This window comes from Ostrinia nubilalis, assembly GCF_963855985.1.
Source record: "Ostrinia nubilalis chromosome W unlocalized genomic scaffold, ilOstNubi1.1 SUPER_W_unloc_8, whole genome shotgun sequence".
Taxonomy (NCBI): Eukaryota; Metazoa; Arthropoda; class Insecta; order Lepidoptera; family Crambidae; genus Ostrinia; species Ostrinia nubilalis.
In genome coordinates, this window is record NW_026973575.1 from 34,561 (window position 1) to 106,649 (window position 72,089).

At 37.1% G+C, this 72,089-nt stretch overlaps 1 protein-coding gene and 1 long non-coding RNA gene across 2 annotated transcripts; both read left to right on the plus strand.

Annotated features, from left to right (window-relative positions):
* The first annotated feature begins 17,742 nt into the window (after positions 1 to 17,742).
* Positions 17,743 to 19,493, plus strand: LOC135087429 (uncharacterized). Its single transcript, XM_063982188.1, has 3 exons — positions 17,743 to 17,896; positions 17,975 to 19,301; positions 19,386 to 19,493. Exons 1-2 carry the CDS (start codon positions 17,743 to 17,745, stop codon positions 19,129 to 19,131), a joined length of 1,311 nt encoding a protein of 436 aa, XP_063838258.1. The 3' UTR covers positions 19,132 to 19,301; positions 19,386 to 19,493.
* A 31,511-nt stretch (positions 19,494 to 51,004) lies between these two features.
* On the plus strand, positions 51,005 to 52,108 carry LOC135087428 (uncharacterized). The gene is made up of 3 exons (XR_010260813.1): positions 51,005 to 51,449; positions 51,556 to 51,785; positions 51,968 to 52,108. It is a non-coding gene; the product is annotated as an uncharacterized LOC135087428 (long non-coding RNA).
* Positions 52,109 to 72,089: the final 19,981 nt, after the last annotated feature.

A 72,089-nucleotide genomic window follows, 5' to 3' on the forward strand; every position in this document is an offset into this window, starting at 1 on the left:
TGTTAGGTAAATGGGTATATGAGCCGACACTAGCCCATGTTAACATGGTCATATAAATGGTATGGTGAAGTCAGAAATTTGATATCATCTTTTTTTTTTTTAATTTTCATACAAAATAAATTTTGTAAAATCCGATTTGTATGAAAATTCAAATAATTAAAATGAAGATATCAATTTTCTGACTTCACCATACCATTTATATGACCATGTTAACATGGGCTAGTGTCGGCTCATATACCCATTTACCTAACACCCTGTATATTTTTTATATTCGAAATCTATGTATAACACCAAATTATAACCTTTTGTTTTTGTTCAGGCGTCATACAAAAACTAATACAAAATGCCTATTTATCACCAAAATTGGTAAATGTATGTACCTAAATAGCTGCTATGGAATGTATCTAGGTGACCTGGAGTGGAGATACAGCCGGATTATACAGGGTGGAAACGAGAAGTTACAAAATCCAAAAATTCAATGTTACCAACTACTATAATCTGTAACCTATTATTGGTACTATTTGAAAGAGCTCGTGAAGCACGTTCAGAATCAGTAACTAGTTTTTCGATATCTTGTATAGTTTAGAAATAATCGAGTGAGATCACTTACTTATCGTTCCATATGTATAACCACCCTGTATAATCTGGCTGTATCTCCAGGTCACCTAGATACATTCCATAGCAGCTGTAATAGACATTTAGGTACATACATTTACCAATTTTGGTGATAAATAGGCATTTTGTATTAGTTTTTGTATAATGCCTGAACAAAAACAAAGGGTAATATTTTGGTGTTATACATAGATTTCGAATATAAAAAATATATAATTTAACTAATTAAGACATGACAAAAAAAAACTGAGGTATGTCTCGTTTCTGTCGGGTCTGGGTTTTTTTTTGTATAAAATTCATAAAATTAAAATTCATAAAATTCATTTATTTTTGCAAATAGGCTTTAAAAAAGCGCTTTTACACGTCCCAATATTAACCCTACCACTGCTTCGGGACAATAAATGGGCCAGTGCTGAGAAGAAGCAGCGCAAGAAACTCAGTCACTATTGTCAGCCTTCTTTTCAAGGTTTTACAGTCTTTAAAGTATACAAATTATAGTCATAAGTATTGATGCGAGCTAGGTAGTTAAACATTCCAAACATTTTTATCCTTTATACAGGGTGGAAACGATAAGTGATCTCATTCGATTATTTCTAAACTATACAAGATATTGAAAAACTGGTTACTGATCCTGAAAGTGCTTCACGAGCTCTTTCAAACGGTACCAATAATAGGTTACAGAATAAACGGGAACTATCAGAAAATTCAATGTTTCCAGCTTCCATACTAAATGTATGCCAACCACAAAATATTAGAAGTGTAATTTTTTTTGTTAAATAATAAACTTAAAAAGTCGGTTAAATAAACTCGTAACTTGCATCTTATTTAAAATTATTTGTGGAAAACATAAGTTTTAGGCTTTACTTGCTATCATATTATCAAGAGATGAGTGCCATGACTGTGATAGTACTAAATGTATGGAATATGGAAACATTGAATTTTTGGATAGATCCAATTTATTCTGTACACTGTTAGGATCAGAAACTAGTTTTGCGATATCTTGTGTAGTTTTTAATATTATGTAACTTTACCAAAGGTATGGAAGCTAGAAACATTGAATTTTCGGATAGTTCCCATTTATTCTGTAACCTATTATTGGTACTGTTTGAAAGAGCTCGTCAAGCACTTTCAGGATCAGTAACCAGTTTTTCGATATCTCGTATAGTTTAGAAATAATCGAGTGAGATCACTTATCGTTTCCACCCTGTATAATCATCAACTTTATAGTAGCCCTTTTTCATTAAGGTGCTTTTGATATGTGCTTTAAATTTATGAATGGGCAATTCTACAACAGTTTGTGGTAATTTATTGAAAAGTTTAATACATTTCCCCATAAATGAATTACCAATCTTGTGCAGTCTGAAATTTGGAACGGCAAGTTTATTTTTGTTTCTTGTATTGAACTTGTGTAAATCACTCTTTCTAGTAAATTGCTCTACATTTTTGCGAACATATAAAAGGTTTTCATAAATGAACTGTGAAGCTACTGTCAGTATATTAATCTCCTTAAAGAATTCTCTCAAGGAAAATCGGGGTCCAAGGTTATAAATGGCCCGCACTGCTCTCTTCTGCAGAACAAACACAGTTTCAATGTCCGCAGCTGAGCCCCACAGCAATATGCCGTATGACATTATACTATGAAAATAGCTAAAATAAACTCCGTACCGCGCGGGAATAACTTGATATGTCATTTTTGCGTACTTTTCAGGGGAGCGATTTTAAAGTTTAGAGTTCTCTGGTAAATCGGAATTAATGATAATTGATATTTTTATGATTGAAATAAGCTAATTTGATGCGTATCTTTCGATTGGCGTAAGAATTTGATTAAGTTATCTTCTTAATCTATTAAAAAAAAGACTTGTCAAGTTGTGTACCGACGACTTGTCAAGTTATTCACCAAAGAAAAACAAACATTTAAGGTGTAAAAATTGGATTTAAGTTAATTATTTTGAATGAAGTTTAAGTAAAAAAACAAAACATAAAAATAGAACATAATTATTTTTATCACTTTTGCAATGAAATAGTAACAAATTTATTAGAAAAATCAAATATAATCGCAGATTATGATTGCTTTTGATGAGATAATTGTACGTTTACTTAAAATTAAAAAAAAGACAAATAAAAGAACAAAAGCCATGCTTCATAACAAGCACAATTAATTTTAATTATTTTAGGCTTACCATTAAGCTTAAAATAATTAAAATTAACTGGATATATTTTTGCGTAAGGTCGACACGCCTTTTCGCGTCCACCGTCCAGTTCACTTCCAAATGATGGATCACTCTAGAACGTAAGCTATTGCTATGATTCCCTGAATGTATGACAGGTAAACCCACATTAAAAAAATCTTATAGCATGCTACCGTTTTTGCCAAAAATAAATCCCACGTGAGCAGGTGCGCGTTTCAAGGTAAGTTTTTAATATATTTAGGACTAGTTTGGGATTTACCGCAGTCTCTAAGCCTTAACCATGAACCATACAATACGGATAATGATATCGGTGATTGTACTTTATTAAATGACACTTAAAATAAGGTGGATGCGAATTTACTACAGTAAAATTTCCATTTTGCGTCAGAAGTGATCGCGGTCTGGTCTAATTGGGTCTAAGATATTAAAATATACAAAACAATGCATGTTGTATATTATTTAAAACGTTATTTACATGACTTATCGAACACAAAGATTTTTTTCAGTACTTAGGCCTTTTCCTGGACGCTAATACACGCTCCAAATGTAGCTTACCCTTTGTGATAGCCAATTTGCGTCCACATTATCACGACAATTTTTTAAATACAGTCGTTGTAAATAATATTAAAAAGCAAACTGTGCCTAGAGAGGAGACCATATTGCGAATTGAGCCATACTATTGAAATTTAAAAAAATGAAATAAACTAAAATATAAATGTATGTTTATAATTATTAAGTGTGATACCTAAATATTTTGAATACCAATTAGTAAGATTTTATCTATATTTTTTTATTTCCATGCTGTTATTAATTATTAGTGATTTTGAATGCATTTTTTCTATATTATATTAATATTATAAATATATTAAAACTTCTAATGGTTTAGAGCAAGTTTAATACTATACTTATAAAGACTAAAGGGAGCATAATGACAACAATTTTTCGTTCAAAATGATTACGAAAAATTTTATATTATTTTTATTCCTCAAATCTACCAACTCACTAAATGGACGAGATCTGGCGTATCGACCCTTCTTACCTCATCATTATTCCTAATTAATGTCATTGACGTCAATAGACAATAAAATATATCCGGAACTTAAAGTTGACCTAAAAGTTTATTATTAGATTTTTTACTTATATTCGGTTGTCAAACGAAATCTTAGTCTATTATGAAAAAACATTAGTAGATAGTACCTACCTATTGACTAAACTTATCCTTCTACTTTCAACTTGCTATTTAAACGTTAATTTAGTTTTAAACTATTGAAAATAGTAATAAAAGTAATAATTAACGCTTAAATATATTAAAAATATTTTTTCAGGGGTTGCTAAGTAAAAAATATTTAAAGACACTCGAAATCCTGACAATGTTATATTTTAAAAACTGCTAATGACACATATAAAAATATGATTATACGAATGTAATAGCTGGATAACTCCAAATATCCAAACTCTTGACAGTGTGCATAACTAGACAACTGCACATATCATGGATATGTTTAGTACTCACAGGGGATCATAACTTGATAACTGTTTTTGTCAAATTAAAAACGAAAATCCATAAATGTATAAGTCGAGATATTAACAAATACATGTTCTGACATACATTGATAAATCGAAATATAAATGTTTGTACGAATAATATTAATTGGATATATCGTTATGTCAAATATTTATTGCCTAAATTAGAGATATTTACTTATGAACAAGAGCTGTATTTCAAGTATTTTTGGGTATTTCAAGTTGAGTTTTTTATACCAGAAGGATATAAGGTAGAGGAAACATTTAAGCTAATAAAAAAAAAAAGTGCAGGTCGAGATGTCAAGTTATTCCCGCGCGGTACGGAACTAGCCTTGCCGTTTCAATGTCAGTTAATTGCCTTATCTTTCTCACTGCAAAAGCAGCTGAACTGAGCCTTGCTGACAAGGTTTCAATATGAGGACCCCACTGAAGTTTAGAGTCTAAAGTGATTCCCAAGAATGTTGTGGAACTTATGCTATTTAATGGTTCATTCTTCACCATCAATTGTGTGGGAACCTGCCTCACATTAGGTAAGGTAAATTTAATGCACTTAGTTTTGTTTGCATTTAACAATATGTTGTTAACAGTAAACCAATGCAAAACCTGTGAGAGTGTGTCATTTATATCATCAAGGTTTACTTTACCTCTATCAACTTTGAAAATGAGAGATGTGTCATCAGCAAATAACACAATATCACATAGATCTTTCACAAAGTAGGGAAGGTCATTAATATAAATAAGAAATAGCAAAGGTCCCAATATCGATCCCTGCGGCACACCCATGGTAAGAGGTGCTCCAGAAGACTCAGTTCCATTAATACAAACTTTTTGCTTTCTGCCTGTGAGATACGAGTTCAACAGATCAAGTGCCTCATCCGAAACACCATAATGTCGCAATTTTTTTAGTAAGGTTTGGTGGTCTACACAATCAAACGCTTTTGAAAGGTCACAAAAAATACCAACAGCGTCTTTTTTACTCTCCCAAGCATCAAAGACGTGTTTCAGTAGTGCTACTCCAGCGTCAGTAGTACTTCTACCTTTGGTAAAACCAAATTGTTTATTGTGAAGTAATTTGTTGAAAATAAAATGAGAAAGAAGTTGATGAAATATAATTTTCTCAAAAATTTTGCTAAGTACTGGTAAAATAGAAATCGGCCGAAAATTAGAGGGGTCACATTTATCACCAGCCTTAAACAATGGGATTATTTTACTTAATTTCATTAAACTAGGAAAGCAACCTTGATCAATGCATGTGTTAAAAATGAATGCAAGGTGAGGAGCTATGGTGTCAATAATTGTCCCAATTATACTGACAGAGATTCCCCAAAGGTCCTCGGTTTTTTTCATATTCAATTCTCTGAAGGTTTTAATTAGATACTGTATTACAATCTATATGCCTGAACTGGAGTAGAGACTGGCACTCGGTGACATTAGATTTTAAGAGAGACTCTGCAAGAATTGGCGATGAATTCAATGCTTTAGTTGTTTCGGACGCAATGTTTGAGAAGAATGTCTCAAATGTGGTTGCAACATCTGTATCTGAATTTATAACTTCATTCCCGACTTTCAGTGAGAAGGTGTTATCCTTCGATTTATTTTTACATGTTTGTTTATTTATTATGTTCCACGTAGCCTTAGCTTTATTATTAGAATTTAAAATCATGTCTCGAAGATGATTCGATTTAGCAGCCACACAAACCTTTTTAAATATTTTCGAGTAATTTTTAACGTATTCTATAACATTCGGATCTTGCGTATCAGCTTTAAGTCTATATAATTCATACATTTTATTTCTACTCTTGTGAATGCCGGTTGTAGCCCAGTCGTCAAATTTACATTTTATCGAATTTATTCGGATCTTTTTCTGTGGGAATGTGGTTTTGAACTCATCACTCACTACACTGAATAGATCCTCATACATTCGATCAACATTGTTGTCATTTATTATAAGTTTATCAATACTATCACAAATGTTTTTCTTGAATTTGTCAATTCGATTAGTTGTTATTGGCCTACAAACAACATCCACTGTACTAGGGACATGATGGTGTTCAAATGTGGCCAATTGTCCACTATGATCTGAACTAAGGCAATTAATTATTGATTTACTTTGAATATTACAGTTACAAAAAATATTATCTAAGCAAGTAGCTGATGTTGGAGTGATTCTAGTAGGCTCATTGAAGAGGTTTAATAAGTTAAAAGATTTAAACAGGTTTAAGAATCTTATTTTATGTTGAGTATTATCTAATAAATCTATATTAAAATCTCCACATACAACCACTTTCTTATTTGATTTAAATACCTTTTTTAAGACTTCCTCCATAGTGGATTCGAATAATTGGTAATTTGCAGATGGGGGCTTGTACACACTTATAATTATATACTGCTCTAGCTCTGCACACGCAAGCTCAATAGTTCGTTCGACTGAGAGTGAAACAATATCTTTCCTTTCTTTGCATTTAAATTGGTTATTTAATAGTATGAGTGACCCCCCTCTAATAGCCGACTCCCTGGTGAACGAACTACAAACTTTATAATTACCTATATAAAACATTAATTCATATTTTTTAAGCCAATGTTCTGTTATGCATAATACGTGAACATTGTACTTGTTGGTTGTATGGGGTAGGAGGTACATTGTATGGGGCGTGACCGTTCTTCTTTCAAGCGTCTAACTTAAGCGGTTTAGATTTTTCATACAAAAGGATTTTCCCGCTAATTCCCGTTTCCGTGGGAATTCCTAAGTATACTATAACCTGCCCAGGAGTATGAAGAATAATTGTACCAAATTTCGTTAAAATCCGTCGAGAAGTTTTTGTTTCTATAAGGAACATACAGACAGACAAAAATTTTACTGATTGCATTTTTGGCATCAGTATCGATCACTAATCACCCCCTGATAGTTATTTTGTAAATATATTTCATGTACAGTACAGAATTGAACTCTCTACAGATTTATTATAAGTATAGATTATATATTTGCTTAGTTCTAAAGGTTGCACTGCACACTCAATGCACACATACCTACAACAGATTATAAATACGTGTACGCAAAAATCTTAGTATAATTACCTTTGGCACTGGAGCCAGAACAGGGTTTGATCCAATCAGTCTCACATTCTGTTTCTGTGAAAAATGGTTGACTGTTTTGTTGGAAAGCAATATCTTCATCTTCTAGAAAAAAGGAAATGGTCAAAATAAGACGCGTGCACACATACACACACACACACACACACACACACACACATAGGGACATTATCACTAGACCTTGTACAGCGCACACTTTACAACACAGGTATATTTTAAGGAAACCTTTATTGATCGTAAATGTGAAACGCTAAATAGACAACTATCGTATAAACACTTACCCATTGTAATATGTTTTCAGCAAATTGGTAAAATTAAATCTTTATTTTTGTAGCACAAACGCCGGCGCCCGGCAGTAGTCAACATCAAATGCACCGCGAATCGAAAACTAAGCGAGCGGGTAAAGAGGCCGCCTACTATTTTCATCTCTTTTTCGCGTTAATGTTTGATTGCATATAACAAATAATTCAAAACAAAAAACTTTATTATGTTCATATTCGAAGGAGCCAATTTTATAAAAAATCAATCATTATAAATTAAAGCAAAGGAACCGTACAGATTTTTTATTTCAAACGTTGGCTCACAGATTTTGTCTCACTCTGTTACTTGTTCGTAACATTTAAAACCGAAATACATATCGGTTTAATTTGGTATACAGTTTTAATCGGTAACCGTTTTATTTCGGTTTTGGGACCGAAATATACGGGTAACCTATTCAATAATAATTTTGATTTATGTAACACGTAAAGTATCAATAGGTAAACCGTTTTAAAGAGTTATCAAATACTTACACCATTTAAACTGTTATTAGTAAATTAACCTATTGAAAGTGTTAACAGTATTAACACGTAACCGCATCAAAAGGTTTCCAAATAAATCTGTAACCGTTTATACCGGTTATCCTTATAAATGGGTTTTCCGTTTGTTAGTAAATTAAGGTAAGTGCCCCCTACTTCGGTATATTAAGGCTCTTACGACTTTAACATTTTATTTAAAAATAACCAAGCATAATATCAGTATGAAACCTTTTGTATGCTAAACTTTGGTCTTTTGACAGTAAGTTAATACATAATTTATAGTTATATAGTTTGAACTTTTTTTATATTAATTGTTCTGCGTACCTCTTGTTTGGATCCTGTTTCGTGACAAAATTTTGCTCTGTTTCTAAGTTCGTGAACTCATGTCCCCTATTTCGGGATAAGGTTTTATGCATACAGTTAGGATATTTTAATAATGATTAAGGGTTTAATAAATTTAAAAACGATAATAAAAATTTAGAATAAAATAATTATGTGAAATTGACGATATTACTTACCTGAAATATTCATAAGAAATAATGTGAGTCTAGTATAATATTTTGATTTGTTAATTCTAACAATATGTGAAAATATTTATATAACCATTAGAAATGTAGGGGGGGGGGACTAACCCCCCCCCCCCCTCGTACCCATAAAATTTTGATTTGTTATTTCTAGCGATATGTGAAAATATTTATATTAACCATTAGAAATGTGGGGGGGGACTTACCCCCACCCCCTTCGTACCCATAAAATTTTGATTTGTAAACCCCCCCCCCACAGCTGTTTCAAGTGAGGGTAGCCCCCCCCCCTGAAAATAACCCCAGATACGCCAATGACTCATAATAAAAAGTAAGTAATTAATTAATTTCTTAGGTAGGTAAGTATTAAAAACTAAAAAATATGTCGATTTCTTTGATGGTGTGTGTCATAAAAGTACCTAACACCATACATTTATATATCACGAACTTGGAAAAAAGTAACAATAATACGGTTCCTTGTTTCGTGATACTGATTATTCCAAATTCCCCAAGTAAAATTCATGGATTATTGTCAAAATGTGTCAATTAACTATTATCTATCCCATATACAATACAAATAAATAAAGATAAATAAAAAAAATCGAAATAAAACCAAAATTATGCTGGTACTACTTATGCTAATTTATCTTAAAATTGGTCATATATGTGAACTTCAAACTCGTCTCATATAAATTCTAGTGAACGAAACATATACCGAATTTAGGTCATGAGAAACTTAAATAAATGTATTATTTGTTTCATAACTTACATTTAAATTATTATAAATAATTATTTAAAAACCAAGCATCAAAATGTTATCCATAATATCCTTGAATCGGTAGTGTCACGAAATAGGGGACACCCGAAAAATAATATGTACGCTATTTCGTGAGTCAATTAATCGCAATTTTAAAGGAATTCTACGTTTTCATATAACTTTTTTCTAAGCCAAATCAATTGTCAAGGAACACATGAAACCACTATTACAATTTTTATTTAAATGGACGTTCCTTCGCCTTTTTATAAGCTTAAGAAGTTGGAGCGCTAACCTTACGGTGAGAGCAACCTTTGCAAGCCGCATGGCTGTTTTTGGCTCTCTGAGAGTTTGAAGCTTCGTATTGCTCTAATTTTTGGCGCCACAATGTTGGTACTTGGTTTTTTAGATAGCTTAAATAATAGAGTTTTTGTAGTAATGAAGAATTTTTATAAATAATATTCCATTTGCTTATTATTTGAGCTAGAAAAAAAACTTACGAACTTACGTACTATCACGAACTAGTAGCCGTTTACCTTAACCTATTGAAAGTGTTAACAGTATTAACACGTAACCGCATCAAAAGGTTTCCAAATGAATCTGTAACCGTTTATACCGGTTATCCTTATAAATGGGTTTTCCGTTCACTGGTTATAAGTGTCCAAACTAACACTCGCTAAACCTCGCACAGGGCGCCGCCCCTCTCGCGGATACGAAAGCTAGTTAACGGGACGCGAACCGGGCGCGTCGCTATTCCTCTCGTTGTAATAGATTAGTATATTGTGATATAACTTGTAAAGTACTTGTAAACTTGCTCATTATTAAACGATAGTAATTTAGAGTCAGTGAAGTTAGAATAAGGAACTATTGTGGAACTAGAAATACAAAGTGTCATTGTGTTGTTGATTGTGCGTTTCCTTGGTCAATATCCCTGTAGGCATCCTGGATAGGTACACATCCCTCATCGCAGAAGGCGAACTGGGACTTAGTACTAAACAGCGGGGTGTCAGACTGAGCTAGCTAAGACGCCCCGTTGCAATCTTAATAATTAAAAATCTTTGACTATAAGGCCTCAGCCTCGAACTTAGCGGGCAGCGGGGCGGCGGCGGCGGCGGCGCGGGAGCGGGGCGGGCAACGCACACCCGTTCTCGAAACCAGCGGGCAGCTCGCGCGGCGCTTTAGCGGCGAAGTGTTGTGTTCGGGGTTGTGTTGTCGAGATATTTGTTTTTTCGCGAACGAAATGTCTGAACAACGGCGACAATTTTATTTCGATTCAAATTTATTCCTTACGCTCGATTTATTGTGGGCAAAAGAAGGAGTGCGCTGCCCGCTCGTTGCCCGCTCCCTCGCCGCTGCCCGCTCGTTGCCCGCTCCGGCGCCGCTGCCGCGCCGCTGTGTTCGAGAACCGGTCTATTTGATTTTACGCATAAGATCCTGCCGCTCCCGCACCGCCGCCGCTCCCGCGCCGCTGCCCGCTAAGTTCGAGGCTGAGGCCTAAAGGGTGTGTTAAAGTGTCAGGGACGGGGCGCGTTAGTGAAACAAGCTGGCGTTAAATATTAACGCCAATCAACAAAAACAAGGTTAATTAACTTCTTCCATCCTTTAATTTTAGCAAAATTACAAAAAATAACACAATTTTTAATTAAATCTATTCAAAATAAGCAAATTACGAAACCACTGATTTTGGCTTTAATAAATCACCTACACGGAATAAGGCCTATATGATTCAAATGCCTCTAGACCTTAAAATTGAGGGTGTATTAAACAAAATGCGGTCTTATAACATTTAACACGTCGATTTGTTTTCGTTATCAAAATTTTACATACCAAGTAAACAGAAATATACTGTATATCTCTAGATAAACTTAAATTCCACTTATTAAGAATTATACATAAATTATAGATAAAATTAAATATTCATAGTAACAAAGTAATGATTCCATACATATTGGTGCCGCCATAATATAATCTTTTCTATTTTTAAACTTTCGCGCCTAATCTAAGGTTTTTTGTTTTAATCACATGAATATCGGTGTTTCGCCAGCAAAACACTAAAATCCTTCCTCCTTCCGCATTTCTTATCTTCCCTCTCCCTTGCACGCATACAAGGTGCCCTTGAGCGAGCGAGAAGAAAGCATCGAAAGCGAGTGCAACATTTTGCGCCCACTACGTGGACTGGAAGATTTTTTTTGGCTCGCAATGTGACGTTGGAAGGAGCTCCCGCGCCGCGTTCAGTCCCACAGCTCTGGACTGAATTTATTTATCGTTTTATATTGTGTTAATCGCATTTTGGAGATCTCCCGCGAGTGTATTTCGTGGACCACATATGGTGCAGTACATTGGGTGTGTGAAATACCTCCTAACTCGATCATCATCATCGAAGAAGACGTCCACGTAGACGATACCACCTGGATGCCAGCGCCCGGAAAACCCAGCTCATCATACCAAGGATCTTGCCTACAAATATCTCTCGTGAGTCTTTACCTTTCACATTTCCATCCTTCCCATGTGTTTTGCTGGCCCACGTTCACTTTTATTTCTCACTAGCTGACCCGGCGAACTTCGTACCGCCTTAGCGTAGAGATTTTCTTTATATTTTTTTCCGTAAAAACCTTGTACAGAGTATTAGAAAACTACAAAAAAAAAAAATCAGCCAAATCGGTCAAGCCGTTTTCATGTTATGTCGTGACAACGGAAAACGGGTTTCATTTTTATACAGTGTGTCCGGGCATGTAGTGATCAAACTTTAAGGGCGTAATCTATGGACAATTTTATCGATGAAAATACTTCACTTTTGGGGCCTGACCCATTTCTCGAAAAATTACATCGATTTAAGTTTTTAATTTTTAGTTTACACCTCTTTTTTAAAAAAACAAGTGAAAGCGTGGGTAGCTTAACATTAATAGACAAATATTTTATATCATGCGATAGCCAATAAAATTATCTATTAGTAGAAGAAGAAAACAGACACAAGTTTCATACATTTTATGGGAGTAAGAATGGATTTAATTAGAAAAATACATTACTTTTTTCACTTCTTTTTCAGTTATTTTCCAACACAAGAAAAACCAGGTCGTTAAGGTATGTTTTATTTGCATTGTATTATTAGTATTTGAGCTATTCTACAAAACGAATGTAAATTTATTAATCTACGTCTATTAGTTTCGACGTAATTGTTGAACAAAGATACCCCTTCCCAGCGGTTTCCATAGTAATCGGAATAGGTTGTGTGATTCTTTCAGGCAGTACATTTTCGCATGTCGCGTGCGCTATGGAAACCGCTGGGAAGGGGTATCTTTGTTCAATAATTACGTCGAAACTAATAGACGTAGACTAATAAATTTACATTCGTTTTGTAGAATAGCTCAAATACTAATAATACAATGCAAATAAAACATACCTTAACGACCTGGTTTTTCTTGTGTTGGAAAATAACTGAAAAAGAAGTGAAAAAAGTAATGTATTTTTCTAATTAAATCCATTCTTACTCCCATAAAATGTATGAAACTTGTGTCTGTTTTCTTCTTCTACTAATAGATAATTTTATTGGCTATCGCATGATATAAAATATTTGTCTATTAATGTTAAGCTACCCACGCTTTCACTTGTTTTTTTAAAAAAGAGGTGTAAACTAAAAATTAAAAACTTAAATCGATGTAATTTTTCGAGAAATGGGTCAGGCCCCAAAAGTGAAGTATTTTCATCGATAAAATTGTCCATAGATTACGCCCTTAAAGTTTGATCACTACATACCCGGACACACTGTATATTTCTCATTATTTTATGGAGATCAATTGTCATTCAAAGCAAACCGCAGTACAAACCGCAAAACCAACACCTACAGTCCACTCCAGGAGTTTCGACTCCTAACCGCGGTGTGAAGGGAATAATTTACTTTCATACTAACGGTGGCTCCATATTGTTTTTGGCCACACCATATTTATGTTCCTTCGTGCTCGGATTTTGCTTTATCCGCAAAAATCATCTCAAACGTATTATATTTTATTGTTCTCGCGTAACATTTCCGCATTTTCTAACATTCTACGCATTATTTTAACAATATTTTGCCTGGATGACACCATATTTCTTTATTATAAATATTTTTCGCTCATAAATAAATATTTCGTTTAATACATATTTCAATCGCTCTTCAATCGTACTCCATCCCGCATTATTTCATTATTTACCGCGTTATGAACAGTCACTGCGTACTGTCATAATTAATTCTACGCTCATTTTGCCAAACTCAACGCTCGCTTGGTCTCTAAGTACCTACCTCCGCGCCCAGCTGCACGCTGCAGTTTCGTGGCTCATTCCGCTCCTCATTTACTTTAAACGCGTCCTTATATACATTTATTTAAAATGCCAAAGGCTAAAGACGATGCCTCAGTCAGTGAGACTGCCAGAGATTCTCTAGCTATGGACGTTCAATTGGCATTATCATGTCGCAATAGAATATTTGCGCGCATTCAGCGCACTTTCGACCTTATTTCAAAGGTCAACTCCGGCGCTGAGCCACAGGAAAGTTTTATGTCCGCATGCGTCAACATAGATGCAATTCGCAACGAGTTCAGTGCTGCACTAGACCGTTATAATTCTCTTCTTCTTAAACAAAACGCTAACGCCGTTATCGACGAACAGTCATGGACTAATTTCGAGGATATGTATTGCCGCATTAAATATGTTTATTCTATTTTTTCTAAGTCCTCAATCGAGCCTGCTTTGACTGGCAGTGACATTAAAAAACAACAAGTGCGTCTGCCGCCCTTAGAAATCATGTCTTTTGATGGCGACATTCGTAACTGGCCATTGTTCTACGTTAACTTTAAAACTACAATCCACGAAAATAGATCTTTGACAAACGCCGAAAAATTATATTATCTACTGGGCAAACTGTCAGACAAAGCTCAAACCGCATTTTCGGGTATTAATCCAGATGGAAATAATTATAATCTCATTCTTGAGTCGCTCGTTAATAAATACGAAGACAAGCGTTTATTGGCTTCTACATATTTAAATCAGATGTTTAACCACAAATCATTTAGTTCCGCATCTATCGATAATTTTGAATTATTTACTGATAATTTTGTTTCCGCCGCAAATGCCTTAAAAAATCTTAAAATCGATAATCTCACTGATTTCATTCTGTTTCACATTGCTATACAGAAAATAGATTCGGAAACCGCCAGATTATTCGAAATGAGTTCAAAAGACGAAATTCCTAATTTTAATAGTTTAGTCAAGTTCATCAAGGAGCAGTCGCGCGTTTTACAAAATACTAATAACTTAAATAATTCAACGACACGTATTAATACGTCACAACAATCACAAAAAAGGCAATTTAACTTAAATAAATCTAATAAATGTCCGCAACCCCAATCATACGCTGTTATAAACCCGCAAAGTGTTTATGTGACAATTTCTTTCATGAACATTTGTATAAATGTCCCGCATTTTCTAATATGTCACCGACCGCTCGGTTTAATTACATTAAACAAATAAACGGTTGTATTAATTGTTTGAGTAACAAACATAGAGTTATTAACCCAGGAGTGGAACTGACAGGCAATCCCCTCTAGCAATGTGAGTAGACCAGTGGTTCACTCAGTTTATAAAAACTAGTTGCAGCGCCACCAATGACATATTCCAAATGTCACTATTGATGAGTAACGTGCTGAGACAAAAATGGTGAATTGCAGTGTATTTTATTGTAAAAAGAGATCTAAAACTTCAAATCTTGAAAAGGACAATATTACCTTCCATCAGTAAATATTATTTTATTTATTTTACATTAATTAATACACTAAATTTGCAAAAAACTAAATTTCAAGAAGTGTTGCCACTGGAAAGCACAAATTCCTAATTTTGTAATATTTTTAAGAATAGTGTACTTACGAATATAATCGAAATTTTATGTTAAAAATTTGATACTGCCTACCTATTGGCAGGAAGTAAGTATTTGGAAAAGAAAGCTTTTTTTTATTTGGTCAATATACTAATTAATTAATGTAAATAAATCCTATGTCCAAACGTTTGTATTAATACAATAAAATAATGTTCGTCGAATCTGCCTATTTCATTATTACATAGTACGGTCAGTGTTTGGTAACCCAAAAGTGTACATTTTTATTTCAATACGCTGGCCACCCAGCAGAAATTTTAGTGTGGTACAGCACAATATGATATATCGATATCGACATCGACTTGGTGATTGTATTGTTAGAAAAATGTAAGAGTCGCACTTCTCCTGTAAATAATTTTACGTATAAACCGAACAAAAGAAAATTGAAACAGAGTTCCATACCATCTTTTAAAGTTGAATTTCGACGTTGAGCTACCCTTCTCAACGTCGAAATTCAATATTGAATATTGAAAGAGAATTAATACTCCAAATACCACCTGTCATCCTGTTCATCCTCTAAGGTCCGGTTTACACTAAGGCAGAGCGGAGCAGAAAAGTTTTTGAATAACCAATCAGATTCCCTTATTTGCTCATCGCCACTCCGCTCCCATGAAGCTAAAGATAAAAATGGAGGCCAGACTTGGAACAAAAACTTGAGTCAAATACCTACTTATCTCTATCTCGCTCTCTGTGGGCCGACCTCTCTTTTTAGTGTGGACTGTAGTATTGCTATCTCCTGATTTAAATCTCCTAGTAAATTCTTCGAAATAGCTAATTCACAAACCAAATTAGAAGTTAAACATATAAATAATTAAATATTTCTTTTTGATATCCCATAACTCTAGGGTATTAATACGACCACATAATAGGATCGAATGGCATATTTAATATTTTTCAATTCATTATTTCTTTTTCATTTTTCATGCAAATTCATTCGCCAAAAATACGACTATTATGTAAAACACCGTTACATTTCTTTTAAATTATGAATAATACAAACGAAGAATAAACCTCACGACATGTTGACTTAAAAATCGTCTTTATCTCCTACAAAATAAAAGCGCATGTTGCATTGGAACGGTTACACTTACTGTACTGTGGTCTGTACTAGTGTAATTATTTAAACGTCGCAATTATAAAAACCAGTCATAGCGGTGACAGTTTAAGAACTAAAAATGATGAGATCTTCGAAAATATGCATTTTGGGACACATGATTCTTGGACATTATAAATTATTTTTATGTACAGAATAAACCCTTAAAGTAATGGGATATCAAAAGGTTACACGCTGTATAAATATTAGGTACCTATTTCATGGGTAGTAGGGTAATGGTGGTAGGGTTAATACCATGAAGCTAAAGATAAAAATGGAGGGCAGAGTTGGAACAAAAACTTGAGTCAAATACCTACTTATATCTATCTCGCTCTCTGCGGCCCTACCTCTCTTTTTAGTGTGAACTGTAGTATTGCTATCTTCTGATTTAAATCTCCTTGTAAATTCTTCGAAATAGCCAATTCACTAACCAAATCAGAAGTTAAACAAATAAATAATTAATATTTGAAACTAAGATTTCCTAGTTAAATAAAAAATCACAAAATTGTCGGCCATTTAGGCTTAATGTGTTGGCGAATCAGGGAATTACAATCCCAATTCCTGGGTAATCGGTACCATGTGGCAACATCGGCCCAATCCGGCCCATCATGGCGGTTGTTTACTATTTTGTTTATTAAGCAGTTAATTTCGTTTGAGATTGTTTACAGGAAATAATCATTGTTTTATCACAAGAATTGGTGCAAAATTTTGTAGTGCGTGGTTGCGGTAGTACGTGGTGTCCTGGAAGTGACATAAGATTCCACGCGTAAGTGTTTATTTCGTGATTTCCGACATTGGATCATTGTAAACATTTTTTACAGTAATTTCTTCCTAAAACGTTTTACCAGTAATTACACTTATCATTTTTAATGATACTTATGTCAAGAAATAGCGCGAAGGGCGAGCGAAAGGGTGTGTTACTTATATGCGTTTAACGCTGTAACGCTGCCAATTCGCTCATTGCACGGTCTGTCCCGGCCGCTTGCTTTGGTGTTGGCCTTGAGGGAGAGCGCTGGTTGTGTAGATCCTCAAGGCAAGCCTGACTGTTATCCTTCTCGTGGTTGCCGCCTGTTTTTGGTCTGGTTCCTTATGAAACAGACGTAACGGAAATGGTCAGACGCATCCCATGCTCCTTAACACCCTTTTCCTACCCCAATCCTGCTTTGCTTTTGCATTTCCTTCCTCTCCTAGGGATACCACAAACCTTGAGGTCCTTAGCCTCCTCAAAAAGTGTGGTCATGGCTACCTTGGGAAAGTACCATGGACGATTTCCCCCTAATTCAAGGTGTGATGCGAACCGTGCCGATGAACGCGTGGCTGAGAGGGAGCTCAATCTTGAACGGTGCCTGCCCGAGACCAGAGCGATTCGGTGCAGTATTCAGCTCTTCCCTGGGCATGCGGGGCTCTGCCGAGGGTGACCGATTACTTCCCTAGCTACTCGTGGGAACTTTTATGAATACTTTTATAAAAACACCCAAAACTCCTCCCTTAGGGGAACAATTGGACAGGCCTGACGGAGAGCCTTCATTGACCTCCAAATCGCCTTGCTCCAAAATTTCGGAGAGTCTCTCGGCTATGTCTGTGGGGGGCACTAGTTCTGAACCACAAACAGGGTCGACAAAGACCCCGAAGGACACAAAGCGTGCCAGGCTTTGTGGTGCGGCCAGGAAGAGGTTCCGGAGGCTGATTGCAGCGGAACTTGGTGCTGAACAAGCCCTTGCTCTCTGCAGGAAGCCCTGGGATCAAATTCCGGTCGACAATCCTCCTCCCGATCCAAAGGCGAAAAAACGCCTACGTTCGGAGGAAGAATCCCCGCGGGAACAGCCGAAGAAAACCTCTAGGCTGGACGTCACGGCAACCCCCCTCCCTAAGGTACAATACAGCGTTGTAGCTGGCGCCGTGCGAGTGGGTGTCCGAAATTCGGCCCCCATGAGCGAGGACCAGATGCGACTGCTGCATGACGCCCTTCTCGAGTCCATCGCCAAGATGGCCGGGAAGAAGGGAGTCCCGCGACCAAGATTTGCTGGTTTCTCCTACAAGACGGGGTGGGTCCTGGTTAACTGTGAGAACCAGGAAAGCCATGACTGGCTTGTAGGAGAGATCAGGCAAATCAAACCGTGGCCTGAGGCGGAACTCTCGACCATACCCGAGAGCGAACTGCCTAGGCCACAGGTGGGGACCACTTTCATACCCATCAGCGAGGCGGCAACGGTCGAAAAGGCTTTGCCGCTGCTGGAGGCGCAGAATGATGGTCTCAACCCGGGGCTATGGCGAGTTCTCCATAAGCGGGCCGAGGCGGGAGGGACTGTGGTGACCTTCTCGTTGGACGATCCGTCGGCGGAGACTCTCCGTGCAAATAACGGCAGAGCTGGCCTTGGCTTTAAATATGTAATATTTAATGTCAGGGGGGGCTCTGCCGCGGAACAGCCCAACGTGGAAACACCTAGGCCGTCGACTTCTGCTGGAGTGCAAGAGGCAACGAGGAGCCCTGCGGGGACCTCGCGCCAAAGGCCTCCGCTGAGGTCGACCAAAGGCCGGGGTGGAGCCACGAGGGGCGGCACAAGTCGTAGGGGGGTAAGAGGAGGCGGAGGGAATAGAGGACGTCCACGTCCCCTACCCAAGAAGCCTCACACACCCGCCCTACGCTAAGCCAATGGCTCCCTACAACAGCAGAGCGAGGATCTTGCAGGGTAACCTCCATCATGCAGCAGCTGCGACTGCGGTGGTGGAGTGTTGCTTTGCCAAACAGAACATAGACCTCGCTCTGATCCAAGAACCTTGGATATCCAACGGCAACATCCAGGGGCTAGGGGCCGCCGGTAAGATTCTCTTCAATAATGGTGGCTATAGACCCAGGGCGTGCATCGTTCATAACAAAAATATTGACCTTTTACCTGTTCCAGAGCTTTGCAATGACGACCTGGTCGCAGGATACATCAATCTCCAAGGGTGGAGTGGGGCTAGAGTAATCGTCTGCTCAGCCTACCTCCCCGGTGATAAGCCCAATCCCACAGAAGACCTGGTGAACGCTGTGGCCTACGCACAAAGACACAACGCCGACCTGCTTGTGGGATGCGATGCCAATGCCCACCACACCTCGTGGGGGAGCACCGACATCAACAAAAGAGGTGAGTTACTTTATGACTTCCTTCTATCTAACAATCTGCATACACTCAACCTAGGATGCACACCGACCTTTGTAACGTGTAACAGACAAGAAGTTCTTGACATAACTTTCGCAACGAATGCCTTAGCCAGGCACGTCATCGACTGGCAGGTAAGTAATGAAAACTCTATGTCAGATCACCGACACATTCGATTTAACCTGGAAGCATCGCTGCCAAGGCGAATCGAAACCTACAGGGATCCAAGGGCTACTGACTGGGACCATTTCAGGGACCAGTTAAAAACCAACCTTGATGTGATCCCAAAAATCATCAGAACTGTGGAGTGCTTGGAATTAGCAGTGGAGGTAGTCACAGTAGGAATAACCAAAGCCTACGAGGACAGCTGCCCTGTGAAAACCAAAGCATCCACAAGTAAAGTCTCATGGTGGAACTCTAAGCTGCAAAAGCTACGAGAAGAAACCAGGAGACTCTTTAATAGAGCTAAAAAATCCCATGAATGGGACACATATAAGAAAGCTCTAACCAAATATAACACTGAGATCAGGAAAGCAAAGAGAGCATCGTGGAGGAAACTGTGCGAGGATGTCGAAAGTCTTCCTCGAGCAGCAAGACTCCAAAAAATGATCTCCAAAACTCCTGTTAGGCAGATTGGGCTTCTGAAAAGACCCGATGGAACTTTCACTTCATGTGAAAACGACACATTGGAGCTGCTGGCAGCAACCCACTTCCCTGGATCGGTGGGCAGCAATTGCTCGGCGACTACACATAGCAACCTTCGCAGGCCGAAGAATGACGACTGGCGGAGGGCTGCTATAATCATAAGACCCAACCAGGTAAAATGGGCCATCAGCTCCTTTAAACCATATAAAGCGTGTGGCGAGGACAACATATTCCCTGCTCAACTGAAGGAGGGGATGGAAATCCTCACTCCACATCTGGTCAAAATCTTCAGAGCCAGCTTGGCCTGGGGACATATACCGGAACGATGGACCACAGTAAAAGTCATATTCATTCCAAAGGCTGGCAGAAAGGACTACGCCTTGCCAAAGTCCTTTAGGCCAATAAGCCTCTCATCCTTCCTTATGAAGGTTATGGAAAAGGTAATTGACATCTATATTAGGGACGTAGCACTAAAAACGAAACCTATTCACCACACACAGCATGCCTACCGCAGAGGTAAATCTACGGAAACAGCCCTGATCAGCCTGATTGACAGGGTCGAAAAGGCACTGGAAGACAAGGAAATCGCGCTTTGCGCATTTCTAGACATAGAGGGAGCTTTTGACAACACTCCTACTACACTGCTGGTCGAAGGTCTGGTTGCAAAAAGCCTTGACCTGACGACCACGAGATGGGTGGAGTCGATGCTCTCCAACAGGAGAGCTAAGGTATCTCTGCTTCAAACCACTATGGAAGTTACAACCACCAGAGGATGCCCGCAAGGGGGCGTGCTTTCGCCCCTTCTCTGGACTCTGGCGGTTGATACACTACTGTATAAAATGGCCGACCTCAACATTGACACTCAAGGGTACGCTGACGACCTTGTTGTCATAGTAAGGGGCTTCTGCCAAAGTACAATATCTTCCATAATGCAAAGAGCGCTAAACACCATAGGTGGGTGGTGCAAAAGAAACAGTTTATCAGTTAACGCTGATAAAACTGTCATTATTCCATTTACCAGGCGTAGACAGTTGAACAAACTAGTCAAACCCTCTCTAAATGGAAAAGAGATCGAGTTTTCCACGGAAGTCAAATATCTGGGCGTCACTGTCGACCAGAAACTTACATGGAATACTCACCTTAATAACATCATACAAAAGGCAAAAATTGCCTTAGGCTCCTGTAGCCGCATGATGGGCAACAATTGGGGCTTGAATCCCCGATCTGTCTTATGGCTGTATACCACTATCGTGAGGCCGACTATATCGTACGCCTCTGTAGTGTGGTATCACAAAACCAGCCAAAAGACAGTAACAGATAAACTAGGTAGTCTGCAAAGGCTTGCCTGTCTCATGGCAACTGGGGCAATGTCAACCGCACCTGGGGCGGCCCTGAACGCACTACTGTGCCTAACGCCCCTAAGTATGCACATTGCTAAGGAGGCGGAGGCAAGTGCCTACAGGATAGACGCTCAGGGGGGCTTCCATTGCATATCCCAGAGAATGAGAACATTACTGGAGGCTATAAAGAGCACACCTACTCTTTGCATGACTTCTGACATCATGGTTCCAAGTTGTAGCTTCCAAAAGAACTACAAAGTGGAAATACCACACAGGGAGGACTGGCTGAACAAGCAAGTCACCTGTGAGAAGGGCAGCCTTATATGGTTTACTGATGGGTCAAAAATGGGCCCTAAAGTAGGCTTTGGCGTGTATGGAGAGCAGCCGAAGCTTAGGCTATCTCAAAGCCTGGGCAAATTTGCCTCTATCTTTCAGGCAGAAGTCTACGCCATTATTGAATGTGCGGAAGCTAACCTGCGAAAAAATTATGCCAACCACATAATTTACATTAACTCAGACAGTCAGGCCGCGCTGCTGGCCTTAAACTCCAACTTAATCACCTCAAAGTTGGTAGAAAACTGCATGAGTCGACTAAATACTCTAGGAGAACGGAACAGAGTAACGCTGAGATGGGTTCCAGGTCATGCGGGAATCGAGGGCAATGAAAATGCCGACGAACTAGCCAGAGCGGTAGCGGAGGGAACACAATATGGTCCAGAACCCTTTTGTGGTGTTCCCAAAAGTCTCGCTCGAATGACCCTGGAGAACATCTATTTTAAACAAATCCTTTATGGCATGGTCAGACACGCCAGGATTAACTCATTCCAAAGCTCTCATAAAAGCCTATGATCGAAAAAGCTCTAAGCAGATCATAGGACTGAGTAGGACCAAAATGCGCATCTTAGTTCGAGCCCTCACTGGACACTGCAGCTTAAACAAGCACTTGTCCACTATGGGACTGTCCGAAACAAGAACGTGCAGGATGTGCCAAGAGGCAGATGAAACGCCACTACACATTCTCACGGACTGCGGACCTCTGATGCGCAAGCGGAGCTTACGCCTGGGCAAACACATCCTAAGCCCACAAGATGTAAAACATATCGCCCCCCAAAAGATACTGCACTTCCTAATGGATGCAGGACTCGGAGGCGAACTGTAAGGAAAACAGCGGCGATCACAATAGATCGATAACGGTCGCAGTGATACTAGGACTTTATTGAACTAGAATAGCCGCTCAACACAAATAAAAAAAAATACAACAGGATACTGCAAAATTCCCACGTGAACGGGAGTTAACGGGAAAAAACATTTTTGTGAAAAAATGTAAACCCCGTAAGATAGATGAAGGGGGTAAAACGGGATTCACGCGTACGAAGTCGCGGGCGGCCGCTAGTAAAATATTAAAATATTATTTTTGCTTACATGACATGAAATATTTTTTTAATAATTATAAATTTACTACCTACCCTTTTTCACATGAACGCGTAGAGATATTAAAGTGGAAATTCATATCAAACACTTCTTAAATCTAATTGCCTCTAAACTGTGAAAAATTCTAAATCAACGCAAAAATTCAAAACGCTGAGGTAGGTCTACCTAGTACCTAGGTACCTGTGGTGTACTACTACACAAATAAAGTGTGTGCGCTATGGCAACACTGACTAGTACGGCGCGGTGGGGGGTCAGTCGTAGTCGGGCCGCCACACGGGACGGACGTCAGTGCTTGCACTAGCTTACACAGTGAACATAATTATATCAGTGTTTTATTTAAGATACCACAATGGCGACGAGGATAAAAGTGAGTAATTAATAATTTTAATGATTATAATCATTAATTGGGTATATATACCCAATAAATTAAATAAAATAAAAGGGAGGTAGCTACAATCATTACACTTACAGAATGTACATTCACAGTCTATTTGCCGATTATTATTTATCAAAATCATTATTATTATCAACGTCAAGTCAATTAATATTTAATTTTACAAACAATACCAAACCTCCAACCCATAGTAATATTGATTTTGATTATGTTGCGCGTACGCATGAGTCACAGGCGTTATGTTGATTAACAAACTCGTTACTTACCAAAAGTCACTTGTTATTATTAAGTAATTAGTCTTGTTAAAACTAAATCATCGAAGATCGTTTGAGCCAAACTGACGCAGACAGAATATGTCTGCCTGCCAGTTGAAGGGTACCTATTTAAACTGTAATTTGCAATGCCACTGAGACTCGTTTTGATCATTATTCCTTATCGAACTAAATAATTTATATTATCACAATGATCATATTCCTGAACGAATTAAATTGTTTTACTACAATGAAATATACGTAATACTAGTAGGTTACCTCCTGTTTACATCAATGCTACCTGTAGTGTTTGTATCTACGTACTAGATAGTCAAGTTTGTGCGGCGAGCAGACTTTATAAAAAAACTACAACTTTAACTTTCAATGATTTTAATGAAATTATAAAGTACAGAAATTACAACTAAATGTTCAGCGATTGAACGGTACTAGCCTAAGGTGCTTCGAAGTGGGAAGCCTAAAATCTAATGTATGAATACCATCATCACGGGCTCCTTATATAGGGCTGATTATCGGTCCGGTGGCGTGAGGCGTCTACCGGGAACTGCAGGATGTTGATTTCAATTATCCCGACTCAGCATCAGTAGTTTAGATTGTTATTGTAATATAATATGCTTAATATGCTTATTTCGTTATCTTAATGCTTATTTAGGTACTTGGATAATGCGTGATGGCATGTTGGAGGACATAACTCCTCCCTTCTTAAGTTCGAAATCATCCGATTGCTTAATTGGAATCGGAGGGTTTCGATTACATAAATTTGGGTACATTTTCTTTATCTTATAAAATATAACTATACTTATAACTAACACAATTATAACATATAAAATTACCGTGCCAACACTAACACTTTTTATGTTTATCACTACATCACTTAACACTTGTTTTTCGGGAGATTTCAGCGCGTACGCCAAAAGCTGCAAGTTGTCCAAGTTGATGTCGTCGAGGTTTACAGGTTTTACTTCATCTGCGTTAACAGGGCCTTGTGCTACTTCAGGTAAGTTTATCTTTGCTGTTTTATGGTATTTGAAGCCTCTCGCTCCAGAGTGGCGTCGTCTGAGAGTTACCTTTTGTATTTGGAGATCGCATACTCCGTCCATTCCAACCAGGTAAGTGCCAGGAAGTTGTTTTCTCGTGATTTCCCCCTTGCAGGTTTCCTTCAGGGTTACCGGATTTCTGGAATACACAATCCACCAGTTTTCATAAAAAGATCTGATGTACAAGTTATTGATTTCCACGGCTATTGGTTTACACATGGAAGTGTTAGTTTCAGATTTAATTAAGCTTGAAGTGCATAAGTCCTGTTCTTGTGTAGTAGTATCCACGTTTCTGCATAGATGAAGGTTTTCATCGATCTCCTGGCATGGTGAGGGGAGCGACCAAGTTTTCGCCTCTTGTACCAGGATAAAAGGGAATTTAGGTGCAAGGATGGTGGTGATATTATTTTTATTAAGGATGGGTAAAGGAATTACTCTATAGTAATTATATATGTAGGGTGTAACCAAGGGAATGCTCATAATAAACGTTATCTGTCTTTCTTTAAAATATGCTTTTAACTCTATGGTTTGTTCAATTTTAATTAAATTCGCTAATTTTGCTGGGAATACTAACTTATTAGTTATTTAAATCTGTTTTAATACATTTAACAATTCCTTATTATCGATTATTGATTGATGTAACACCTTAAGTCTACTAAAAGCTATAGCGGTTTCAATATCGTCCAAATGTGTAAAGATCGTTTGAAAGTTATGAATAAATAAATGAAATACTTGAATGATCTTGTTTTCTAATTTTTCTAAGTTACTTTGATTTATCTGTTTTTTAATTATTAATAGCTCTTTATTGATTTGGGCGAAATTGTGTCGAGTAGCATTGGTATTATTGGCTATAATACCCGCCATTTCGGATAAGATCGTTACTTTATTTGCAATAGCGTCTTGATTCGTTTTTAATTCTTTAATCATGGTATCGTATCTCTCAGCGTCATCGTTATCGAGATTACCTGTGATAGCTTTAATGAAAGATCCCAATGGATTTATTAGACCGCGCTTTTTACGACTTACAGGTACTACTTGCTTAAACTTTTCTACAGTAATGAGCATTATATTATCAGTTTGCATTTTAATGTTGTTATATTCAAATGCATTTCCTATTTTAACCGTGTTACTTATGTGAGGTTTAAATTCCCTATATTTGTCTACGTTATGATCTAAATCCCTTTGGATGTTGGTCAGATTTAAGGTTTTTATCACCGTCCAGTTTTCTTCACTTATTAGTGCTTGGCCTTCCTTTACTGGTAGCAATCCCGGATTACTTTCAATTTTGTCGAGTTGAAGGGCCCGGGCGCGGATTGTCAGGATCATCATCAGGATGAGGCACCTGCGGAGGACGCCTTATGTCTTTAATTGGAACTTTAGTGGGTCTATTTTTTGATATTACAGGGACTGTGTTTCTAACTATTTCACCTGAGACTTGTACTTTTTGATAACGGGGTTTATCCTTACTTCGTCTCTCATTCACGCCTTTTATAAACACTGTATCACCCATTTGGATGTCGAATTCAGTGTCACCGCCGCGTTTGTTTCTAATGCCTTCTTTAGTTTCGATAATTTTGTCGGTTAAATATTTGTATAAATGTTTCGTTTTTCTTACATGTTCCTTTACTAGCTGTTGCGTATATTGCTGATTAAAATCTACGTTAAACGGGCTTGAAGAGTCCGTGTGTCCAAAAGTTACTTCAAAAGGCGTTAAACCTGTCGTTGAGTGAATCGTTTGATTGTATGCCAATATTGCATACGTCATTACGGCTGCTGCGTCTGTGAATTTTTGTTCGAATTTAGCCAGTCTGTAAATCTCGATTAGTGTTGAGTGGAATCTTTCAACGATTCCCATTGAGTTGGGGTTATGTGGAGTACCTATGTGTAATTCCACTTTATTAAATGTTAACATTTCTTTTAGAAGGGCGTTATTGAATTCTGAGCCTGGATCGCAATTGATTTTTGTCGGAACTCCATAGAATGAGAAATACCTTAGCAATGCTCTAACTACTTCCGGTGTAGATCTATTAGGTATTTCCATAGCCTGTCCTAGCTTACTAAACGCGTCTACGATTGTAAGATAGTATTTGCCTTCTATACTAAACAGATCCATAAAAATTTCCTGAAATGGTTTTGTTTGAGTTTGCGTTAAGTGAACGTCAGAATGGCGGGTGTATGGTCACAGAAATGAATAATATAAATATGAATTTTTAATACCTGAGGTGTACCTTTATGTACCTTTAGTTATTAATTTTGTACTTCCCTAATACGGGAACAATTTAAATTACAAAATGAGCCGCCAACCTGATATCAGGTTGGCGGGTGTATGCTGAAATTGGACGAAACAGGTAAGTTATGGTTTTCTTATATTTACCATTATTTAGTACCTCAAATGTACCTCACAAATATATTATGATAAACCAAATGCGACGAATAATTAACGAGAAAATTGATACGAAAAATTTGATGTCCACCATTTTTTTGATGGCCACCATTTCTTTTAACAAGTTAGAAAGTTGACACTGACACAGATAATACATACCATACAGATATTTTTTAAGTCTGTTTTTTATGGCATGCACACTTGTGCATTTGCCAATGCCAATACTTTCCTAAAATCTAAAAGTATTGATAGTAGCGCCCTGCTGTAAATGTCATAAGGTTGTCCAACGTGGCAATAATAGGGATGTTGACTGGGTAATGAAATCGAAATTCTATTCAGTCCGTCAGACAGATAATAAAAATATTTTGGAGACATTTTTTTTTCATAATCTAATAATTACAGTATTGTATTGAGTTGAAATGTCGCGTGACGTCACTTTTGAGTAAAAAATCTACTCAAGCGTGACGTAACGCGCCAATTCAACTCGATGTAGGACTGTTATTATTTAATTATGAAAGAAAATAAAAAATATGAGTTTAATATTTTCTAATATCTGTCTGACGGACAAATAATTGAAAATTTGTCATTTAGCCTTTAAAAGTATTGATTTATAGTAGTGCCAAGTGCTCTCCTGTATAGGTCTACCAGAATCTCATGGCAAACAAAAATATTGGAAGTGTGGCTTTCATAAGGAAATTGTCTATGGCTTTATTGTCACCTGTCAAAACAAATTACGAGATTTGTCAACCACTGCAGAAATTTTGTGAATCTTCATGATTATTTGTTATTTTTATGAAAATACAAAAAAAAAACTCAAGCGAGTTATATTGTTTTCAATGTGTATTGTAAAATATGGCGTAATTTAAACTCAATCTTTGATTTTAAAGCACGTCGTTGAGTTGACAGGTAAGTCGGACTGAAATGTTAAGATTACATTTAGTTTATTACCCGACTGCGTCAGAAAGAGGGTTATGTTTATTTTTAAGTATTTTTCTTTCTTAATAGCTGCTTTATTGAGGTTTACCTACAGGTGAATCTCACAAATTGGTGCAAAGGAATGGTGAAAATGTTGTAACCATGTAAAGAAACTTGATAAGATTTCATCAAGCAAAATCATTATTAATCATCAAGCAAGATTGAATAATAAAATTGAAATGCTGGAAGAGCAATTTATAATAAATACCTCTTTCTCTTGATTATCTGTTGAAGAATAAGAAATAATAAATAAATAATATCCTTGGACATTTTAGACTGCGCTTCTAGTCCCAAACTAAGCAAAGCTTGTACTATAGGTACTAGACAACGGATATAAACATATTAAATGCTTTTCTTTTTAAATCATACATATACATAGAAAACACCCAGTCCAATACAAACAAAATATATGTTCATGCATACAATTTGTTTGTAATGTGCGATAATCGAACCCGCAACCAAGCGGCCGACTGAAATGCAAGTGGAGTTCTTAGAATCGTTTTCTAGTATTTTTTTATCCACAACGAGGAAGCTCTGAATGAAGTAATACGTTATAAGTTGGATACATAATAAAATTAATTTTCTTTGTTTTTTTTTCGTCTTATTTCTTCTTATTATTTTTTTTCTTTCGTCTTCTCATATTTTATTTCTTTTTATCCTTTTTTTGTCTTATTCTTCATTCATTTATTCTGTCTGTATTTCATCTTGTTTTTACTATTTTTATTCTTCTTATCTTTCTTCTTATCATAAATATATTATATCAAGAAGAAGAAACAAGAAAAAATAAAAGAAAACGAAGAAAAAAGAAAATAATAATATACAGAAGATAAAAGAAGAAGAAATAAGACAAAAAAAAACAAGAAATGAAGACAGAAGAAGATAATAATAATAATGAGAAGAACCATGGGAAAAAGAATAAGAATAGAAGACGAAGGAGAAAAGACAATAAAATTAGAAGAAGAAGACGAATACGATGTCACGAATAATAGTTCCAATAGTCTAAATGACAAAATTTCAATTATTTGTCCGTCAGACAGATATTAGAAATATTAAACTCATATTTTTTATTTTCTTTCATAATTAAATAATAACAGTCCTTCATCGAGTTTAAATGGCGCGTTACGCCACGCTTGAGTAGATTTTTTACTCAAAAGTGACGTCACGCGACATTTCAACTCAATATAATACTGTAATTATTAGATTATGAAAAAAAAATGTCTCCAAAATATTTTTATTATCTGTCTGACGGACTGAATAGAATTTCGATTTCATTACCCAGTCAACATCCCTATTATTGCCACGTTGGACAACCTTATGACATTTACAGCAGGGCGCTACTATCAATACTTTTAGATTTTAGGAAAGTATTGGCATTGGCAAATGCACAAGTGTGCATGCCATAAAAAACAGACTTAAAAAATATCTGTATGGTATGTATTATCTGTGTGTGTCAACTTTCTAACTTGTTAAAAGAAATGGTGGCCATCAAAAAAATGGTGGACATCAAATTTTTCGTATCAATTTTCTCGTTAATTATTCGTCGCATTTGGTTTATCATAATATATTTGTGAGGTACATTTGAGGTACTAAATAATGGTAAATATAAGAAAACCATAACTTACCTGTTTCGTCCAATTTCAGCATACACCCGCCAACCTGATATCAGGTTGGCGGCTCATTTTGTAATTTAAATTGTTCCCGTATTAGGGAAGTACAAAATTAATAACTAAAGGTACATAAAGGTACACCTCAGGTATTAAAAATTCATATTTATATTATTCATTTCTGTGACCATACACCCGCCATTCTGACGTTCACTGCGTTAACTGTAGTTCGGGCTTAAAAGGTTTTCTATTATATTTCATTTGTTTACAAGTTTCACATGCATTTATGATGCTTGAAACAGTTTCTTCCATTTTACTCCAAAAGTAAGTGCGTTTAAGACGCATTATTGTTTCTCGTATTCCACGATGACATGTTGTTCCGGTGTGATAAGTTAGTACTATAGCGCGTTGTTCTTGTTCATCTGTTATATGAATGATACGCTCTGTGCATTCAAAGAAATGTACAGTATCTTTTCTAAACAATGCTATTATTGTTTCTACAAATAGTTTACGATGATTAGGGTCAGTGAAGTGGATAAAATGTTTTACTTTAGGTCGGGTATATCGTTTTAAGAAGTCTTTAATTAGATCAGGGCGATTTAATGGTAAATTGATTTCTAAAATGCGTTGTTTGGAATTAGAAACATCGACTACTTCTAACTTGTCTAATCCCCAAGAATCTACTATGATTTGATTGGGTTTTGTGTCTATTGCTTCATGTAATATGGGTATACCTATGGTATCTATGTCTTTAGCGGAGTGTGCTGTTGCGGAATGTGAACTACTTTCTGGTGCTGATATTGTGCTACTATTTGATGGTGATCTAATAGCTCCGTAATCATCTTTTTCTACGCGTTTCTGGGAATTAATTGAATTACTGGAATCTGATGAAATTGTCACTATACTTGATGGTTTATCATTGTCTATATTTACCTGCATTGACATATTATCATCATCGGTGAGTGCGTTTAATTTAATTCGGGATAACGCGTCAGCGTTGCTGTTTTGTTTACCATTTTTATATATGATGTCATAATCAAATTCCGCTAAACGTAACTTCCATCTAGTGAGTTTACTGTTGGGTTCATTTATTGAATTTAACCATGCTAGTGGTCTGTGATCGGTGTAGATTGTAAACTTCCTACCATACAAATACGGTCTGAAATGCTTTGCTGCCCAAATTATGGCTAGTAATTCTTTTTCGATGGTACTGTATCGCGTCTCGGCTTCGTTCAGTGTACGACTTGCGTAGGCGACCGGTTTATCGCTGCCTACAGTTCCTTGTGATAATACGGCTCCGATAGCGAAGTTAGAGGCGTCTGTTGTTAGAACAAACGGTTTCTCGAAATCGGGATATTGTAACAATGGTGCGTTTGTTAAAAGTTCTTTACAAGTCTCGAAAGCGGATTTGTATTTGTCATCAATTATTATTTTATTACGTTTTTTTAGACAAGTGGTAAGTGGCTGTGTTATCTTGGCGAAGTCTTTTATAAACTTCCTATAGTAACCTATAAGACCTAAGAAACTTTTGATTTCTGTTGTAGTTGTGGGAATAGGGAAATCTAAGATGGCTTTAATTTTGTCATTGTTCGGTTTGAGACCTTCCTTAGTGATTGTGTGCCCTAAGTACAAGACTTCCTTGCGTAAGAATTCAGATTTGTCTAATTGGATTTTAAGGTTGGTTTCTCTTAAGCGATCAAATATCTTTCTGAATCTGAATGTGTTCCTGTAAGCTATTACTGTAAACTATGATGTCATCAAGTTAGACTAAACAGTGCATTCCTTGTAACCCACGCAGTACGTTATCCATTGCGCGTTGGAACGTCGCCGGCGCGGTTTTTAAACCGAACGGCATGCGCAGAAATTCGTAGTGCCCCGCTTGGGTGCTGAATGCTGTTTTCTGTCTGTCATCCTTATCTATCTCGATTTGATGGTACCCACTTGCTAAATCCAAGGTGGTAAAGTAAATTGATTTTCCTAGTTTATCATCCGCGATGTTGGGTAATGGGTATTTATCGTCGGTTGTGATTTCATTTAAACGTCTGTAGTCAATGACCATCCTAAATTTTCTTTCACCTGATGCATCCATTTTCTTTGGAACTAGATGCACTGGGGCATTCCACGGGGAATGTGATTCCTGAATTACATTATCTAATAAAAGTTTTTCGACTTGTTTGTTAATTTCATCTGTCTGGACTTGAGGGTATCCTTCCGTTTGGCCAAATTACTTTTCGCCAAATTTCACTTCGCAAACCACTTATCGCCAAAGTTTCATTTCGCAAATGAACTTTTAGCAACTGTACTTTTCGCAACTAATTCATTTGGGCAAATTATCATTTGGCAAAATTTTACTTGGCAAATGTTTATATAGCAAATGTTTTATTTGGCCAAATATTAAATCCCAAATAATTTGTTTGGTCAAATTGACACTTCACATACTTACCCACCGTTACCCACAAATCAAAGCATATAAGGCAGATGATCATGGTTTTCACAAGAATTTTATGTAAAACAAAGAGATTGCAGAAAATACTAGGTTAGGTTAGGTTAGAACAGTGACCCTTAACGCGCGAAGGCGAGCGAACGGAGCGAGCGAAGCGAGCGAAATGAGCGTGCCGCGGCAGCGGCCGCCGAGCGCTAGAATCACCTCTATTGTTAATGAATCATTTGGAAATTTCGACAAAAAGAATGAAATATGAAAATTATTTTATATTATCTACCCACTTAACAAAATAATAACCACAAGCTAATTTGTATTCCATTCTATGCACCAATCCAATTATTTTGTAAATAGTTTATAGTGAAATATTTTTGCCAAATGAAACATTTGGCAAAACATACTTTGCCAAACAATAATTTGCTAAACAATAATATGCCAAAAACGACATTTGCGAATTAAAACTTTGGAATAAGTTGTTTTGCCAAATGAGAATTTGCCAAATGAAAATTTGCGAGACGTTGTTTGCGATGTGATAATTTGGGAAACGTTTTTTGGCCAAACATTAGTAATCCGGACTTGAGGTAACCTATATGGTCTTACGTAAATAGGATCCTCATTTTTAGTACGGATTTGGTGTTTTACATTGTTTGAAAAGCTGAAAGGTATTTTTTCACAATAAAAGATATCACGGTATTCATAGCAAAGATTCCTAATAACCTTTCTTTCCTCATCATTCATATGTTCTAACCTGAGTTTTTCCAGATTCTGCTGTAACACTTCGTCGATCTCATAATCTTGCGGTGCGTCACTGATATTATTAACTGGTATTTCACTGACACTGTACGGTTCTACTGCGAATGGTTTAGATATAGTTATCGTTATATAGTTATCCGAACTATTTTGGATCACGGTATACGCGTAACCTCGTTGACAGCTCACGAGAGCACTGGGCATACGGACGCCTTGTCCGAAGTTAGTATAATTAATTATTGTGTAGAAGACAGGACGCGGGGTTGATTAACGTCGAAGGCCAGGTCAGCAAAATGAAACACAGGGCTCGATCCAAACGTGACAGTAATAGCGTGTTCAAACGGCGACTGAGGCATGAGCTCACACAATCAAAGTAACGGACAATTGTTATCCTCGTCTCGCTCACGCCCCAGTCCATCTTACTCTAATAACAATAGACAATAGTTACTTTGTATAGAAATTCTACTACAGAAAAGGTTCTACCGTTAACATTCCACCCCCTGGTTGAGGGCTTAAGTCCGAAACATTACATATTTGACGTAGGTAGAACCGCGATCTTTGTAGCTGGTCAACGTAGCACTCCATGGGAAGTCCGCACGTCCGCAACTCGAACCTGCCCGTCCGCGCCAGGGTCCAGGGTACACCTTTTCCAATATCCCGCGCGGCCACACGTTGCGGAGTAGAGCACCGTCTACGACGATCACGACGTCGCCTGGCTGAAGCGGTGGCACTGTTTCCGTCCACTTCCAGCGTGGTTGCTACGTAGGCAAATATTCTTTTAGCTACCGTGCTCATGTGTGGTGATGCCGGCGAGGTGAAGCTCCTCTGGATCCCCTTTGTGGTTGCCTCTTCTTCTAGTTGTCGTTCCTTTTTAAACGCGGTTTTCAGTTCACGGTCGGCGTTTATGAAGTTCGTTCTTCGGTCCCTATATATTATCTCTGGTTTACCTCGACGAGCGATAAACCTTCGCAGTGATAAACCTATGACTGCTGAGTCAGCGCTGAGTGATACGGCGCTCTCCAAGTGAATGGCCTGCGTGGTTAAGCATGTCAGGACCACACCCCAGCGTTTCTCTCGCCTTCTCGCGATGGTAACCTCCATGGGTCCGAAATAATCGATGCCGCACTGAGTGAAGGCTCGCCTGTGATGTGTCATCCTTGCTGATGGAAGGTCTCCCATCTTTGGCGGTGTAGGTTGTGCTTTCCGCACACGGCAAAGTTGGCAGTTCTGCGCCACTTGTTTTACTGTCGGCCGCAGCTTGATGATCCAGAACTTTTCACGGAGCGAATTTACCACAGTCTCGTTATTAGCGTGAAGGCTTCGGCAGTGGTAATGCTGTACCAGTAGCTTGGTAGTTCGATCTCGGCCGTCCAGAATGATGGGGTGGCGTGCAAGAAAGGATTTCTTCCTGGCGGCTTGGTGACTGGAATTGAACCGCCACCGGTGCAGACTGAGAAGATGGTGAATTGTCTGCACGTGAAAAAGAGGTTGTCCGGCTTGCAGAAATTTATATAAGTTACCGTTCCTTGTGTGAAATTAGAAAATGTAAATAAAACAGCTCCCTCTCAATTGACACAATTTATTTTTATCTCGTATGCTCGTATATAGTTAACAATTACGATATTATAATAACTACTGTAATAGTGCCAATCTCAAGGGATTCAGGGTCGTTAATTAGGTTCGGTTTGGTGAATATTATTGCCACTACAAATTTCTTAAAACTCAGCCTAAATATTAAAAGACTCTAATAGTTAAGATAACTGCACGATGTCAGGTCGGAAAGACTCCTACTTGAAGGATGGAAAAGTGGGTACCTTGGAAGCCATGCGGTTATAAGCCGTTACCCTGAACGTTCCTCTCTTCTTCCGGGGTCCAACGGGTCTCGCACACTTTTAGGCTCCAAGCAGCGTCCTCCACGGCCTCAAGCGCGCAGTGCCAGATGAAGCTCTTGCATCTCTTCGACAGGTAAGCGTTCAAACTCTTGCAGAGACAGAGGTTTGATGACAAGGAGGAAATGCGAAGAGATCAGCAGTTTAGAAAGGACAAATATTTCATACGAAATGAAGAGAAATTAAAATATATGAAATATCATCAAAATATTGTGTTTAAATTATAGAATTGTGAAATATGAAATGAAATTATGAAATGTAAAATCGTAAAATATGAAATGTTTGAACTATAAACATTTGTAAAATTATGAAATTTGAAAATCCCGCATCTGAAACGAAAAATACGAGTGTCAGAATCACAAGTGGAACGTGGCATTAGGTTATGAAAAAAACCGCAATGGGAAACAAATACTCACGAAAACTGCTCGCTAATTTAAACTTCACTCGCAGTTTTCAGCATCCCAATACCCTCATCCGAACAGGATTTAGGGAATTTCTGAAAGAAACGATCACATGAAACAACACGCACCGGAATACGAAAATTATCAACCACGAAAAAATAAATAAATTCTCCGACGGGAACTTACCTCATGTGTGTTTATTTTAAAAATACATTAAGAAATTATCGTGGATGCATTCTGCATTCCACGATTTGAAACACAGGGGATTACATCCCCGAAAATAATAAAATTGCGGTTGCGCAAGATCGACCAAAATTCCAAAGTGATTTGACAGCTCAACTGACAGCCTGCGAGTCATCGACATCGCAAGACGTTTCGTTTCGCCGCTTAGGCAAAAAGCAAATACTAATAAAAACCATGATGAAAACAATCTCCTGAACACTGAAAATATTCTATTAAAAAATAGAATAATCAAAACAAAAACATTAGGAAATGTTTCAATAAAATATATTTCAATTAACTGAGCAAAAAGCGCCATCTATTGCAAATTAGTTCTGAATCACGCCAATAGATGTCGCTAGTGGTATCCAAAATCAGAATATCGAGAAAGAAAATCAATTTGTGAAAAAAGCCAAAACTGCAACGCTACAATACCCTCCCCCCTAGACATTCGCACGGAGAAAGAATCTGAGCTGCCCTCAGCGAACTACAAACTGAAAAAGAAAAAAAAATGTGTCTAAACGCAGAAAGACCTCAAAAGAAAACGTTCCAGCAGAAACTTCAACTGGAAAAAAAAAAAATCGAGAAAACAAACAACGAGTTGTAGGGTATGCTGACATAACAGGAACAAAACAAACTGACTTTTCACTAAGCATTACAAACCAGATGAAAACCAACTACCAGGACTGATGTTCTTCAAACCTAAAACAATCTCTGCTGTCCGAGCATAAATATAACCCAACACTAACATACAATCATCTTTCATACCTCTCTTTCATACCTGTAAGCATCAGTTTCAAATTACACTGCTTGCCACCTGCATTCAAAATTCCCCATAGAGTCCCAACTGTGAACCAGTGGTACTCGAATCCCCAGTAACGTTGTAAGGCTATTTCAGCCATTACGAACATATTTTCTGGAATAGCCATCCAGTGGGCCCTAGGGAAAGTGTATATTTCAACACATGTCATCCCTAGAAAAAATGTCTGGGTTAAAAACCACAGAACAAAAACGTCGCTGGCCACAATATAAATTGGACGTCATCGCAACAAAACACAAAACACAGGGAATAGTGCATAAAAGCACATGATGTCATCCCTGGAAAAAACAAAACAAACGAGGCATGTATATGGGTCATTCCATAAAAATCTGTATATTTTCGACGTCATTTTGTCCGTGACTTTTTTAAGATGCTTTTGAATACTTTATTAGTGTAAATTATAGGTTATTAATTAATTATGTTATGTCTAAAAGGGCCAGTCACTTTATGCTTTATTTTAGGAGAAATTATAATTTTCAATTTTTTCATACTACATTACTCCTATATGACTTCTAATAAAGTATAAAACTTATAACCTTTACATTTACAGATAAGTTAATATACATAATGTAGTTGTTTTTTTATTATCACTATATAAAAAACATCATTCCTTAACTAGTAATTTAGTCCCAAGTGCCGTTTAAAGCTAGGGCCTGACGCTCTAGGGACTGACGATTTGGAGTAAAACTTAACACAAATGCAGATTAACTTTATATTATAAGATGCTTAATACGATGTGCCGAAAATAGCCAAAAAACCACACGTAAATACTATTAAATTATATACAATTTCCTATTGTAATCAATAAAGCTACTCAACTAGGGACTGACGAAGTGACTGGATTAACACATGTTTCCCCAACAACTGGCACGTTTGCACTAATTCAAAAAACGGCTACCGCAAAGCCAGTATGGTCTGAGGATAACTTCGTATCGTACTTTAAACTCAACTAAATGTCATTCACTCTAAATACATATTAAAGCGCAAAATTATAAAATCAGTGCGTGGCGAGGGAATGACGCTAAAAGCTGTAGACCATTTTTCAACTAAAGAAAATCAAATTATTGTTTATTGAAACCGCAAAATATTAATAGAATTTGATGTAATATACATTTAAATACATTATTCGTTAATTAAAACAAAGGATAAAGTTGATGTTTTTATAAATGTGGGTCCCAAAACACAAACTTTTGGAGTACGGACATGCCTAGGGAATGACGTTTTGGGTCGTTCAAAAGTAATTTAAGATGTTTTAAAAATAATTTCAAAAAATATAAATGGGTGATGAATAAAGCACATTGCGAGCTGTTATTTAACAATTTTGGACTAAAATATTAACAAATATTTCATGTGAAATGTGGCGCGGACTAAGAGTTGACATATTTTTGTGGAATGACCCATATAGGAGATACATAGCACTCACACAAAACAAAACAAAAACACAGAGATAAAATCTCTGGAAAAAAAAAATCTGAACTTTAAGTTACAGATAAAGCACCGAGGCTAGTAAGTATGTAGCAGTTACCCGACAACTCGATTGTGTCCAAAAAAAATTTTTGCTATAAAAGAATCTATTTAATTCCCAACAGAAAAACAATACACAATACGATTGTGTCAAAAAAAAAAATTCTAAAAACTAAACTCATAAGTTAGGTACCAAAGTAAAGAACCTACCTACCCAGAAAAAAAAATCCTAAGTCCTACGACTAAGAACCTTGGTATAACCACAGTATAACCATAATTAAAAAAAAAAACTTCCTTAAAGAAGGTAGCCTAATAAAATTATTTTTGAAAAAAAAAAAAAAACTAAGTGGCAAAAATATTTTCCAAAAGTTAAATGAAAATTAATCATTAATTTATACAAATTTAAGAGAATGGCACTTTACAAGAATTAACAACTTTCCAATTGTTATCAAAACCAAAATCAATCGATAATCAATTAAGTTATTCTCGTATAAAAATTAACAAGTTAGCAAGTGTACCCACAAACAACTCACTAGCCAGTAATAACATTATGTACCAAATCTATAATACACTGCAGTATAATGCCTAAATAACTATTAGGTATAACTGTATTAAATTATTTAAAATCCATTACTTATGATTCAAAAGTATTGAAATGTAAACAAATATTTGCCAAAAACTAATAAAAGTTATAATATTATGCTAACATTATGTAATTAATACAAAATAATGTGTACTAGGTAACAAGAAATAAAGGTTATATGTCCATAGTGACACAAAAGCAATTTGTTACCTTAGTACATAAACAATATTTAAGATTTTAGTTAGCATTATGTAACAAAATATCTGGGTAGGTACTTTAAAATACATTATGTACTTACTTATTATTAGTACAAATTAATAAACATTAAATTAAAACTAAAACTGTGTTTGTCTTGTATGAAAAAGCAAAATAATTAAAGTAAGTAACTAAAAGTTATAAGCTATAAAGCCCAAAAGCAGTGTAGGTATAAAATAAATATAACCTAACAAAAAAAATGTTACTTACTTGTCCCAACATAATATACAAAATAAGAGTTGCAACACAAAAAATATGTAACCTAACATCATGTAAACTAACCTCATATAGAGTAGTACGCTCTGTTATAATGGTTAACATAATAATATGTAAAGGTTGACAACTTGAAAAAAAATATGTGGGCATCACAAATAAAATAAATTACAGAAAAAATCAAGACAAACAACAGCACACACATGAGAGATTCCCTAATAAAAATTATTAAACAATAAAATAGAAGTGTATGAGCGGATAGTCAGCACACAATGTTGCTTCTATTATTGGCTTTCCACCCATAAACTTCATAAAAAAAATGTGGCAATAATAAACATCAAAAGATGGGCGCCACTGCAAGAAAGGATTTTTTCCTGGCGGCTTGGTGACTGGAATTGAACCGCCACCGGTGCAGACTGAGAAGATGGTGAGTTGTCTGCACGTGAAAAAGAGGTTGTCCGGCTTGCAGAAATTTATATAAGTTACCGTTCCTTGTGTGAAATTAGAAAATGTAAATAAAACAGCTCCCTCTCAATTGACACAATTTATTTTTATCTCGTATGCTCGTATATAGTTAACAATTACGATATTATAATAACTACTGTAACAGTGCCAATCTCAAGGGATTCAGGGTCGTTAATTAGGTTCGGTTTGGTGAATATTATTGCCACTACAAATTTCTTAAAACTCAGCCTAAATATTAAAAGACTCTAATAGTTAAGATAACTGCACGATGTCAGGTCGGAAAGACTCCTACTTGAAGGATGGAAAAGTGGGTACCTTGGAAGCCATGCGGTTATAAGCCGTTACCCTGAACGTTCCTCTCTTCTTCCGGGGTCCAACGGGTCTCGCACACTTTTAGGCTCCAAGCAGCGTCCTCCACGGCCTCAAGCGCGCAGTGCCAGATGAAGCTCTTGCATCTCTTCGACAGGTAAGCGTTCAAACTCTTGCAGAGACAGAGGTTTGATGACAAGGAGGAAATGCGAAGAGATCAGCAGTTTAGAAAGGACAAATATTTCATACGAAATGAAGAGAAATTAAAATATATGAAATATCATCAAAATATTGTGTTTAAATTATAGAATTGTGAAATATGAAATGAAATTATGAAATGTAAAATCGTAAAATATGAAATGTTTGAACTATAAACATTTGTAAAATTATGAAATTTGAAAATCCCGCATCTGAAACGAAAAATACGAGTGTCAGAATCACAAGTGGAACGTGGCATTAGGTTATGAAAAAAACCGCAATGGGAAACAAATACTCACGAAAACTGCTCGCTAATTTAAACTTCACTCGCAGTTTTCAGCATCCCAATACCCTCATCCGAACAGGATTTAGGGAATTTCTGAAAGAAACGATCACATGAAACAACACGCACCGGAATACGAAAATTATCAACCACGAAAAAATAAATAAATTCTCCGACGGGAACTTACCTCATGTGTGTTTATTTTAAAAATACATTAAGAAATTATCGTGGATGCATTCTGCATTCCACGATTTGAAACACAGGGGATTACATCCCCGAAAATAATAAAATTGCGGTTGCGCAAGATCGACCAAAATTCCAAAGTGATTTGACAGCTCAACTGACAGCCTGCGAGTCATCGACATCGCAAGACGTTTCGTTTCGCCGCTTAGGCAAAAAGCAAATACTAATAAAAACCATGATGAAAACAATCTCCTGAACACTGAAAATATTCTATTAAAAAATAGAATAATCAAAACAAAAACATTAGGAAATGTTTCAATAAAATATATTTCAATTAACTGAGCAAAAAGCGCCATCTATTGCAAATTAGTTCTGAATCACGCCAATAGATGTCGCTAGTGGTATCCAAAATCAGAATATCGAGAAAGAAAATCAATTTGTGAAAAAAGCCAAAACTGCAACGCTACAGGCGTTCTTCGTAGGGAATATCAGCGGTCCCCAGCCTTCCCCTTACGCGTAGCAGTTCGTCTTCATCGAGCATTGGGTCCAAATTCTTCAGGCAGCTCTGCGAAGGTAATGGCTCGCCTATCTTGATCTTTTTCAGGTCCAATGAAAATGCCGTCTTTTGCGACTGTTTGATCAAGTAGGTCTCCGCTTCATCGATCAATTCTCCTGTGATAGAGCAGGTCTTCGTCTTCGGTCGGCGCAGCCACGCTAGTACACGCGCAGTAGTACGTACGGCGCGTGTCCACGAAGAAAACCTTGTGACATCTATCGTCGGCTCCAGGGCTCCCGCTGTCACGCAAACTGGCGTCGCTCGAAGCTCGATGTTTGCGTCAGGAGTGCATTCAGCAGCAGCTTCCATAGGCCATCCCTCTTGTGGTTTGCGCAGGAATGCCGGCCCACTAAACCAGATGGACTTATCTTGCGACCATCCTTTTTCGGTGAACTTCGCAGTATTCTTAAGGATTGTTGTAGCCTTGACGTCCTCAAGATTATTGCGCTTCACTTCTGTGATTCCAATTGAATCCAATTCGAATTTCTGTTCCACCAATTCGTTTAAGTCGGAAACGTGGTTGACGGATTCGATGTTTCCCATTTTTCCAATTGGACCGTGTAACACCCACCCTAATTCAGTAAGGGATGCCACCGGCTGTCCGGATTTTCCTCTTCTGACATCGCCTCCAACGATAAGCTCCCAGTTGTCCTGTCCGATCAACAACAGAGGCTCAGCGCTCTTCATCGCGGTGCAGCCCAGACCTCGTAAATGCTTGCATCGGCTTATCGCTTCCTTCGGTATGGTTTGTGGCGGCAATTTGATTGCGTTGATCGTGCGCATAGTAAGCGTGTGGCTTTTGTTGTTAGGCCCACGTAGCTCTACTCTGACACTTCTCGACCCCCGGTCAACGACCGAATGGCCACCAGCGCTAATAATGTGCAGCGGTGACTTCGGTCCGTCAATGTTGACCGCCATTGAGCTATCGATTAATGACACCGTGGCGCCATCGTCTAGTAGTGCGTACGTTTGTTGCTCGATATCACCATTTTTCACTGTCACCGGCATCACTTTCAGCAACGATTTCATTCGTTTCTCGCTTAAATTCGTTACTTTTTCGGTTGGTGGCGACTCGTCGGGCTCGTCAGTTGTCGGTTTCTTCGTCACGTGTAACAACTGATGGTGATTATATTCGCACTTGCCGCACTTTTTCGCTCGGCACGACAGGCGATTATGTTTCCTCACCAGGCACTTGAAACAAAGTTTATATTTCTTAACTAAGTCCCACTTCTTATCAGGTTCCATTTTCACAAATTCACTGCAGCTTGGCAACCGATGTTGTCCTTCACACAACTCGCACACTACTTCCGGTTCTTTTTCAGTGACTTCCATCACTTTGTGTACTATACGGCTCGGTTGACGTGCAGTCGACGTATTTGCTGGCTGTCTACTTTGGTACGTAGACTTGGGTAGGTTCGGCTTTGAAGGTGCTCCACCCATGTCAGTAGACACCAAAAACGCAGCTGTGTCGGCCAGCTCTTCTAGGAAATCCACTAGCACAGTTAAGGTCGGTGACACTCGTAAGTCGATGTTCACTTCCGATGAAACTCGCCGGGCAAACTTGCTGTATTCCGTGCGTTGTGCGGGCGTGAGCTTGTCTAATAACTCCCGCACTAACTGAGGGTTGTTCAAGTATCCGTCCGCCTTTATGTTCTTCAATGTAGACACACATGAACGGACTGCGGCACTAAAGTTTCGTAGTGCTACACTATCGTTATCAGCGACGTGGGGCAAGCTTCTGATTTTCGCCATTGCACATTGAAGTAACGTATGCGGGTTTCCGTATGTTCGATCTAGCACTTGTATTAACTCGTTCAGGTTCGTGCTAGTGCGGAGCAAATCTTCAATGAGCTCCTTAGCTTTGCCTTGCACCGCCATTTGAATTCTTGCCAAGTTTTCCGACGGCTTGAACTCGTACGTGGCCGATGACTCCTCGTATCTTCTCTTAAAGAAGAGCCAATCCGCAGGGTCCCCGTAAAAGTTTGGCAGCTCGTAGAAGGCGCGCGGTGTAGGACGCGGCTTCGCAATTGAACGAAGTGCAGCGGCCAAGTCTTCGATCGGCAAGCGGCGCTCCCTCGACGTATCGCGACGCTCTTCCGCCGCAGGCACGTGTATCGCTGCTTGTCGTCGCGGCAACTCCATGCGAGGGCGATAAAGTACTGCCTCTTCTGCAGCGTTGAAGGGCGATTTCTCGACCCACTCCCCAACAAGCGACTCACGGTTTCGTTCGGGTGGTTCATCCTCGAGTTCTTCCTCAGCTTCTAACTCGGCTAGCTGCATCGCCTTTTTCATTTGAGCTAGGCGTTGTTTCGATTTAAACAACTCAAGCTCCGCTTCGTACTCGATGCGGCGACGCGCTGCTTCTCGCTGAGCGTGACTCGAACGGGACGACACACTGTGGGCTGCGGACGCTGCGGACGCTGCGGTGGCGGCGCGGCGGAGGGTCGGGGGCGTGACGGGGCGCGTGGTATTTTCTGTGCACGTGGTGTTTTCGGTGCACGTGGTGTTTTCGATGCACGTGGTGTTTTCGGTGCACGTGGTGTTTCCGGTGCACGTGGTGTATTCGGTGCACGTGGTTTTGTCGGTGCGCGTGCTATTTTTCGGGCGCGTGCTATTTTCTGTCGGCGTACTGCAGGTTTCGGGTGCACGACGTATTGTGTGATCGTGCACCGTCCCTCCTTCTAACGGGATCTCAGGAACTATAGCCTCCGGGTTGCCGTGTCGACTGGAACTGGAAGGCGACTGTACGTTGAAGCGTGATTCTGCGATGCCCGAATCTGTAGCAGGATGTGACAGATTCTTCGTACTGGGCGCCGATACTTCTCGTTGATGTCGTTCCTCTTCCATGCGTCGTTCTTCCTCACACGACGGCAATCTTTGTTGAGGGCGCGTAGAGTTTCCCCGTGGTACTTTATTATCGGGCCCGATGTTTCTGGATTTGCTGCGAGTGTATAACGACATATTCTTCGACGATCCGGCTCGAAGGACCACTTTGTAGAAGACAGGACGCGGGGTTGATTAACGTCGAAGGGCAGGTCAGCAAAATGAAACACAGGGCTCGATCCAAACGTGACAGTAATAGCGTGTTCAAACGGCGACTGAGGCATGAGCTCACACAATCAAAGTAACGGACAATTGTTATCCTCGTCTCGCTCACGCCCCAGTCCATCTTACTCTAATAACAATAGACAATAGTTACTTTGTATAGAAATTCTACTACAGAAAAGGTTCTACCGTTAACATATTGCGTCACCCTCTGACACAGTGGTGGGGATTTTAACTCGTGACTCGGATCGCGGTGCTATACTTACTTCATATGGTGGGCTATATATTATTCGCAACTGTGTGTTATGAGTTTTTAATATTTGTTTGTCCATGTCTATGGTAGCGCCCAACTGTTTTAACAAGTCGCTACCTATCAAGCCATCGAAACGATTGTCTACGTTATACACGTAAAACTTATGACTTCCTGTGGTTGCAAATGATTTTAATAATGGAATATGGATTACTTCATTATGGCTACTACGCGCGTGCGTGCTAATGACTTCAAATGGCTCTACATTTATAGGCGTTGAAATACTCGTTAGCCTTTTTCGGGCTTATGAACGATCGTGCGTGTACTTCCCGTATCTATCATAAACTTTGCTTTAATTTCAGGTATTAACACGTGTGGCAATCTTAACATTCCGTCATAATAATTTAGATTTATCACTTCCGATTTATATCCGGTGAGGCTTCTATTTGAAAATTTTCGTCATTATGAGTTTCCGGTTCTACTATTTGCTCTGATTCATACTGAGGTACGTCCTCGTACTGACCGTCGTAGTAATAATAGTACTGGTCCTCGGGACTCTCGGGCTCGGGCTCGTAAAAGAGTGTTTCCGGGGTTTCAGGGTTATTTATTAAGTTATGATGGATTGGAGCTGCTGAACGCATTGAAACATCAGTGTCCAACTTGTATGAGGGACGCTGCGCCAAAGGTGGGTTGCTTAATCCGAATTTAAATTGGTTATTTTGTTGTGGGAATTGATTGAATCGATTCATTGGAACCGAATATGGATTAGGTCTGTAGTGATTGTTATTATTGCTAGGCATCCTATAAATAGGTCTAGGATTTTGATTAGGCTGGAATCTGAAATTTTGTGGGTTCTGGTTTGAGAACACAAACTTGGGTTGATTGGACATATTATTAGGATTCTGTGGCATATTATATCTGAAGTTTTGTCCATTTGGATTAAACCTATTGAAAGGTGTGAAGTTTTGTTTGAATGGATTATTATTATTGAAAGGTATGCCAAACTTAAATGCTTGAGTTGGCGATACGAAATTCGGTTTAAATGCCGGTTGAGATTGGGTAAAGCTGGGTTTACTAGGAGGTGTGGTTTTGTTCTTATTTTTCATATTGTACTGAAATTGAAAGTTTTCCTCCTCAGACACAATGCTTAGGGCTTGCTCTAATGTGGTGCATCCTCTAAGTCTAATCACTCTAATCATGTCTTCAGTTACATTGAATAGAAAGACATTTAACGCGGTATTATCGTATATAATTACTTTAGCTGCTTTAATGCCTTCGTCCTCAATCATGTTGACTTTGGACATTAGCGTGCTCTTAACATTCTGAATACGACGACATAACTCGCTATACGACTTTCCATGTTTGATCTGGGGGCACGGCAGTGCCCCCGCCAAGTCGAGCGCGAAGCAAACACTGCCGTACCATCCTTTACTGGAACCATTTCGCCGCATTTTCAGGCCTCTATTTGAGAACCTTTAGATAAGACCAGAACGCAGAAATTTTCGTCATCTAGTAAGCTATAATCACACACTTAAAATCCAAAATTTCAAGTCTGTAGGTCAATTAGTTCCGAAGTTAAGCGAAAGCAAAGTTTCGCATTTATGACACTCACTCACTGATGATCATCAAAATAGAACTAGTACTTCCCATTAACTCAGAGAGCTGAAATTTGGTACAGAGTTAGGGTTTAATGGCCACATAAAGGGAAAACTATAAAAACTAGGAAAATCGAAGATCTGGAGTAACACCACATTCATAATAATCAATACTACTAGCGCCACACCGGCGCCGTGGTGTTCGCCTGTACCGCTCACCGCTAGATGGCGCTAGCACTTTGAGCGTCGATTTTCTGCACCGCGGTGTCCAGATTTTTTTTCCCCTCTAGTTATTATTAAATCAATTCTGATTCGTTGTCCTTTTTAAAGATGTGTTTAATATCGTAAAAAAAATGACGATAATATTAAAGGACGACGACGTTAAATAATTATGCCACATTCTACAAAAAGAAGTGAAATCCCACCAAAAACATTCTGTAAAAAACTAGCCAAGTCTCGATGGAGCTGCTTGTTTATCTCTAAAAAGTAATGAAATCTAGACAAAGTCGTGCCAAGTCTATGGTTCTTTACTGCGATTTCTTTTTTATTATAGTTAATGTTGTGTGACTTGGCCGTTGAACAATCTTTATTAAGATAATCAATAATTATGCATAAGTATTATTGAAATACGCAGCTTTATTAAGCCTACAATTCACTGGTTATTAAATCAACGTTTTCCAAGTGGCAATTTTCCATCGTCAATGGGTAGTGGTTCTGGCAACAGATTGGTGCAATGGTGTCATGGAGCACCTGGTTTTGTACCCTTCAACGGCCAAGTCACACAACATTAACTATAATAAAAAAGAAATCGCAGTAAAGAACCATAGACTTGGCACGACTTTGTCTAGATTTCATTACTTTTTAGAGATAAACAAGCAGCTCCATCGAGACTTGGCTAGTTTTTTACAGAATGTTTTTGGTGGGATTTTAATTTGTTCTAGTTCGATCGCTATGCAAGCTTCCGATCTGGGGTCTCCAAAATGCTGGGTTAACACTTGTTTTAATGCTATCCATGTAATAATATCTTCGCGCTCGCTTAACAATGCCGCTGCGCGTCCTACTAATCTACTGGTTATCGCATGAAATACATAACTGTTTTGTGTTACATTTTCATCAGGGCCTCTTTATATATTTATAACATATTGGCATTCCCTTAGGAATAAATTCAATGTTTTACCGTCGCCTTCAAACTTCGGTATTAAATTTAACATTTCACTAGGTATAACATTTATATGTTCCATTTTAATTAATTAACAATTTTCTGATAAAATAAACAATTTCAAAATATTTCTTTCCTATTACTAAGCGCTGGCGTAATCCTTAAAGTGGAAGGAACTACGAGCAGTAACGTTTATTATGATTTGGGATAAAGAACGTTACAAAAATTTGGGAAGAATGGTACAAAAACGGTAGCGAAAAGGTTTACTCACTTGCCGCTCACCCCCATATCTTCTCGGTGTGCCGCTGCTGCTGCTGGTGCTGCTGCTGCTGCTGGTGCTGCTGCTGGTGCTGGTGCCGCTTGACTTATTTGTTTGGTTCGTGGATCCCGCCGTTGTAGACTTGATAGCCTAACCGCGATTGCTCAAGACCGATATAATCGTTATACTTTGATTATCGCGACGCGAGATCCTACCGGCTGCGCCAGTCAAGTTTGTGCGGCGAGCAGACTTTACAAAAAAACTACAACTTTAAACTTTCAATGATTTAAATGAAGTTATAAAGTACAGAAATTACAACTAAATGTTCAGCGATTGAACGGTACTAGCCTAAGGTGCTTCGAAGTGGGAAGCCTAAAATCTAATGTATGAATACCTTTTTTTTGTTTTTTTTTTTTTTTTTGAAGGGACGCGCGCTGGTAGCTTGAGGAGCTTTTCCAGCTTCACCGGGCAGAGTGGCGAGTACAGAAGGTACTCTAGCCGTTTGGCGATCGTCGGTGCGCGTGCCTACGAGGCCGAGTGTGGGCTTCGCGAAGCGAAGCCCAGGCTCGTCCGCGTCGGTCGCAGACCGACGTTCGCGATCGGGCCGTATCGAGCGCATAAGGCGCCCGATCAGTGGCGAACCCAACTAGAGGGTTGCCCACCGCGGTGTTGGACCAAAGTCCAGCCTACGGCGGGCTCACTCTAGTGGGCCCGATCGAGGGGGACTACGGACGCGGCCTGAGGGCGCCACGGTAGGCTCGGACCTCGGCTCAGGCCGTGTCCATCATCACGGGCTCCTTATATAGGGCTGATTATCGGTCCGGTGGCGTGAGGCGTCTACCGGGAACTGCAAGATGTTGATTTCAATTATCCCGACTCAGCATCAGCAGTTTAGATTGTTATTGTAATATAAATGCTTAATATGCTTATTTCGTTATCTTAATGCTTATTTAGGTACTTGGATAATGCGTGATGGCATGTTGGAGGACATAACTAGATAGATACAATACGCTGTCTCACGTACACAAGTGATAGGCAGTCACGTGACGTCGTTACGAGTGGGACGAGTCAGTCGTACGGCAGACGCCGGCGAGTACGGACGTGCCGCAGTGAGACGCTTGGTGTGACGGTGAGCCAGTGTGCACATTTAGGTACACTACAAGTGGCGACGAGGATAAATACACATTTTTTGAAAAATAAGGAAAATAAAAGGTCAGTAAAATACATATTTTTGAAATAATAATTAATTTGTAACAAACCTGCCATAATAATTAAAATTCAGTAATGTGTCTGATTTCATCGAGTTATGGCAGGCCTCCGTCACTCGCCTATGCCGGCCGAGATAATTATCTACAGCGCGCGACAACTTCAAGTTGCAAATCAGTCAAGGCCGCCACGCGCCGTGACGCGCCTGTGAGCACACGCGTATTTCTATACACGCTCGGTCGATTATCGTCGCAATCAAGGTTTATTGTTCCAACAGCACTGTTATTCTTCTTTAATGGAAAATCGTAATATTTAGGAATAATAATTAACTGCAGTAATTTAAATAATTAAAAAAAACTACACTTTAAATAATTTTGAAATACTTATGACAAAAAACTGTAGCAAAAAAATTATTTAGCTAATAAAAACATTAACTTTACTTCACCGTGTCTATTCTCCGACACTACACCTTTTAAAACTGTGTGTCCAATTTCGAATTATCGCAACACTGAAGTTTATTAATAGGTACTTTAGAGATGGTACGATTATAAAAAAACCACTAGATTAAAGTTTACCAATCGTAAATACAATAAATGCTTCTTAAAATTAAGTTTTTATTTATTTTAATTTGCTTATTCAACCCTGACGCTTGAGCCACAAAATATAACAGAAGGTAAACTCCATACTAAGCGCGCTCGAGCCACGCACACATAGACACCGCTCACGTACGCGTTATCAAGACTGTCTTGGACGAATGCGAGGCGCGACTGCGTTTGCTTGAGTGACGCTGCTCACGCGTTTATGAAATTATTTTGTTTCTGCGAAAATGAGTGAACAACAAAAAAGGTGTATTATAACATTTGTAAAGTAGATGGTTGCTTACACTCAACATTAAAAACTAAATTTTCGTTTTTTAAACTACCAGTTGATTCCGGGAGGTAAGTAAGGTATTTATTTGTATTTTAATAGTTCGTTTAACGTTGACAAATTGAAATCCAACTCAATTATTATAGTCCAGTCATTATAGTAAGTTCACCTCGGAATTGGAGATACCCAGCTGTAAGTCTGTAAATACGTGTATATTGACACCCTAAAAGTTGTCTCAAAACCTACATATGGTAGGGAGTAAGCAACTATTAAATTTCAAGGTCAACGGTCACAAAAATCGGTTTTTTGCGCTTTTTTTAGAAATATCTCATTTCCTATGGGTTTTTTGCTATTTGTATTTATTATCAATATTGTAGAATACTAAATTCTCTACAAATTTTGTTTAAAAACTTTTTTTATACGGTGAACCGTTTTCGAGATAGAGGGCGGAGAGCGCGCGGTGACTGCATCACTTCAGGTCTACTTAAGCGGTTTAGATTTTTCACACAAAAGGATTTTCCCGCTAATTCCTGTGGGAATTTCGGGAATTCCTTGTTGTAACTAAGCTTTGAGTTTACTAAGGTACCTACATGCCAAATTTCAAGCGTCTAACTTCCGTTAAGCGTTTAGATTTTTCATACAAAAGGATTTTCCCGCTAATTCCTGTTCCCGTGGGAATTCCTAAGTATACTATAACCTGCCCAGGTGTATGAAGAATAATTGTACCAAGTTTCGTTAAAATCCGTCGAGTAGTTTTTGTTTCTATAAGGAACATACAGACGGACAGAATTCTATACATGAAACACGGTAATAATATCATACAGTATTATAACTTCATATAAAACGACGAAACGCGAGCTTTCCTTAGAATTTCAAATCTCGGGACGCGGTCGAAATCCAAAAGTTAGGGTTAGGGGTGTCGCGAATGTGCCGAACGGACGTCGATGGCCTAGCTAGTGTTGAAAATGACTAAGGTGATTGAATTTGACTACCGTCATTTACGGTCAAATTTGTCAAAAATAAGTTATTAACAGTCAAAAATGGTCATTTTCAGTCAGTTTGATTTGAAATAAAAATTATATTGTATTAAACACAAAACAACGCGCATTTTTGTCCTATTCCATTCACAAAGTATTTTGTTTGTCTAAATAAAAAAAAATTACAATCACAAAACTAGATAGAAATTCTAAGTAGACAGATGTAATTAGAATGGGTACCAGTACTGTAGGTGGGCAGCCCTATCGCATGTTGTCATACCGTGAAGTACCGCGGGGCTGTTGACATTTATTTCAAAAATATGGCCGAGTTGGAATACTGTATAGATAGTATTACCGTGCATGAAATATATTTTCAAAATAACTATCAGGGGGTGATTAGTGATCGATACTGATGCCAAAAATGCAATCAGTAAAAGGACAATGTTCATTTCTGGCCTGGCGTGGACAAGCTGCTAATGAAAATATGAATTTGCCAAAAATGTTTAATTAATTTTTAAAGTATTCACTTAGTGTAACTTTGTGTCAATTTGCCTTTATAAAAATCCAATTTAAATAGTACTTTATGTGATAATTACAACTTCCTGTCTTTAACACTCATTTCAGTGTTGCCAAAATGAATCTTATCGGTAAGAATCGATTCATATCGATTGTTGTTTGACTATGATAATTATTATTTTTTTAAATACGTAATCATTAAAATGACATTTATAAAACCTTTTTAATATTCTAATAACACTACCAAAAATATTTAAATAACTAAATGAAACCTTATTTTACACACACCTTATTATACACCTTATTTCGAGTCATCAAAAATACAATCGATTTTTATATCGATTATTTTTATTCATCACCACATTATTAGCATGGCAACACTGAAAATATTACCACAGCTGTTATCTGTCATTCGCTTTGTTTTGTATTTTTCATCGTGAGTGTTGTTTAGTTCTCAAAACCAAGTTTTTGCCAAAATAAAAGCAGAAGAGTGTTGGATAAGTTTCCCTTTTGACGTCTTTATTTTTTTGACCATGGTCCTCGATGCTTCCCTTCCCGATGACCCTGGCATACTCTCGAACTACGAATCTCACTCAACCAATGACCAATGGCTCACTTTCGGACATCGAACCTTGCCTAAACGCCGACCACGGCTTACGTATGGACTCCGACCCGAGCCCCAATGTTAACCCCAGCCCGATTTTGGATAATGCAACTAGCAATTCCTCAACCTCATGAGGAACCTATGATATGTATCAATTGTATAGCTGACATGATGCAGAGGAGGCGACATAGCCTAGAGCTGTTCAGTTGGTTATAATGTCAGTGGATGACTCCTCAGCTGGTAAGTTATTGAATGAGCGTGTGGACTTGTTGAATACCTTTTACAATGTATTTAATCAACTACCTTTACCGTAGATTACCATAATCCTAATAAAACTTTTTTTTAGATTGATAACAGCAGTGTATGTTGTCACTCATGTTGGACCGTGGCCACGGTGTGGCTCTGCACCAATCAAGGACAAATAATATTTCAAATGAAGAAGCAACCTCTAGCACTGGTCACTGTTAACGTGGATTGTCTTTGTTACAAATATGTTCTATAGACTGCATATTAACATGGAAAGAGAATCACATATTCGAAAATAATGTAATAATGGAACAGATTTCACCTCGTCAAGTAAGTTTTTTTATAATTATTTTCATTATATTTTATTAAAGACATTGGCTTGATATATTTGAACAAAGTGTATATTTTTTTCTATACAAATACTTCTTACTGATAGATAAAAATTGACATCACATCTCAATATCTTAAAGAATGAATTTTGAATGATACCATAATTAATTTCTTTGTTTCAGCTGCGGGGATCTGACCAAATATGTCATCCTTAAGTGGCAGTGAGCTGATCGAGCTGCTACACATGCTGTGGAGCCCCAACAAACACATGATGGGACGAGGATTCATTTGCCCTGATATTGGCCGAATAACAGTAGGTTTCTGTGCTCATGTTATGACAACTTTGTGGTTTTTGAGCTGGGCAAGGTATTAGGAACATGTATTTCCACCTGCCTAGTTCCTAGACAATATTTTATTGACCCATGAGTCAGATTAAAATAATAATAATAAAAAAAATGGTGTTTTATTTTGCTTCTAACCTTTCTAGTCTTAAGCAAAAAAAAATTTTTTTAAGGACTTGGATACAAAATGATATTTATATTCTGTTTCTTACTGGTATAGACTATTTAATAAATAACAAATTACATGCTGTAATGTCTGTCCACCTCAGGCCAAAGGTCCCATACTAAGTGGGCATAACTCTTTTTGTGTCTGTCTGTCCGTCTGTATGTTCCTTATAGAAACAAAAACTACTCGACGGATTTTAACGAAACTTGGTACAATTATTCTTCATACACCTGGGCAGGTTATAGTTTACTTAGGAATTCCCACGGGAACAGGAATAAGCGGGAAAATCCTTTTGTATGAAAAATCTAAACGCTTAACGGAAGTTAGACGCTTGAAATTTGGCATGTAGGTATCTTAGTAAACTTAAAGCTTATTTACAACAAGTAATTACCGAAATTCCCACGGGAATTAGCGGGAAAATCCTTTTGTATGAAAAACCTAAACCACTTAAGTTGACCTGAAGTGATGCAGTGACCGCGCGCTCTCCGCCCTCTATCTCGAAAACGGTTCACCGTATAAAATTTTTTTTTAAACAAAATTTGTAGAGAATTTAGTATTCTACAATATTGATAATAAATACAAATAGCAAAAAACCCATAGGAAATGAGATATTTCCAAAAAAAGCGCAAAAAACCGATTTTTGTGACCTTTGACCTTAAAATTTAATAGTTGCTTACACCCTACCATATGTAGGTTTTGAGACAACTTTTAGGGTGTCAATATACAAGTATTTACAGACTTACAGCTGGGTATCTCGAATTCCGAGATTCTTACCTAATTTAAGCTTAAATGACTGGACTATTAAGAATATCGAAGTGTTTTAAAGAGGTTTTAGGAACTATTGGATAATAGGTAGTGTCAACCACCCAACTACAAACTACGTGATACTACTTCCTTCTCGTGTATTTGTTTGCAAACTATTACTATAATAATAACGTACTAAACATAACTACATAATAATATAAATATAATGTGGATATCTGTTATTGTCTTTCTTCCATAGTATTAAGAGTTTCGTTTTTCTATCATAACGAAATAAACGCAACACATGACAAGACAACCCTAGCGCGACGGCCGAGCGCAGGCTCGCGAAGCGAAGTACATACATGAGTTTACCTTCTGTTATATTTTGTGCTTGAGCTGTGAGGTAGATCAATTCTGAACACAAAAAAATTGCGGTCTTGTGAGCGTAGTGTAAGGTGCGATTTCGAATGCACCATGTGCGTTGGATATTTTGCATTATTATTATTACCGTTAAAATGTCGGCATCTGATCCTACACAAAGGAGTGCAATTTCTGTTGCTACTATTATGTATTCTGTGGTTATGGATAAAATAACGATTATTCTGCTTTGGAAAGGGCATAATTATTTTGTTGTATGAGAATAGTCAAGTTAGCAGGCGAAAACATTTTGGTTTTTATCATTATAAAATCACATTTTATTAGAAATACTTATTATCAGCTTGAAAATAGCAATAAAGTGATTGGTGATAATAAGTAGTGATATTAGAAATAAATAAGTATTCATCAGAAATCGGCCAAAACAAAATAAAATAAAAATAAATAACAAGAAAAGTAATCAGACCTATGATAAAGCGTATCTACGAATTTTAAGGTTGTTTATAACATAAACTACTTCCACCCACTCAGTTTGTCTAGATTTTTAACGTATAACTTAGTACTTTATGTATGAGAATAGACATACCTACTCACATGAAGTTAAACGCTGTTAATGTCGGCGGCGTCCCAGCATTCGGTATTTATAAAAAGAAAGAATCGAATAACGTTCTGCGGCGGTATATTTGTGGTATTACATTGCACAATGAGGATCAGTACTGTTGTAGAAAATTCAATAAAACTAGTATCTACGTTAATCTTTAAGACATAAGAAAGATATATCTTTTTGAATTATCCAAATCGGACCATTACTTACGAAGATATTAAGTAATAAACATAGGCCGTTTTTGCCGCTAAAAGTCAACGTACGCAGGGCCGCGTGACGTCATTATATCCGAATCGAGCGCAGCCGGCGTACTATTGGGATGGAAAATATTTTTTTCCAGCTAAACCATCAGTTTTAGAAAAAAACTTTTAATAACATTTATTCATCAAAATAAAGTAACCTATCGACCAGTAATTTTAAAAAATAAAAATTGTGAAAATTCAGTATCGCTATGTCCAAAAACCACATTTTCATAGGATTCGATGCAGTGCGGAGACGCGGTTGGGGTGAGTGTAACTTAATGATTGTTTGTATTGAACATAATAATACATAATATGATGCTAATACCCAGTTTCTGGCCTGGGGGGGGGGGGGATAAGTCATACCCAGATTATAGCCTGGGGGGAGGGGCAAGCCTTACCCAGCTTCTGGCCTTGGTGGGTAGGGGGGAGGGGGGGGGGGGGGGGGGCGAGTCATGCCCAGTTTCTGGCCTGGGGAGAGAAGGGGGGCGGGGGAGTCATACCCAGCTTCTAGGCTAAGATTAAATAGATTTCCAGGAGGGAGCAGCTGTCCTTTCCTGCAGCAGCTGGTCCGCCCATGGGAACGGCGAATAGATAGGTAGGTACGTAGGTTTAACTCAGAAAAACTAAATAACAGGTAGGTATTGCGTGTACATCGAAATGATCTGCATAGAAATGTCTTGTAGCCTAGGCAGAGTGTATCTGCCTCAGCTATACCTTATTGTTAGAAGTAAATAAATTAATACTTATACATTTTTATATTTTACTTGGAAGAAGATATGACTCTAACAACACTTATGAACACTTTATTTGAATAAATCGCCAAATATACCACCGCGGAGACCCCAATCGCGTCTCTGCGTTCCATTGAATCGTATGAGCGTATGGATTTTTTACGTTATTTTTCACAATTTCTATTTTTAAAATTACCTATCGATAGCTTACTTTATTCTGATGAATATATGTCATTACAAGTTTTTCTCTCAAACTGATAGTTTGGCTAGAAAAAAATATTTTCTATCCACGCAGTACGCCGGCAGCGTTCGGATCGGATACAGTGACGTCAACGGTCCCGCGCCGGGCGGTCAGTGAACTTTTTTAGTAATTTGGCCATAACTTCGTCAATTTTTGTCGTAGAACAAAAATTTTTGGACTGTGTATTAAGGATTTCTTAGCCCTATAAATCTGCATTCACAGCTAAAAATCGAAATGATCCTCATTAATAGTGGATCCAGCAATTGGTCAACGGGGTCCGGTACAGGTGGAAGAATTGGTGAAAAGGGAGTCCTTTTATAGTTCTCAAGTAGTAATTTAAACAATGATGGTGGAGTCTGGCTCGCCAGTCTTGTTTTCACATAAATCTAGTCTAAGCCGCATGACTGATCTGGTTACCTCAGAAATGTTATCGTCATTTGGACACAGAAATAAGTGTTGTTGTCACTGGCTCTCACCGTGACTTCACGGGTGGAGTGCATGAAGCGCTTCTTTGAAGACCTACTTGTGGATTGTCACCATTTCATATAGCATTCATTGCTCTTATTGTGCTGCAAATAAAACAATGAAAATCGATCGGATGGAACAGATGGTAATTTGTAATCGTTTTGAATATTCAAGGTAAGCAATCGAATCTAAGATCTTTCTACAAGAGCGCGGTCCCAGCAGGGTAGAACTTGCCTTTTAGCCAGAGGACGTTGTCTGCTAGATGGATGCTTCCCCTGAGGATATCCATAGTGACAGATTCTGTTCATCAATTGAGTTTGGGCCGGGCTTGTTGGTGGCGGTTCCGCCAGGGTTCCTTTGATGTTTACTTACTAATATTATTCGTTTTTTTTTGGGCATTTAATAGGAAACGATTTGTTTTTGGAGGCATTTTACGATAGCGGCAGTATATTTAACTACTCAAAACATAGTTTACAAAAGGCATCTGGTGCCATAGGGCAATACAAACATAGGGCGATTTTAATCTGACAAAAATCATACTTAACACATTTTTAGCAATGAAATGTGCGTAATATACGTCAATATGACCACCTTTATCGTTGTTTAATTAATTCATTCAATTAATGACCGTGTAATTTAGTATGGGGTCACCGGCATTGTGTTGAGAATATTTGATGGAACAACGCTAGCCGTAGAACACGACGTAGTAGAAGGACGAGTTGCCCGATGTCTAAGTGGCTCGTAGTTGGATTAGTCACCCGACAGGTGTGTATGACATGTACCACCTTAGGCAATTTGAGCAAGTCGTAAAATTGTATGTGTGTGAAAAAAAAAGTGTTTTCATTAAATTGGATAAAGCGGTATAATGTTTACTGTAAATGTTAAATGTAAATTAAATAAGTTTAATTAATTATTCAATGTTCTTTAAATGTAATTCAATGGGAATACTATGAATAAAAAAAAAGGAAAAGTATTAGTGGAGTGAAAATAAATGCAATAGTTTTAGTTGTCAGCGCTCTAAAATCTGATGAGTACCTAAAGAATAAAATGTTTACTTATCTTGCATATTATTTTGTTTAATGTTGAATTGGGAAAAAAAAGTGAAAATGAAAAACGAAATGTTTTATTTCATAAATGAAAATGGTTTACAACATATTTAATTTTATTTATTAAACAATGCTTCAACAGCACTTAATTGTATATGGGTCATTCCACAAAAATATGTCAACTCTTAGTCCGCGCCACATTTCACATGAAATATTTGTTAATATTTAATTCCAAAATTGTTAAATAACAGCTCGCAATGTGCTTTATTCATCACCCATTTATATTTTTTGAAACTATTTTTAAAACATCTTAAATTCCTTTTGAATGACCCAAAACGTCATTCCCTAGGCATGTCCGTACTCCAAAAGTTTGTGTTTTGGGACCCACATTTATAAAAACATCAACTTTATCCTTTGTTTTAATTAACGAATAATCTACTTAAATGTATATATAACCAAATTCTATTAATATTTTGCGGTTTCAATAAACAATAATTTGATTTTCTTTAGTTGAAAAAGAGTCTACAGTTTTTAGCGTCATTCCCTCGCCACGCACTGATTTTATAATTTTGCGCTTTAATATGTATTTAGAGTGAATGACATTTAGTTGAGTTTAAAGTACGATACGAAGTTATCCTCAGACCATACTGGCTTTGCGGTAGCCGTTTTTTGAATAAGTGCAAACGTGCCAGTTGTTGCGGAAACATGACGTGTTAATCCAGTCACTTCGTCAGTCCCTAGTTGAGTAGCTTTATTGATTATAATAGGAAATTGTATATAATTTAATAGTATTTACGTGTGGTTTTTTGGCTATTTTCGGCACATCGTATTAAGCATCTATATATATATATATCTATAATATATAAAGCTCGATTCCTACTCACTCACTGACTGACTCACTGATCAGGGGTATTTTTGGGGTATTTAGAGGGGAGAGGGGTAAAATTGTTGGTGTTTATTTTAAACTAGATTTTTTGACACCCAGGTTTTTTATATTTTTTGAACCAAAAAACAATATGGCGGAACTTTTTGAAACAGCAACTTTTTTGTCTTTGGTCCTGAATTTTTTCTTTTTTCGTGGATTGTTGGGGTTGCCAAGGTGTGCTAAAAAATGTGAGAAAAAAACGGAAAAACAAAATGGCCGCGCCGCCATCTTGGATTGAAAACGCGTTTTCAGGGGTGTTTTTGGGGAGGTGTCATTCCGAGATGCGCCATTGTTTTTGAAAAATTCTTTTGAGTATTTGTGACTTATATAGTCTGCTTTAAGGCCACATTTACAGATTATCAAAAAACAAGATGGCGGTTGAGCCGTCGGCCATTTTGTTGCGATCAAAAAATTTCTAAACTTTGACAGCAAACTTCCGGTAGATGGCGACACCGGAGTGGGGTACAATGTTCCGGGCGATTGTTGGTCTGTTATTCGAGTGTTGCCATGAATCGGAAAAAACTACCATTTTGGAAGAAAATTTTCCACCACGGCCCTGGATAGTAGAAAATGGAAATTTCCAGAAATTCCAAAAACTTGGTATGCAGTCTGGTGACATTTGGGGACCCGAATGACATTTCACCATTTTTATCAAAAAAGTCTGGCAACACTGAAAGTTATGGGGAAAAGTTTTTTTTGCGACATGGGTGTCTTTAAAGTTAGTGACAGACAGAAAGAATTACGGCAGAAAAAAAATAAAAATGACGTTTGGTCGGATATACGACCCAGATTATGGGAAAAATCCGAAATGTCAGAAAATCAAGATGGCGGCGGCGTGGGCGGCCATTTTGTAAAAAGTTGAAAATTTCGAATTTTTGGAATTCATTTTTCGAGTACATGGCAACATTTTGGAAAGTCGAGTTGTATGAGGCGGTTGTGTGTCCTGTCAAGAGGTTTCGCTTGGGTGAAGAAATTTCTCCAGTGTTGCCATACCTTAGGAGATTTGGTCCAAAAATGTCGAAAGTAGAAATAACGACTTCCGGTCAAAAATTTGGATGACGCCTCCTGCAAAAGGGTCTTGCAAATGACATTTGACCATTTTCATCTCGATCACCTGGCAACACTGGGAGTTACGGGGAAAAGTATTTTTTTCGACATGGGTGTCTTTAAAGTTAAGGACGGACAGAAGGAGATGTGGGGGGAAAAATCTGAAAATGGGGTTTAGTCGGTTATACGACCCAGATTATGGGAAAAATCCGAAATCTCGGAAAATCAAGATGGCGGCTGAGCGGGCGGCCATTTTGTAAAAAGTTTCAGTTTTCTGATTTTTCCAATGCATTTTTCGGGCAGTTGGCAACATTTGGGAAAGTCGGGTTGTATGGGGCGATTACGTAGTTTGTCAAGGAAAATCGTTTGGGAAAACAACAATTTCCAGTGTTGCCATACTTTGAGAGTTTTGGTCCAAAAATGTAAAAAATGGAAATAACGACTTTCGGTCAGAAATTTGGATGACGCCTCCTGCAAATAGGTCAAACTAATGACATTTGACCATTTTCAACTCGATCACCTGGCAACACTGAGAGTTACAGGAACTCAAAGTTTTGGGACAACGGAGGAATAAGGAATTGTAGAAACAAATGAATTCGGGATTGGGTGAAGTTAGAAAAAAAGTAAAAATGGGGTTCGGCGCGGAAAATGGTCCAGATTAAGGCAAAAATGCAAAATTTTGGAAATCCAAGATGGCCGCCAAGCGTTCACCCGTTTTCCTAAAGGAACTAAATTCTCCATACAAATTGTATGCAGGGGGGCTTAGCTAACGTAGAAAAAGGCGAGGCCGAAGGAAAGCTCGATTACCACTGACTGACTCACTCACTCACTGATCAGGGGTATTTTTGGGGTGTTTATAGGGGAGAGGGGTAAAATTGTTGGTGTTTGTTTTAAACTAGATTTTTTGACTGACAGCTTTACCACATTTTTTGAACCAAAAAACAAAATGGCGGACATTTTTGAAACATCAACTTTTTTGTTTTTGGTCCTGAATTTTTTCTTTTTTGGTGGTTTGTTGGGGTTGCCAAAAAAATGGCCGCGCCGCCATCTTGGATTGAAAACGCGATTTCAGGGGTGTTTTTGGGGAGGTGTCATTCCGAGATACGCAATTGTTTTTGAAAATTTCTTTTCTATATTTGTGACATGCATAGTCTTCTTGAGAGCCACATTCACAGATTATCAAAAAACAAGATGGCGGCTGAGCCGTCGGTCATTTTATTGCGATCAATAAATTCCCAAACTTTGACACGAATTTTCCGGTAGATGGCGACACCGGAGTAGGGTACAATGTTCCGGGCGATTGTTGGTCTGTTATTCGAGTGTTGCCATGAATCGGAAAAAACTACCATTTTGGATGAAAATTTTCCACCACGTCCCCGGATAGTAGAAAATGGAAATTTCCAGAAATTCCAATTCTGGTGACATTTGGGGACCCGAATGACATTTCACCATTTTTATCAAAAAAGTCTGGCAACACTGAAAGTCTTTAAAGTTAAGGACAGAGAGGGAGTCATGGCAGAAAAAAAATAAAAATGACGTTTGGTCGGATATACGACCCAGATAATGGGAAAAAACCGAAATGTCAAAAATTCAAGATGGCGGAGGCGTGGGCGGCCATTTTGTAAAAAGTTGAAAATTTCGAAATTTTTGAATCCATTTTTCGAGTAGTTGGCAACACTTTGGAAAGTCGAGTTGTATGGGGCGTTTGTGTGTCTTGTCGAGCGGATTTGCTTGGGTGAACAAATTTCTCCAGTGTTGCCACAATTTGGGAGATTTGGTCCAAAAATGTCGAATGTAGAAATAACGACTTCCGGCCAAAAATTTGGATGACGCCTCCTGCAAAGGGGTCGTGCAAATGACATTTGACCATTTTCATCTCGATCACCTGGCAACACTGGAAGTTATGGGGAAAAGTATTTTTTGCGACATGGGTGACTTTAAAGTTAAGGACGGACAGAAGGAGTTATGGCAGAAAAAGTCTGAAAATGGGGTTTAGTCGGTTATACGACCCACATTATAGAAAAAATCCGAAATATCAGAAAATCAAAATGGCGACCGAGTGCGCGGCCATTTTGTAAAAAGTTTCAGATTTTTTATTAACTCCAATGCTTTTTTCGAATAGTTGGTAACATCTGGGAAAGTCGAATTGTATGTGTGTTTTGTCAAGAGGTGTCGCTTGGGTAAAGAAGTTTCACCAGTGTTGCCATATTTTGGGAGATTTGGTCAAAAAAAATTTAAAAAATGTAAATAATGAGTTCCGGTCAAAAATTTGAATGTGAACTCGTGCAAAGTAATCCTAAAAAGGTTATTTGACCATTTTCTTCTCGATTACCTGGCAACACTGGAAGCTATGAGAAAGAGTATTTTTTGCGACATGGGTAGGTAGGTATCTTTATAGTTAAGGAACGGACAGATGGAGATATGGCAGAAAAAATCTAAAAATGGTGTTTCTAAAAATAAAAAATCATGGCAAATCAAGATGGCGGCGGAGCAAGCGGCCAATTGGTAAAAAGTTTCATTTTTCTGATTTTTAAACTGCATTATTAGGGTAGTTGGCAATATTCGCGAAAATTGGGTTGTATGAGGCGTTCATGTGTCTTGTCAAGAGGTATCGCTTGGGTAAAGAAATTTCTGCAATGTTGCCATATTGTTGGAGATTTGGTCCTTATATTTTATGAAAGAAATGGAAATAATGACTTCCGGTGATGATTTTTTTTACTGAAACGTGTGCAAATAAGTGAAACTAATGACATTTGACCATTTTTATCTCGATGACCTGGCAACACTTGGAGTTACGGGATTACACAATTTTTGGACATGAGGTTTTTAAGGCATTGCTGTTCGGAACTCGGTAAACTTAGAGAAAAAGTAAAAATGGGGTTCGGTGCGGAAAGTAGTCCAGATCAAAGAAAAAATACAAAATTTTGAAAATCCAAGATGGCCGCCAAGCTGTCAATCGCTTTCGTAACCGAACTAAATTCTCGATACAAATTGTATACAGGAGCTTACTAAGGCGAGACCCAAGGCCGAACGATAGTTCAAAGAACGAAAATCGCCACACTGAAAACCAGCGTCGTGGCCTCCCTCACCGGGGGCCACGGAATATGCTGAGTGGGGTCCCATTGCGACGGACATCGCTGTGCGACAGGGTGGCACTGCTCAGTTTACTTTCACTTTCATTATACATGTTTTATGTCACCTAACTATGTCTTATTTACTTTTTTTTTCTATTATTTACATCTTTTGTCTTCTGTGATGTCCATGGCAATAAATGTTTCTTTCTTTCTTTCTTTCCATAAATTTAATTTTAATATTTAAGACAGGACTGCAGCCCAGTGTTATAAGAATATTACTTGCGCATATAGCAGCTATTTCCACAAAGTTTTATTGCTATCTAAAAAGAAATATCAGTTAGGAGAAAAATTTCGAATGGAAAATGTCCACAGGAAATTAAATAGATTTCTTAAAAAAAATTAGTATTGTTAGTTAGGAGGTAACTATATTGCCACTTTACCATTGGTATGTATTCTAATCATGCCGACAAAGTAATAAAACAAAACTTAAAAAAATATTTTTTAGGGTAGCTTCCCTATATAAAGTGGGGATTTTTTTTTTCATCTTCTACCCCATCTGTGGGGTATCGTTGGATAGGTCTTTTATAATGGCTTAGGGGTTTCTAAGACTATTTTTTTATTTTAACGGATCCCGTTTGCAAAATATTAAAGTAGCACTTTATTGAAGCCAATTTTTGTTCGAGTAACTTAGGGTGTCCCCCCATTAAAAGTGTTAAGATGAAGTACTAATTGCTTGCTTCAGAAATATATTGCGGTAACGACGGGCAACTACGGAACCCTACACTGCGCGTGGCACGACACGCACTTGGTTAACTGGTTTATATCTATAGATTAGAGGGCAGTGCGTTTAATTACACTAAGGGTAGTTTCACAGGACGGCTCCGGAGGTACCAGTGGCGAGTGGTGGAGGCTGTCTAGGCATAGTGACTGCGACATTGGGTAGCATGGTTATTTGCCAACCGGATGACACTAGCATTGACGGGCTACGGGTCATAATACCGCTCCAGAAAGCCCACTTAGGTAGGTAACGACCATTTTCTGCCGGCTGTAGTCTTCCACATGACCAATCGACTTCTTCATCCCCTGCCCTTTTAATAGGCCTCGAACAGTGACCACCAGGACAATACATTCATGCCGCACACTGAAAGCCGAAGGCGTAATGACGTTTTCCTTGTGTGAGACCGAATAGGGACCGCTGACGAATGTTTGAGGCACACGCCAATACTCCTGGTAATGTCCCGCGTTCTCAACTCATATGGTCCTACCCATCTGGCAGGGTGATAAGCCCCACCACATGGGAGCAGCCCTTGTGGGTAGTTATATTCTACACATTTTTATAGATTTTAATTCTTATTATTTCTCAAGCAAGAATCAGTAACTTGTACATAGGTTATAGGTACTTGTGCGAGGCAACGAGCGCGCATTATGAAATAACTAGCGACCTCCCGCGACTTTGTACGCGTGGATCTCGTTTTACCCCCTTTACCGAAATTTCTTTTAGCCATCTCACTAACTTTTGTGTATTATAAATTGTAGTTATTAAGGTAAGCGCAGGTAATACCGACAGGGGCCCAGTACTCGACACTTTTTAGATTTAAGCTTATTAAAATTTTCTACTAACATCAAACTAAACGATTTTTATGGCAAAATTTTAATGGTATTTTCTTACACATTTTAAATGGCAACACTTATTAAAATACTGCAATGGCGTCCGAAAATAAATTAGTGAAACAGTAGTGCTCAGCAAATACTCATTTTCCGTTAATTCAGGCACTGAATTTCAAGCCTGCCTCGCCAGTTTAGATTCCATGTCTTGAAGGATCTATCAATTAATAGGTAAGTGTGATTATTTTGTGATATTGCGAAGAAAATTTTTAAGCGACTTAACCTATAAAACTTATATTTTTTTCGTCAGTTTAATTTAATTTCCGTGTGACATTTATTGGTTCCTTGAAGTGAATGCTTGACCCAGTACTCGTCAAAATTGGTACTATTTTGACGGTTACTGGTACACGCTTGATGAGCTGCACCTAAGTATGTCATTGGGCCATTTTTTAAATTATTAATGAACTTATGTTTTAAAAAAAAGTTAAATAGTAATCTACATACAATAAATAATAATTTCGTAACAGTATCATATTATCATACCGATGATCAAACTTTACAAAGTCTTGTTTTTAAATTGAGTTCTCCCTGGTGTCGATTTTAGAGACTGTCGAGTATTGGGTCATGCACAAATGGTACACCAATATAAACAATGTGGACCTTATGTAGTTGTAATAAGTGATACTTTGCAACAACATTGTTTAATCTTGTTTGCTGTTGCTGTGCACCGAAATGTCGTTATATACGAAGAACAATATTATGATGTACTGTAAAGTTTTGTTTACTGTAATTTTTATTTTAAACAACTACCTGGCAAAATTATATTTTTACAGATTCGCATGACTGATTTTTTATCTTTTGACTTGCTTCTTCTTTTGTTTAATGACAATCGAACCTTTTTGATACTGACACTAACATAATATGCCAATAATTTTATTAAAGTAATGACTAGGTGTTGCCACTACTTATGGCCATAATTTTAGAATGTCAATCAATATGATTATGACAATATGACGGTAAACCAAAGGTAGTTGATTTTAATACTATAATTATTACAGTAAACGGGTGGTACACGGTATAAGGTAGTATGGGGTTTATTTGTGCCATTGTCAAGTGGATATTGATACCTATAACTCTAATAATAGAACATACCTAGGTATTTTAGTTCTATTGTTTTGTTTTATGTTTATGTTGATACTTAATTGATCTTAATTTATCTTGCACTAGCTGTGCCCGCGACTTCGTACGTATGTGTAAAAATAGTTTCAATGTTTTTTCTCGTTTTCGCAACATTTTTCATTGACGCTCTGCTCCTATTCGTCGAAGCGTAGTGATTTAAAGCTTATAGCCTTCCTTGATAAATTGGCTATCAGCATATAAATATTTTTTCAATCGAACCTACCAAAAATATACTTCAGTTTATAATATTAGTATAGATAAACATGTGTTATTTACACAAAATCATGGCGGAGAAAAAATACACGAAAGAGGCCTTGTTGAAAGCATTGGAGGCTGTAGAACGAGGAGTTCCAAAGTCATCAGCTGCCAAACAATACAACGTGCCTAGGACAACATTGTTGGACAAATTATACGGTCGTACCGACATTGAATGCTCTAAGGGGCCGTGTACTGTATTGACACCACTAGAAGAGGAACACCTAGAAAACTGGATAATTTTTATGGCTGATAGTGGGTTCCCTGTCACAAGAGAGCAGTTGCGAGATAGTGTTTGTATACTCATAAAAAAACTAGGTCGAAAAAACCCCTTCGTTGATAATAAACCAGGTCGCAACTGGTTTAAAGCATTTGTAAAACGTCATCCAAAAGTTGGCGAACGAGTTGCGCAAAATTTAACTCAAACTCGTGCTTAAGTCACGGAAAAAGATATTCGCACATGGTTTAAGGAAGTTGCGGAATATTTTGTAACTGCCCATCTAGAAGAAGCTTCTCGAGATCCACGCAGAATTTTTAACTGCGACGAAAGTGCATTTTTTTTATCCCCAACTTCTGAAAGAGTTTTAGCCAAACGTGGATCCAAAAATGTGTACAGTGTCATCCCAAGTGGAGACAAGGAGTGTGTCACAGTTCTCATAACAGCAAACGGAGCGGGTCAACTGGCACCACCGATGGTGCTTTTTAGGCTTAAAAATATACCTTCAATAATATCAAAACAAACACCGAAAGATTGGGGATTAGGTCACACAGCAAAATAAAATTATTTATATTAAAATATTTTGAATTGTTTATGTTGTTATATCCTAAAAAATCTTTCTTAATTGTTATGTTACTTATCTACAAATTAGTAGATTTCAGTTATTTTACTGGTCGTCCCAAAGATATTAATTAGGTATTATGTACATTTTGTATAAGATTTTGATTATTTTTATGAAGAGAAGGATATTGTTTTATATAATTGAAAATGAAAAATGAAATGAAAATGAAAATTTAATAAAAGTATTTTCATTTTCATGAAAATGAAAATTTAATAAAAGTATTTTCATTTTTCATTTTAATTTTTATTTAATTGAAAAAATATTTTGGTTTGTCTACATTATTGTAACTCAAGAAAGTTTTGTTTAGCTTTATGTTTATTTTCTATGTATATTGTTGATCGACCTATTACAATAGGGGCTTAAGAATACAAAGAATATTGCTGCATTTTGCATTTATATGAATAATTTTAAAGACTGATTATGACTGAGTACAAATTAATAAAGTAACTAAGTAAATTACTGCTAAAAATTAAGTCTAATATTTCAAATAAGTACCAATGTTATTGATTAATTATCGAATGACAGTTATTTAACTATGAATATCATTTGTTAACATTTATCAAAGATTTTGTTTCACTATACAGTGTGAGTCACGTTAAAGTGTACATATGAAAATAGATGAAACTAGACCTATTTTTATCGACAAAAAAGAGGTCAAAAATTTTTTGAAATTTTTTTTTAATTTTTTATAGATTTATTTTTCTTCCAATTACTTGTTGTAAAGAAAACGTAATAACTTTTAAACTAAGCGGTATATCCTAATAAAATAAAAACAGTAATAATGCTAAAAAAACAAGCAATACTAAAAAAAAACCGGCCAAGTGCGAGTCGGACTCGCGCACCGAGGGTTCCGTACAAACCTGCAAGGTTTACAAAGTTCGTTCATTACGACAATCGAGTCATAACTATGTTTTTTTTTTTTTCACGGGTTAAAGGCAATTGGATCTAAGTATTTGATATGAATTTCAACTTGATAGCTCTACGCGTTCATGAGGAAAAAAGTAATAAGTTTATATTTATTAAAAAATATATATTTTGTAATGTAACTAAAAATTTAAGGTTTTCGGAATTTTTCCTTTATGTGTGCTATAAAACGTTGCTTCATGCCAAATTTCAAGATTCTAGGTCGACTGGAAGTACCCTTTAGGTTTTGATTCCCTTGCGAGTACTTGCGAGTTTCAAAATATGCAGCTTAAATTGCTGTTTCTTTTGATTGCGTTAACATAGAAGTTTGATTTTGTTACAGCTTAAAGGTATTATAGACCTGAGTATTTGGTATGAATTTCAATTTAATACCTCTACGCGTTTATGAGGAAATGGGTAGTAAGTTTAAAATTATTAAAAAAATATATATTATGTGATGTAACTAAAAATTTATGGTTTTCGTAATTTTTCCTTTATCTATGCTATAAGACGTTGCTTCGTACCAAATTTCAAGATTCTGAGTTCACGGGAAGCACCCTGTAGGTTTTGATTCCCTTGCAAGTGTCGAAAATTTGCGGCATAAACGGCTGTATCTTTTGATTACGTTGGCTTAGAAGTTTGATTTTTTCACAGCTTCAAGGGACAGTAGACCTGAGTAATTGATATAAATTTCAGCTTCATACCTCTACGCGTTCCTGAGAAAAAGGGTCTTGACAGACGGACGGACGGACAACAAAGTGATCCTATAAGGGTTCCGTTTTTTCCTTTTGAGGTACGGAACCCTAAAAATACATAAAATACATCAAAAAGGCCAACAAATAATAAAAAATGATACTTTTTGAAAAAAATCTGCTTAAAAATTCATGTTTTTTTGGTTATTTGATAAATTTCTCCAAAAAATGCCCCTATAACCGGTGGTTTTTATTACTTTGTATTATTCTCTATCGTATTACCTTCGTAAAACCAAAAATCGCATGTCTCTATCCCTATCACAACGTTTGCAATGATCTTGAAGTTTAAGTACCTAATCTTTGTTGTATACCGCACATGAAGAAACAACAGAAAATATATATTGATTTGAAGTATAACAGCGCATTTGTTATTTATATAACCATTTCGACATACATTGGCAAATCTATTATAGTCTTTATTGCTTTGAGATAAAGTTCAAATTCGCGAAAGCTGTCGAGTTCTGGGTCCGTTTGACGATAATTGGGTCTAAAGTGTCGAGTACTGGTACAAATGGGTCTTTTTTCAGTTAAGTATTTTTTTAAATTAATTCTTAATACCTACGATAATCAGTAAAAATTTACGTAAAAGAGGAATAAATTACCTATCTGTCCATGTAATTCGATTTTTTCTAAGTCAAATAGTTTTCACGTATCAGCGTTGCAAAGTCAGCCAAAGTGCGAAAAGTGTCGAGTATTGGGTCGTTTACCTTAATTAAATAGAGGGAAAGTTTTTTTTTATGCTAGACAAGGCAGGTATTTGACCCCAATCGCACTTGGTGTTAAGTGAGATGCAGTCTAGGATGGTACATATCAGTAAGTACTCATAATACTGTAGATAGAAAATTTTACTGAAAGAAAACATTTCTTTGTTTTTGAAAAGAAAGAGAACTGCATTGAAAGATTTTCGAAAATTGTCTACCATACCATACAATGTATTCTGTACATAAGTAAATAAAATAATTTAAGATTTCATGGTTTTCATTTCATTTGATTTATCAAGTTTGTTAAAGAGATTTCATCCTTATACTTAACCCTAACAATTGATGCAATAAAAATACAGGTTGTAATTTTTAATAGATTTCAGTTGGTTTGATTCTGGGTGTGGCAAGAAAATGTTTGTAAATCTTTGAATGTAGTTCTATTTCTTTTCAAAAATAAAGGAATGTTTTCTTTGAGAAAAAAGTTCTATCTACAATATTAAAAGTACTTTCCCTCCAGGTGGCATTATAAAATTCCACCCTGTATTGCGCCATCCAGTCCCAAAATAATTTTTAAAAATATAAAGAACAGGACTTACTAAAGTACTTACTCGTGTTATTATGACATTTGTTGAAACTAAATGTGGTAAGTATTGCCTACTTACTACTAAATTAAGTTAGTGTTATAGTACTTCATTACACAAAGAAAACATCTCTAAGAAAAAATCTGGATATGAAAAACCTACACACAGCAAAATTCTAACAGTAAGAAGGATAAAAGTATTTACTTAATAATTTATTTGATGCATTTAGCTGCATACCATGCCTGTAAAAGTAAGATTTTATGCACAAGAGCCAAACAAACAAGTTTAAGCTTGTAAAGAACTTCCAAACTTATTATTATGTAGAATAAGTTCTTAAAAGTGACATAGTATTTAAAAGTTTTCATCTATTTTTATTTATGAAAATAGCCTTGTCTCCGTCTGTATCATTACCATCAAAATATTACTATTATCTTTAACTCCATTAACATTGATGATTGATTGATACACTTTATTATATATTTACTTAGTTCAGTTGATAACATTCCTATATCATTTTTATCTCAACTTAGATATTTAATATTAATTAAAACCCAATGAATTTAAAACACTCATTTATTAAGAAGGCTTATTTAAAGATAATAATCAATTTATGTTCAATTAAATATTTTGGAATTATGAACACTTTACTTTGGTTTGTTAAGATTTTATTAATTTTCATTAAATATTGGTTTTCCGGGACAAGTTGTACATCATTATTGATCACTTTAACATCTGAAAAGTAAAATATATAACTTTAATTAAATTGATAGATATTGTGCTTACATTTTGTTGTAAACATTAAGGCTCAGTTGCATTACCTAACTTTGACCGTTACTTTAACGATAACTGGTGTTTTCTGAATGAAGTTTGATAGATTTTTGATGTTTGTTATAGTAAGATGGTGCAACCCAGCCTTATAGTTAAATAATTTCATCAAAACTGTACAATACTTTTAGAGTGCAAGAGTAAAAAACATTCATCCTCAAAAACTTTGACCTCTTAAATATTATTGAATAATTAATAGTGCCATCAATTATCAAACGTTTCATAGTTATCATCAAGCATTACCTTACGCTGCAATCACCATTCTCTTTATTTTACACAGGCAAAATATGCATAGAGTTAACGTAACAGTATCACATTGAAAACTCAGATATTGTTGCAATATTGTACAAGGCTTCTGTTACTATTATTTTTAAGATCACTTGTTTCAGCTATAGATTATTTCTTTGAGATATGTATGTACGTAACTATTCTTATTAATTTCATTCGAACAAAACAACACCAACCAAATCAAAACAAACTTTTGTTTAACAGTTTGTCAAGAGGGGGGGCCGGGGGGTGTAGGGACCATAGATTAGAGAGTGATAGGATGTTTCGTTCGGAAATTTAATCAAAAGATTTTGAAACGTCAAAGGACAAAAATGTGAATTTTAACCCGTCTAGCGCCCTTCTGTCAAATTTTGTTTTGTACGACTGAAAAATTAAGGTCCCTCGAAAGTAGGTAAAAGTGGAGCAGGCATAATTTACTTTTATCTTTATGAGATAAAAACAATAATTTTTTAGCGTTGTGAATGTCATCATCATGTTTTAAAAAAAAAACTTCTATTATGGATCGATCGAAAAGCGAAATTTTGGACAGCGTTTTTTTTTTCACAACTTCTATTTTTTAAATTCATATTGATAGGTTACGTCACACTATGGATCGAAATTGCGATTTATGGACATAGCGATATTTTTCATAATTTCTATTTGAAAAAAATACCTATCGATACGTTACGTTATTCTGATGAAATATATGTCGTTAGATTTTTTCTAAAACCAATAGTTTGGTTGGAAAAAAATATTTTCCATTTTCGTTGTATGGAATGAAATGGCTTGTTGACTATAATCCTACACTATCAGCGCGCGCCTAAAGTTGCCCGTTCACAAGTTGTGGTTCTGAAAAATGAAAAAAAAGTTAGTAAAAGTGACTTTTTCAACCGACTTCAAAAAAGGAGGAGGTTCTCAATTCGACCCGTATGTTTTTTTTTTTTCTATGTTTGTTACGCGATAACTCCGCCAATTATGAACCGATTTGAACAAATCTTTTTTCGGCGTATAGGTAATACCTCAAGGGTGGTCCCATTTAAATTTAATAATAGAAAAAACAACCCCCAAGGGTAGAAAATTGGGGATGAACTTTTTTATACGCAATATCCCCGCCGATTATAAATCAATTTGAACGATTATTTTTTTGTTGAATAGGTATTATCAAAAGGGTGGTTTCATGCGAATTTGAAGAAAATATTTCATCCCCAAGGGTGGAAAATTGGAGATGAACTTTTTTATACGCAATATTTTTAATTTTTAGTTTTTTTTTGTGTTCACGCATTTGAAGTCGGTTTTATTTTTTTTAAAAGTTAATTATTTGGAATATCTTTAAAGATTCAACGAAAATATAAAGATTCCATACGTTAGCAATTTAAATTAACCTTAAATTACTGACAAATATTTAACTTATATTTTGGAACCTTGTAACTTCTGAACGGGCAACTTTGGGCGCGCGCTGATAGTTTAGGATTATAGTCAACAAGCTATAGGCTTAGTCGAAATCGACCACTTTAAGTTTCATTCCATACAACGAAAATGGAAAATATTTTTTTCCAGCCAAACTATTGATTTTAGAGAAAAACTTTTAACGACATTTATTCATCAGAATAACATAAGTTACGTTCGATAAGTATTTTTTTCAAATAGAAATTGTGAAAGAAAAAAATCAATATGTCCATAAATCGCTATTTCGATCCATAGTACGTCTTACTGATTAATTAATGTCATTATCCCCTCAAGGATCAATAAGACCGGCGGCGGCTGCGCTGTTCATTATATGCCTTAATAAAACACAGCGTTCTGTTGGAGAGAGCAGTCTATGATCTTTTTCAATTTTAGTCTATGGTATAAAACCAAACACCAAACCAAACACATTGACAAGGGGGCGCCACCATCATTTCAAAATCGGAACCAGCGATTCGGTATTGACGGTAGTGGCGCCCCCCTGTCACTGTCACGGGTGGGACAGTTTGTTTTAATTTATGTATATTACGTTACTTACCAGTTATTAATAATAATTACCGACAGTCGAGGTAAAAGTAAGAAAGTAATCACATTAATTTATCACTTACAAATATCTTATAAGAGAACACCGGCTCGTGTACAGCGTGTACAGCAACACATTTTGAACGTTTTGATATCTTAATTATATTAATATAAATTAGTATAATGAGATTGGAATGTTTAAAATTTAAACGAACTGTTTAAAATTTAATAAATAGGTTTAGATGCGGCGGGGGTGGACCTTGGGCCAACCCTAAGCAGTTTATTTAATTTTATATATACGTGAATGATTTCTTTAATCACATTTACCAAATTATTCTTAATAACCGATTGTTATTAATCATTATTTTTCTATCATAATTAATCATCATAATCAAATCAGATTAAATAAA

Bases quoted from the DNA above. Each gene is read 5' to 3' on its own strand.
- LOC135087429 (XM_063982188.1), top strand. From the start codon at position 17,743: ATGGACGATTTCCCCCTAATTCAAGGTGTGATGCGAACCGTGCCGATG. The intron at 17,897-17,974 runs GTGACCGATTAC...CTCCTCCCTTAG, and splicing joins CATGCGGGGCTCTGCCGAGG to GGGAACAATTGGACAGGCCT.